Source organism: Salvelinus namaycush, chromosome 11 (assembly GCF_016432855.1).
Source record: "Salvelinus namaycush isolate Seneca chromosome 11, SaNama_1.0, whole genome shotgun sequence".
In the NCBI taxonomy this organism is placed as follows: domain Eukaryota; kingdom Metazoa; phylum Chordata; class Actinopteri; order Salmoniformes; family Salmonidae; genus Salvelinus; species Salvelinus namaycush.
Window position 1 is genome coordinate 14,247,712 of NC_052317.1, and position 72,089 is coordinate 14,319,800.

The 72,089-nt window shown below is 42.7% G+C and overlaps 4 protein-coding genes across 4 annotated transcripts; 2 read left to right on the forward strand and 2 right to left on the reverse strand.

Moving 5' to 3' along the window:
- The first annotated feature begins 643 nt into the window (after window positions 1–643).
- On the forward strand, window positions 644–49,598 carry LOC120056300 (period circadian protein homolog 2-like). Its single transcript, XM_039004541.1, has 22 exons — window positions 644–792; window positions 2,056–2,150; window positions 3,225–3,320; window positions 7,420–7,540; window positions 7,766–7,886; window positions 36,067–36,470; window positions 38,326–38,576; window positions 38,727–38,848; window positions 39,136–39,337; window positions 39,963–40,014; window positions 40,375–40,517; window positions 40,669–40,747; window positions 40,865–40,971; window positions 41,140–41,293; window positions 41,456–41,699; window positions 41,808–41,916; window positions 42,165–42,247; window positions 42,293–42,393; window positions 42,680–42,801; window positions 47,191–47,418; window positions 47,907–48,173; window positions 48,364–49,598. The coding sequence occupies exons 1-22, from the start codon at window positions 644–646 to the stop codon at window positions 49,404–49,406; spliced, it is 4,293 nt and encodes a 1,430-aa protein (XP_038860469.1). The 3' UTR covers window positions 49,407–49,598.
- An 11,321-nt stretch (window positions 49,599–60,919) lies between these two features.
- On the reverse strand, window positions 60,920–62,360 carry hes6 (hes family bHLH transcription factor 6). The gene is made up of 4 exons (XM_039003389.1): window positions 62,108–62,360; window positions 61,916–62,002; window positions 61,714–61,795; window positions 60,920–61,383 (listed from the first exon to the last, which is right to left on the reverse strand). The coding sequence occupies exons 1-4, from the start codon at window positions 62,183–62,185 to the stop codon at window positions 60,920–60,922; spliced, it is 711 nt and encodes a 236-aa protein (XP_038859317.1). The 5' UTR covers window positions 62,186–62,360.
- A 1,745-nt stretch (window positions 62,361–64,105) lies between these two features.
- Window positions 64,106–70,110, forward strand: LOC120055529 (integral membrane protein 2C-like). Its single transcript, XM_039003390.1, has 6 exons — window positions 64,106–64,256; window positions 66,390–66,524; window positions 66,821–67,009; window positions 67,339–67,449; window positions 67,619–67,772; window positions 68,723–70,110. Exons 1-6 carry the CDS (start codon window positions 64,164–64,166, stop codon window positions 68,812–68,814), a joined length of 774 nt encoding a protein of 257 aa, XP_038859318.1. The 5' UTR covers window positions 64,106–64,163; the 3' UTR covers window positions 68,815–70,110.
- Window positions 70,111–70,814: 704 nt separating this feature from the next.
- lpar5a (lysophosphatidic acid receptor 5a) lies at window positions 70,815–71,744 on the reverse strand. Its single transcript, XM_039004542.1, has one exon. The coding sequence runs from the start codon at window positions 71,742–71,744 to the stop codon at window positions 70,815–70,817; it is 930 nt and encodes a 309-aa protein (XP_038860470.1).
- Window positions 71,745–72,089: the final 345 nt, after the last annotated feature.

The window sequence follows — 72,089 nt, forward strand, 5'->3', positions numbered from 1 at the left end:
GTTACAAAGAAATGGTATTGAAATTCTGTTCTGTTGGATCCCGGCGTGGTAATTCCAACATTACTGTCAATGTTTGGCGTTGTTTACTACATCCAAATAGGTGAATATGGAGGACTTTACACACAGGCATACAGTATTTGACTATGTTCTCCGGTCTGTTTGTGTAGCGTTCATGGTGGGCCAGTGTGGGATGTACCAGTCCTTAGCCATGTTCATAGTGGCGTACCTCATCAGTATGACTGTTCTGTCTGTCAGTGCCATCACCAGTGAGGCTCTGGATGCTGGCTGCACCTACTGTGTCATTAGCACCACTGATCTTGGACCAGGTGTTGCCTGCTGAATACTGGTGGTCTCTGCTCTATGGCACGGCCATTCTTCTCTGCCTCTTCTGTCGGGTAAGATACTTTTCTCTCTCTCCTCTGCTTCCTTAGAGGCATGCTGAAAACTCCCTAGCCCGTACACACTGGGAGAAAGGACTGAGAAATGTGACGCAGTGTGTCTCTTCCTAGGGATGCATTATACCCTATTTCCTATATAATGTACTACATTTTGTTTGCAAACTTTATCTACAAATACTGTCATTTCAGATTGGCGCTCGCTCACATCAATGCCAAGGCCATCTTCCTAATTTTCAATAATCGTCATGTCAGTCCTGGCCACCTTCATCCTCAGTTTCTTCGCTGTGGGCCCGCGGGACATCACGCTGCCCTACGCTCCTGGTGCCAACGCTACCACCGGCCTGGGCACTGCCAACTTCACTGATCATTGCCTGGTAACCCTGAGGGACAACCTGTGGGGGGAGTATAGGATGTTTTGTTGGGGTGTGGTGGCATGTCAGGGGTTGGGCTATGTAGAGGTCTGGTGAGCATATCCATCAAAAGTACCTAAACGCCATTTTCACTAGGGCTGTATCCCAAATCCACCCTTTTGCCTCGGCTCTCCATTTGCGCGTTCACACGCTCCTCCGCCATATGCACAAGTTAACCATCACTAGCCGGCTTCCACCCGGTTACGCAACCCTGCACCTTAGAGGCTGCTGCCCTATAGACTTGGAATCACTGGCCACTTTAATAATGGAACACTAGTCACTTTAATACTGTTTAAATAATGTTTACATACTGCTTCACTCAACTGCTTTACAGTATATACTCTATTCTATTCTACTGTATTTTAGTCAATGCCACTCTGACATTGCTCATTCTAATATTTATATATTTCTTAATTCTATTCTTTTACTTTTAGATGTGTGTGTATTGTTGTGAATTGTTAGATACTACTGCACCGTTGGAGCAATTTCGCTGCACCCGCAATAACATCTGCTAAATATGTGTATGTGACAAATACATTTTTATTTGATGCACAAATTACCCAAATTATCGAGGGTGTAGGGGCTAACTAGATCGAGACAGCAAGGCTGCAGGCTCCAGAGCGAAGTGCTATCCCAACATGCACTGCAATATGTTTTTTCATACAAAATAACACAAAAATGACAAATACCGCCCAAATAATGTTTATCTGTTACTGAGGTTTATATCTTGTAAAATGACAGTGGGAAATTGTTCATTTGAATCTTCATTTGTGTTTTATTATTAAACGGATGAGGGCTGGTTTGGTATTCACCGTAGTCCTGTAATCCTATACGCTTTGTTTACACGGGCAGCCCTATTCTGATCTTTTGCCCAATTATTAACAAATGGGTTGATCTGATTGTTCAAGAGTTGATATGATTGGTCATAACACCAATTATTGGATGAAGATCAGGGCAACGTTAAGTTCCCAAACATTCTTGAACATTGCAGATAGAAATACCATGAATAGAGCTGACGTGATTCCTTATTCTAAATATGAGGATGTTTGATCTACATAGAAATAGACTATCTGAACGTTCCAAATTGTTCCAATTCTACAGAACACCCCCCCCGAATTGGGCTGCCTGTGTAAACGCAGTCATAATAGTTCAGAAATCCAAATCAGCAATATCTTGGCTTTGGAGATTGTCTTGATAGATGTTAATGTATTCTGTGATCTCTTCTCCTCTCCCAGCTGACTACACAGTAGACTGCACCACAGACACCATGATGACCTTTCCACTGTGTTTGCTGTCATGTTCAACGGCTGTACAGGCATCATAGCTGGTTCCAACATGTCAGGTGTGACTGAGGGCAGACATTGGCAGAAGTTCAGCGTACATGATGTGTGTGTTTGAGTGTTTTAGCAGACCTGATATTCAAATGCTATTTATGGTGTTTCAATTACTGTCAAAGACATTTGGAAGTTGTTATTTAGATATGTTTTTTATTTGAGAAGACAAGTAGTTGAGTATATGTATGTATTTGGAAATGCACTTAAAGTATTTTAAAATACTCAAATACACTAACTCAAATACTCCCTTGCATTTAACCAGGTATTTGAAAATAGTATTTAAAATAAGTATTTGAAAATACTTTAAAATAGTAGGCTATTTATAGGAAATTATTTGAAAATACTTCCAATAGAAGTAGTTGATTTGGCCGGCCCTGGGCCACATTATTTGAAAGTACTTAAATACACAGAAAATAAGTATTTAAATAACAAATACTCAAATACCATTTTTTAAAACCCAGGTCTGGTGTTTAGACATAATATTTTGTCACTGAAGCCATTTTTATTATACACTGAGTGTACAAAACATTGGGGACACCTGTTCTTTCCATGACATAGGCTGACCAGGTGAATCCAGGAGAAAGCTATGATCCCTTATTGATGTCACTTGTTAAATTCACTTCAATCAGTGTAGATGAAGGGGAGGAGACAGGTTAAATAAGGATTGTCAAGCATTGAGACATGGATTGTGTATGTGTGCCATTCAGAGGGTGAATGGGCAAGACAAAAGATTCAGTGGCTTTGAACGGCATATGGTAGTAGGTGCCAGGCGCAATGGTTTGTGGCAAGAGTTTCCCGTGTGTATCAAGAGTGGTTCACCACCCAAAGGACATCCAGCCAACTTGACACAACTGTGGGCCAGCATCCCTGTGGCACCCGAATCCTTGTAGAGTCCACGCCCCGACGAATTGAGGCTGTTCTGAAGGCAAAATGGGTGCAACTCAGTATTAGAAAGGTGTTCCTAATGTTTTGTACACTCAATGTGTGTGTATATATCTCTCGCTCTCTAATTTAGCAGATGCTTTTTCCAAAATGACTTATTCATGTGTGGACTCTCTCCTCTCTCTCTTACTCTACTCCAGCGGACCTGAAGAGCCCAAGCTACTCTATCCTCAGGGGAACCCTGGCAGCAGTCATCTTAACCTTCATCTCCTACAGCATTCCTGCTCAGCCTGCTGGTGGCCTACTCCTGTGACTGGTCAGCACACACACGCGCACACAGGCTTACACACAAGCACATACAGTGGCAAGAAAAAGTATGTGAATCCTTTGGAAATACCTGGATTTTCTCTTAAATTTCTCTGATCTTCATCTAGGTCACAACAATAGACAAACAGTCTGCTTAAACTAATAACACAAACAATTATACGTTTTCATGTCTTTATTGAACACACCGAGTAAACATTCACAGTGCAGGGTGGAAAAAGTATGTGAACCCTTGGTTTTAATAACTGGTTGACCCTCCTTTGGCAGCAATAACCTCAACCAAACGTTTTCTGTAGTTGCGGATCAGACTTGTACAACGGTCAGGAGGAATTTTGGTCCATTCCTCTTTACAAAACTGTTTCAGTTCAGCAATATTCTTGGGATGTCTGGTGTGAGCCGCTCTCTTGAGGTCATGCCACAGCATCTCAATCGGGTTGAGGTCAGGACTCTGACTTGGCCACTCCAGAAGGTGTATTTTCTTATGTTGTTGATTTACTTCTGTGTTTTGGGTCGTTGTCCTGTTGCATCACCCAACTTCTGTTGAGCTTCAATTTGCGGACAGAAAGCCTTACGTTCTCCTGCAAAATGTCTTGATAAACTTGGGAATTTATCTTTCCGTTGATGATAGCAAGCTGTCCAGGCCATGAGGCAGCAAAGCAGCCCCAAACCATGATTCTCCCTCCACCATACTTTACAGTTGGGATGAGGTTTTGATGTTGATGTGCTGTGCCTTTTTTTCTCCACACATAGTGTTGTGTTTTCCTTCCAAACAGCTCAACTGTAGTTTCATCTGTCGACAGAATATTTTGCCAGTAGTATTATATTATATAAAATATAATTATATAAAATATAATTAAATATTTTGCCACTACTGGAACATCCAGGTGCACTTTTGGCTTCTTCTGTGTTGTCCTCCCATGAACACCATTCTTAAGTGTTTTACGCATCGTAGACTCGTCAACAGAGATGTTAGCATGTTCCAGAGATTTCTGTAAGTCTTTAGCTGACACTCTAGGATTCTTCTTAACCTCATTGAGCATTCTGCGCTGTGCTCTTGCAGTCATCTTTGCAGGACGGCCACTCCTAGAGAGAGTAGCAATAGTGCTGAACTTTCTCCATTTATAGACAATTTGTCTTACCGTGGACTGATGTACATCAAGGCTTTTAGAGATACTTTTGTAACCCTTTCCAGCTTTATGCAAGTCAACAATTCTTAATCTTAGGTCTTCTAAGATCTCTTTTGTTCGAGGCATGTTTCACATCAGGCAATGCTTCTTGTGAATAGCAAACTCAAATTTTGTGAGTTTTTTTATAGGTCAAGGCAGCTCTAACCAACATCTCCAATCTCGTCTCATTGACTGGACTCCAACTTAGATGACTCCTGACTTCAATTAGCTTATGGAGAAGTCATTAGCCTAGGGGTTCACATACTTTTCCAACCATGTTTAAAGGATGCATTCAAAATAGAGAAAAATACAATAATGTGTGTGTTATTAGTTTAAGCACAATATTTGTCTATTGTGACCTAGATGAAGATCAGATAAAATTTGATGACCAATTTATGCAAAAATCCTGGTAATTATAAAGGGTTCACATACTTTTTCTTGCCACTGTACATATATGCAGACACCTGTTCACACACAACTGCATACAAGCATGCACACACACGCCAGCATGTTTGTTTACTTGGCAGTGGTAATTACATTATCAGGTAACACGATTATGGCAAGCCTCACAGACTTGAGATGGTTAACCATGGGTAAAGAAACCAAAGGCATCCTTCCAAAGGTTTATACAGTGCATTCGGAAAGTATTCAGACCCCTTGACTTTTTCCACATTTTGTTACGTTACAGCCTTATTCTAAAATTGATTGAATAAATTGTTTTCCTCATCAATCTACACACAATAGCCCATAATGACGAGGTTTCTAGACATTTTTGCAACAAAAAAAACAGATACCTTATTTACATAAGTATTCAGGCCCTTGGCTATGAGACTCGAAATTAAGCTCAGGTGCATCCTGTTTCCATTGATCATCCTTAAGATGTTTCTACAACTTGATTGGAGTCCACCTGTGGTAAATTCAATTGATTGGACATGATGTGGAAAGGCACACGCCTGTCTATATAAGGTCCCACAGTTGACAGTGAGCATAAACTAAGCCATGAGGTCAAAGGAATTGTCCGTAAAGCTCAGAGACAGGATTGTGTCAAACTGAGTAATCAGAGGAGAAGGGCATTGGTCAGGGAGGTGACCAATAACCTGATGGTCACTCTGACAGAGCTCCAGAGTTCCTCTGTGGAGATGCGAGAACCTTCCAGAAGGAAAACCATCTCTGCAGCACTACACCAATCAGGAACGTATGGTAGACTAGCCAGATGGAAGACATTCCTCAGTAAAATACACTTGACAGCCCGCTTGAAGTTTCCAAAGTGCACCTAAAGGACTGTCAGACCATGAGAAACAAGATTCTCTGGTCTGATGAATCCAAGATATAACTCTTTGGCATGAATGCCAAGTGTCACGTCTGGAGGAAACCTGGCATCATCTCTACAGTGAAGCTTGGTGGTGGCAGCATCATGCTGTGGGGATGTTTTTCAGCATCAGGGACTAGGAGACTAGCCAGGATCGTGGGGAAAGATGAACCAAGTAAAGTACAGAGAGATCCTTGATGAAAACCTGCTCCAGGGCGCTCAGGAACTCAGACTCGGGCAAGGTTCTGACACATGGGTGTGTCTTGGTGGTGGCAAGGATAAACCCAAGAAACCCACATCAAACCACACCCCCAAGTCAACTCATATTTGGCTTCGGGACAGGTCTCTTAATGTCTTTGAGTGGCCCAGCCAGAGCCCGGACTTGAACCCGATCGAACACCTCTGGAGAGACCTCAAAATAGCTGTGCAGTAACACTCCCCATCCAACCTGACAGAGCTTGAGAGCATCTGCAGAGAAGAATGTGAGAAACTCCCCAAATACAGGTGTGCCAAGCTTGTAGCGTCATACCCAAGAAGACTCGAGGCTGTAATTGCTGCCAAAAGTGCTTCAACAAAGTACTGAGTCAAGGGTCTGAATACTTATGTAAATGTGATATTTCTGTTTTTTTGTGTTTGCTTTATCATTATGGGGTGGTGTGTGTAGATAGATGAGGGGGAAAAAACGATTTAATCCATTTTTGAATAAGGCTTTAGCGTACCAAAGTCAAGTGGTCTGAAAACGTCTCGAATGCACTGTATCTATCTGTGGTGTAGTGATAATGTACCCCTCTCTCCCAGTCATCTTCTCCTGAGGGGACATCAACGTGAGGGGCCCCTCTACCCTGTCTGCTGCCGTAAGTAACCTTATAGGGGCCTCCCACATCCTCTGAGCACTCCCTAGGAACAACCTGGCGAGTGGTAAGGCTAAAATAACCTCAAGTCTGCACATCTTGATTGACACCATCTCCCTCAAAGGTTCTTATATCATTCTATTCTGGTATTCTACACAATGTGTCTCAGCTGTTTGGTGCTTTGCATGTCCACGTAGGTGAAAAACCATTCCTAAATCTCCGTTTTGGAAGTTACTAACTATGACCAAAGTTATCCTATTTACACTTGAGTCAATTTTTGGCACTAGCATTTATGTTTAGGACTACTATCGATGCCACATTGGCCGTTTTCAACCAGATACGTATCTTCTTTTTGGTTCAGCTTCTCTTTATGTGTGGTTAACCAGACATGATCAGTCCAGTTGGGGTTAAAGGGAGAGTTCTCCCTGAAATTCACCTCAACTTAAGTTCGTCATGATTTTAATTTCTTGAAGGGGGTCTTAAGGCGATGAGTTTATTCCACACAATCTGTAGTGTGTAGATGAAGTATGATCTATATGCGTACACAGAAATGGGCCTTAATCCCCAAATAATGTGTAAGATTGCCACTGGTGTCACTCAACGTTTTTTTTCTTCATGTTCATTTACATGGTGCCAATCCTAGTCGTCCTGCAATGATATTTACAGGTGGGGTCCTGGCTCTGGCAAGAAAGACCGTCACAAATTTGGAATCCCTTGGCCTCGGTGCTCATCTCATGGGTCCTAGTGCAGGTGGTGTTTTCAGGGAAGCTGAACACCATGACCTACAGAGTGACCATTTTCTTCCTTGTCTATGCTGCTGTGGATCTGGCCTGCCTGGCTCTGCAATGGGCCTCTGCACCCAACAGGTATACGATACAGTATAATGCCATACAAAATAGTACAGTACTACACCTCAATACGTTCTAGATATTGATAGCCCATTATGCTCTCATTTGTGCTCAGCTTTTGAAAACTCTGCTTTTTAAAGTAGTGTCAACTTCAACAACAGAGGCTAAGTAAAAAAAATAAGAAAAAAGCCACTCACTCCATACATGCAGTCATCCTGGTCCACCTCTTCTTCTTGTGTTCAGGCCGTCGTTCCGTTGCTTTACCTGGGACACGTGTGCTCGGGGCATAGTAGGCTGCCTGGTGATGATGTTCCTGATCGCCATCTACGGCTCGGCTGGCAAGGCCTTCATGTTGCTTCTGCTCGTGCACTACCTCTGTCCTACCAGCAGGGGGGGGCTACATCAGCCAGGCTCTCATCTTCCAACAGGTACTACACACACAGGAGCACGCCAAAAATGCACACACAGGTGTACACATTGACACTCTTGCACATTGTGAAGGAGTGGCCTTTCCTGATTTGACCTCGGTTTTTATTTGATGCTCAGTTAAATAAAAAATGTAAGTGTAGAATTGCAAGCAACCATGACTAAAGGCAAACGAGTTGTCTTTGGGGTGTGGTTTCATGTGGGTGCTTTTTGGGGTATGTCTTTGCCATTCAATCACACCAAACGAGAGCTAGTTCAGTTCTATGTGTGGGTTAAAGCAGAGGGAAGGTTCTACAACACCTTGCTACTCACGAGCATGATCAAATAATGTAGCTAGTGTAACCAAATCACTGTCTCAAACGACACCAGGCACAGTCTCAAGTTTGACGGTTGACAGCATGCAGACCTTGCAGCTAGCGTTGGATGTAATCTATATCTTGGCCATCTGAACTTTAAGGAAGCCCCTTTTCACTAGAGTAGCTATTTCCCAAACAATGTGTGCATTGCATATCAAGCTGATACACTGTGTTGTCTGGGGAATTCATTTTGCATGGACCAGTGCGCTGGGTGGAGGGAGTTTGCTCATTTTCAACCATTCCATCGGTCCTCCTAAGAGGTCTCCACCCGCCTGCGGCACCAGGCCATGCAAAGCGAACTCGCCCAGTCTTTTCCCAGAAAACACGGTACCACCACCAAGAAAGATCTGGGGGAGAAATATCTCTGGATGAGATGACAGACACAGTACAAGTCAAGAGACACTTTGACCAACTCCAGCCCAGCTCCAAGATCCATTTGCAGCCCTTGAGCAGAGCTGGCAACCATCAAACACTTCAAGCCGTCACGGCTAGGGGAAAGTGAGTGGCCATAAGAACAGAACTGTGGACAAAGTGGAATAAGAAGGCCAAATCTCTCTGGGCACATAAAACAAGAAGGCCAGTAACCTAGTGTCCTTTTCACACACTCGGCCCACTAAAGGAATCAGGGAGGTAATAAGAGTGGTGCCCTGACATTTTAAAACACACTTCACTGACCGGGAGTCCATTTCAAAGGCCACTTGGCTTTGCAAAAAAAGGAATGGTTTGTTGTCTGAAGTTAGAGGTTTTCTAGAGAAGACATTATGTTATTTGGGAAATCTGTGTTTAATTGAGCCAAAGACTGACTTTGTTCCATTCTGCTTTATTGGTATCTTTATCAATTTTGTCACACGGATATGCTCAGGGTATTATGCAGCCCCAATGTCACCCATTTTTTCCTTTAAGTACTTGATTGTTTCAATGCTCTTATTTGTACATGTCATGTAGAAGACGCTCTTATTCAGAGCACCTTACAGGAGCAATTAAGGTTAAGTGCCTTGTGGTGCCCTTGAGCGTCACCAATAATTAAAACCAGCAACCTTTTGTTTACCAGCCCAATGCTCTTAACCACTAGGCTATTACTGTACAGTAAGATCTGGAAAACTGCGCCCGCTGATATGGCCTTGTTTTTTGGCTTCTCAAGAAATGCTGGCGGCCATGACAGAAGCCAAACATGAGTTGGCTTGGGGGTGTGGTTTGATATGGGTTACTTGGGTGTATCCTTGCCACCACCCAGACACACCCATCTGTCAGAACCTTGCCCGCAGCTGTTTTCTCCCACTCAATCACAACAAACAAACCTCCTGCAGGTTGAGTTCAATAACTACAGGCAGATAATGTGAATGTAGTCCTATGTATATTTATTTGTTATGGTGCAAGTAACATTTTTATACCAAGTGTGTGTTTCCACCAAACTGACTTGTTGAGAGCCTCCCGAGTCGCGCAGTGGCCTAAGACACTGCATCACAGTGCTATCTGTGCCACTAGAGATCCTGGTTTGTGTCCAGGCTCTGTCGCAGCCAGCCGCGACCGGGAGACCCATGGCGCACAATTGGCCCAGCGTCATCTGGGTTAGGGAAAGGTTTGGCCGGCAGGGATGTTCCTGTCCCATCGCACAGTAGCGACTCCTGTGGCGGGCTGGGCGCAATGCACACTGACACGGTCCCAGGTGCACGGTGTTTCCTCCGACACACTGGTGTGGCTGGCTTCCGGGTTAAGCGGGCATTGTGTCAAGAAGCAGCGCGGCTGGGTTGTGTTTCGGAGGACGCACGGCTCTCGACCTTCGCCTTTCCTGAGTCCATACAGGAGTTGTAGCAATGGGAAGAAGGAAAAAAACTGACTTGTTGCAGATAAAAATCAGTGCGTGATTTCCCCTCATCAATCTACACACATTACCCCATAATGATAAAGCAAAAACAGGTTTTTAGATATTTTGCCTATTTTTTTGTATTTTTCTTTTTGTTAAACGATCACATTTACATAAGTATTCAGACCCTTGACTCAGTACTTTGTTGAAGCACTTTTGGCAGCAATTACAGCCTCGAGTCTTCTTGGGTATGACGCTACTAGCTTGGCATACCTGTATTTGGGTAGTTTCTCATATTCTTCTCTGCAGATGCTCTCATGCTCTGTCAGGTTGGATGGGGAGCATCGCTGCACAGCTATTTTGAGGTTTCTCCAGAGATGTTCAATCGGGTTCAAGTCGGGGTCTGGCTGGGCTACTCAAAGATATTCAGAGACTAGTCCCGAAACCATTCCTACGTTGTCTTGGCTGTGTGGTTAGGGTCGTTGTCCTGTTGGAAGGTGAACTTGCGCCCCAGTCTGAAATCCTGAGAGCTCTGGAGCAGATTTTCATTAAGGATCTCTCTGTACTTTCTTCGGTTCATTTTTTCCTCGATCCTGGCTAGTCTCCCAGTCCCTGCCGATGGAAAAAAATCCCCCACAGCATGATGCCTCACTGTAGAGATGATGCCAGGTTTCTTCCAGACGTGACACTTGGCATTCAAGCCAAAGAGTTCAATCTTGGTTTCATCAGACCAGAGAATCTTCTTTCTCATGGTCTGAGAGTCTTTAGGTGCCTTTTGGCAAACTCTAAGCGGGCTGTCATGTGCCTTTTACTGAGGAGTGGCTTCCGTCTAGCCACTCTACCATAAAGGCCTGATTGGTGGAGTGCTGCAGAGACGGTTGTCCTTCTGAAAGTTTCTCCCATCTCCACAGAGGAACTCTAGAGCTCTGTCAGAGTGACCATCAAGGTTCTTGGTCACCTCCATGACCAATGCCCTTCTCTCTCAATTACTCAGTTTGACCAGGTGGCACGCTCTAGGAAGAACCATTTAAGAATGATGGACACAATCCTGTCTCGGAGCTCTACAGATAATTCCTTTGGCCTCATAGCTTGGTTTTTGCGCCTAGCCAAGGGTCTGAATACTTACATGAATATGTTATTTCTGGTACATGCATACATACATACATACATACATACATACATACATACATACATACATACATACATACATACATACATACATACATACAGTACAAGTCAAAAGTTTGGACACACTTATCTTTATTTTTACTTTTTCAACATTGTAGAGTAATAGTGAAGACATCAAAACTATGAAATAACACAAATGGAATCATGTAGTAACCGAAAAGTGTTAAACAAATCAAAATATATTTTATATTTGAGATTCTTTGAAGTAGCCACCCTTTGCCTTGATGACAGCTTTGCACACACTTGGCATTCTCTCGACCAGCTTCATGAGGTAGTCACAGTCAATTAACAGATGTGCCTTGTTAAAAGTTCATTTGTGGAATTTATGTCCATCTTTATGCATTTGAGCCAATCAGTTGTGCTGTGGCAAGGTACGGGTGGTACACAGAAGATAGCCCTATTTGGTAATATACCAAGTTCATCTTATGGCAACAACAGCTCAAATAAGCAAAGAGAAACAACAGTCGATCATTATTTTAAGACACGTAGGTCAGTCAATCCGGAAAATTTCAAGAACTTTAAAAGTTTCTTCAAGTGCAGTCGCAAAAACCATCAAGCGCTATGAGGAAACTGTCTCTCATGGGGACCATCACAGGAAAGGGAGACCCAGAGTTACCTCTGCTGCAGAGGATAAGTTCATTAGAGTTAATTGCACCTCAGATTGCAGCTCAAATAAATGCTTCACGGAGTTCAAGTAACCGAAACATCTCAACATCAACTGTTCAGAGGAAACGGTGTGAATCAGGCCTTCATGGTCAATTTGCTGCAAAGAAACCACTACTAAAGGACAATAAGAAGAAGAGACTTGCTTGTGCCAAGAAACACAAGCTGAACAGCTGTGTCTTTGTGAGACGCAGAGTAGGTGAACGGATGATCTCTGCACGTGTGGTTCCCCACATGAAGCATGGAAGAGGAGGTGTGATGGTGTGGGTTGCTTTGCTGGTGACTTCCTGTGATTTATTTTAAATTCAAGTCACACTTAACCAGCATGGCTACCACAGCATTCTGCAGCGATGCACCAACCCATCTTGCGCTTAGTGGGACTATCATTTGTTTTTCAACAGGACAATGACCCAAAACACACCTCCAGGCTGTGTAAGGGCCATTTGACCAAGGAGAGTGATGGAGTGCTGCATCAGATGACCTGGCCTCCACAATCACCTGACCTCAACCCAATTGAAATGGTTTGGGATGAGAGTGAAGGAAAAGCAGCCAACACGTGCTCAGCCTACATGGAAACTCCTTCAAGACTGTTGGAAAAGCATTCCTCATAAAGCTGGCTAAGAAAATGCCAAGAGTGTGCAAAGCTTTCATCAAGGCAAAGGGTGGCTGCTTTGAAGAATCTAAAATATTATTATGCTACAATGTAGAAAATAGTAAAAAGAAAGATGTTTTTATTTTACAAGGCAAGGCAGTTAAGAACACATTTTTATTTTCAATGAACAGTGGGTTAGTTAACCCACTGTTCCTAGGCTGTCATTGAAAATAAAAAAGGTTTCTGTACCAAATATTAAGTTCTGCTTTTCTGATGTATCAAATACTTATGTCATGCAATAAAATGCAAATGAATTACTTAATCATACAATGTGATTTTCTGGATTTTTGTTTTAGATTCCGTCTCTCACAGTTGAAGTGTACCTATGATAAAAATTACAGACCTCTACATGCTTTGTAAGTAGGAAAACCGGCAAAATCGGCAGTGTATCAAATACTTGTTCTCCCCACTGTATCTCCCTCACTAGCTTTAAGCACCAGCTGTCAGAGCAGCTCACAGATTACTGCACCTGTACATAGCCCATCTATAATTTATCCCAAACAACTACCTCTCCCCCTACTGTATTTATTTATTTTGCTCCTTTGCACCCCATTATTTCTATCTCTACTTTGCACATTCTTCCACTGCAAATCTACCATTCCAGTGTTTTACGTGCTATATTGGATTTACTTCGCCACTTTTTTCTTTTTTTGCATTTACCGCTATCACACCTCATTTGCTCACATTGTATATAGACTTATTTTTCTACTGTACTATTGACTGTATGTTTGTTTATTCCATGTGTAACTCTGTGTTGTTGTATGTGTCGAACTGCTTTGCTTTATCTTGGCCAGGTCGCAATTGTAAATGAGAACTTGCCTACCTGGTTAAATAAAGGTGAAATAAATAAAAAGTATCTGCTCTCTCATAGGCTAGAATAGTCCCACCTGATCTCCTCCTCCTGCCTGTCTTCCATAGTTGAGGACATGTATTTCCATTGTTAGAGCAGTCCGGCAAATATCTTGTCAATATAATAGATCATCTTTGCATCTTTAACCCCTTACCCCTGACCCTTTCCCATATCCAGTGAGTTATGTTCCTATGAACATTCTTTGTGACTGACACCAGTCACTTTAATAGTGTAAACTGAGGGGCAAGAGGATGTGTGTATGTTTGTCTGATTTATATGGATCTTGGTTGACTGAAACACTCCTGCTGTTCTGGTGTGGATGTTCTGATTACTACACACCGGGTTTTACTAGAGGGGTGGGGCAGATTTTAACCCCCCTCCCAGGAGGTCACATCATCACTTATTTATGAAACATTGGCACAATTCAAGTTTTTGTGCCATGTACCACTAAAGAAAAGTAAATGTATATATGGTATTTTCAATAACGGAATCCTTCTTTCTATCAATGTGCAGAGAATGCATACCGGTGTGGACTATTTTCTGACCAGAAGGGGGAGATATTTGCTTAGAAACTTCACCAGAGCTACAGTAAGACAATTCCACTGTAGTGATTTGAAGGGGAACAGCGGAGGCTTGAACTAGCTGACTTTACAGTTATAGGGCATGTGCACTACATCATGCGCCATCTATGTCCTGACATTTTGACACAGGCTGACAAAGACACACTGAAGAAGGCTGTAAAGCCAAAACGTCTGTGTACGCTGTCCGTGATGCTATAAAAAAAATGTAGTAATGAAGTAAGCTTTATGCAACTTATTTTTTAGGGCCAACCCATTACACCTCTTTGTTTGTCTGAATTCGTAGGTTTATGCACCAGCCAAGCTTTTTGGAGAGGGCAATGGTTCTCTTTTGATTAGCCACAAATGTCACAATATATTTTCTGTTCTCACCTCATAATTATTCATCTATTGGGATCATTTTTGACCATGAACAGCATTGTCTCCAGTCGAGTGATTAACAGGGAAGTCTCTAGTCTACAAACTAATAATCCAGTGTTTTATGCCATATGGTGGTCACTGTAAACCAGTTGATATTCCACAGACTGACTCAACCAGCACTGCTGTGAAGTTAACCATAAGTGATATTCACTACCACATCCCATCTGACGTTTCCACTGGTTTACAACCCACAGTCATTGTACACAACATGATGGCGAGGATCAGAAATATCCAGCCGATCCACGTCACTGGTTAACACATGGTGGGTGACTTGGCAGTGGGCATCGACGCCTCCAGCAGGCAGTAATAGGACCAGGCCTGGTTGCCAGTGCCAGTGAGATGTGCCACCCAACTGCGTCAGTTTGTACCGAAAATCTCCATGAATTCACATATGTGGGTGTGCTGATAACAATGGGGTATGTGGGCGTAGACATAACCAAGCCAATACAGGAAAATGATTCAATTTCTATGGCTTCCGCTTTACAGGACTTTAATAGCACGAAGTGCAGTTGGTTTTAATGATTTATTTTTATTTTATTTCACCTTTATTTAACCAGGTAGGCCAGTTGAGAACAAGTTCTCATTTACAACTGCGACCTGGCCAAGATAAAGCAAAGCAGTGTGACAAAAACAACAACACAGAGTTACACATGGGATAAAATGGCTAGGATGATGATGTAAAAATACTGAACTTGATAAATGTTTCCATTGTTATGATCTGTGTAGCCCTCGGATCGGAGATACATTAAATTGTTCCAATTTAGTTCTATGCCTGGGATGACCTTTTTGGGAATGAAATGGACAGACTCCCATTGTATCAAATGATTACATTCTCTCTGGTTATATCAGCCAGGGTTATGAAAATTAAATATGAATATGAATGCATACACACTACCGTTCAAAAGTTTGGGGTCACTTAGAAATGTCCTTGTTTTTGAAAGAAAATGACATTTTTCATCCATTTAAAATAACAGAGGCCGATTATCAGCAACCGTCACTTCTGTGTTCCAATGGCACGTTGTGTTAGCCTTTTAAATTGATAAACTTGGATTAGCTAATTGATCATTAGAAACCCCTTTTTCTTCTGAAAATCGTCAGTCTATTCTTGTTCTGAGAAATGAAGGCTATTCCATGTGAGAAATTGCCAAGAAACTGAAGATCTCGTACAATGCTGTGTACTTCTCCCTTCACAGAACAGCGCAAACTGGCTCTAACCAGAATAGAAAGAGTGGGAGGCCCCGGTGCACAACTGAGCAAGAGGACCAGTACATTGGAGTGTCTAGTTTGAGAAACAGACGCCTCACAAGTCCTCAACTGGCAGCTTCATTAAATAGTACCCGCAAAACACCAGTCTCAACGTCAACAGTGACAATGTGACTCCGGGATGCTGGCCTTCTAGGCAGAGTTACAAAGAAAAAGACGGGCCAATAAAAGATTAAGATGGGCAAATGAACACAGACACTGGACAGAAGAACTCTGCCTAGAAGGCCATCATCCCGGAGTCGCCTCTTCACTGTTGACGTTGAGACTGGTGTTGGAACACAGGAGTGATGGTTGCAGATAATGGGCCTCTACGCCTATGTAGATATTCCATAAAAAATCTGCCATTTCCAGCTACAATAGTCATTTACAACATTAACAATGTCTACACTGTATTTCTGATCAATTTGATGTTTTTGTAATGGCCCAAAAAATGTGCTTTTCTTTCAAAAGCAAAGACATTTCTAAGTGACCCCAAACGTTTGAACGGTAGTGTATATTCAATGCAAATGGAATTTGAAGCATATTGCATTTTCCTTTCATCACCTCGTCTTAGGGCCTCACGCTAACCTTATATAGCCATGGAAGTAATTGGCAGAGGGAGAGAGAGCGTGCTTAACTTGCCCTGATGAGTGTACCCGCCTAAACCGACGAGAAGATCCGCTGATGTTTCAGGGTGATCCCTCCATCCCTCCATTGCGGAGGAGGAGACAACTGTGAGTCACTTCCGACAATGGCCATTGCATCGTAGGAGGGTGTGGAAGCATTAGTGTGGAAATGTACAGTAAAATAAATCTGCACCGATTTCACGGAAAACTTTCTTTCTCTTCAATCTCTATTAATTTCTTTATTTCAGGTTATTGGCACTCAGACAGTGGTACGCTGGGGAGTTATTTTCCATAATGGAAGAGAAGGTCAGTAGGTCTACTCTTGGACCATGTCTGAAAAGGAAGAAAACAACTTGTTTTTTAGTAGTGCAGACCACCTATTTTTTTTTATAACTATTTCAGATCCACGTACCACCACTTAGCATTCCTACAAGGACACAGGTTTTTTTTTCCATACGTCATTACTATAAAGCAACCTTTAGAGGTATTTTCTGTTGAACAGCTTCATCATTCATAGAAAATCTTGGCAGTATTTTTGTACTCTGTACTGTATAATACATTATAATATATTTTCACATGATGTTGAAATAGTGAAGTACCATAGGGAATGACAGTTATTCTATGTGGTTATTTCATTCAATCCTAGTTATCAAACCATCCATCCTCTATACAACCACCCTGAACCAGTTAGAGGGAGACACGTCAAATAAAATAAGACGGGAAAGTATGTTTGTAGGCCAGCTCTGTTTGTACTACATATTATACCATTATAATACGGATACATTATTACATGGTTATGAAATTAGAGGAAATTCTTACATAAAGAGATGCTGAAGTTCGACTGTGAAAAATAAAGTTATTCTATTCTGTGCTGCAACTTAATTTGTTATCAGACCATCTATTCTTGTCCCTGTGCTCTGTTATCTAAGACCTAGCACCGGGACATCACACCAGGTCAAGAGACATGACAGCAAAACACTAGGGAGTCCAGTAGGGCAGCAGTGATACTGAGTCCATTTATAGCCAGAAAGAAGGTGGAGGGATCGCAGGGTAGCACAGCAGGGTGGATGGAGAGTGGGCCCTGCATCCAGCTGGGTATTTTGTTATACAGGTAACTGACCAAATAAAGGAAACACCAACATAAAGTGTCTTAATAGGGCGTTGGTCCACCACAAGCCTGAACAGCTTCAAAGCATCTTGGCATAGATTCTACAAGTGACTGGAACTCTATTTGGTGTTTTGTTTATGACGGTGGAAAACACTGTCTCAGGTGCCACTACAGAATATCGAATAAGTGGTCAATTGGGTTGAGATCTGGGCTTTGCAGTCTGTACAGGACTGTATGGGGAGCCAGTTGAGTGAGGCAAGAATTGGGATAATGTGTTAAGACTTTATGGTTCCTGTTAGGACTCTAGCAGCAGCATGTTGTACAATTTGTAGATTTTTCAGATTGGAGGCGGTACAGCCTGATAGAACGGTGTTACGGTAATCTAGACTGGATGTAATGAAGCCATGGATGCTTTTTTTCTGCATCAGTAAATTAAAGGGGATTTCTGATTTTAGCTATGTTCCCACTCTGAAGTTCCATTGGCAAGAATGTGTTTAATCTACTCTTTCTTTACACAGTTATCAAACCAGCCATACTCCTTCCAGCAATCAACCAATCAGTTGATCAATGGATTGATTTTGATTCATAAATCTGTGGAGAGGTCAGCAGACATCCACAGGACCAGGTCATGTTCATGACTCATCACCTTTGACCCCAAGCCCAGCACAGAGACAAGGGGTGAAGTTGATCAAATATTTTTATAGCCTACAGCAGAAACATTAGTATTCTCTTTTCATCAGGAGCCATTTGGTTTCCAGCCTGTGCTTTCCCGCAATTGTATTTGAAATATTACGAAAGGCCTGTATTGTCTATATCCTCCATATACTTATGAGTACAATGAATGAATGAAAGAAACCGCAGCAATCAGTGGAGTGAAGATGCAATGGCTGGATGGCTGTCTAGTTGATGTCCACTACCACACCCATACTGAATACTGATGAGAAACCAGTTAGATCCCTGGCCTCTGACGTCCTTGTTCCACCCACAGCTACCTGGAACACACGAGGGGAGATGTAGACTGATTCCAGATCTGTTGCTATGTGCTTTAGCCAACTCCTAAGTCAGACCTGTTCAGTGACTAAATCAAATAAAAGTTTATTTGTCACGACACGTACACAGTACAAGCAGGTATAAACGTTGCAGCGAAAGTCTTACTTACAAGCTCCCTCAACAGTGCAGTTCAAATATCAATAACAATCAAAAATCAATTTAAAAAAAAGAACAAGTAGAAGAAAGTAGTATGTACTTAATAAAACTGATATGTACGCAATTGGATGTACAGTATACATTATGAATGTGCAAAGTCCAAGTACAGTATGACTGTATTCACAAATATAAAGTGGATAGTGTCTTGGTCGCACAGTTGAGTAAATAGTATATATAACAGCAGTGTTGTGTGTGTGGGTGTGTGTGCTTGTATGTAAGAGTTGGATGTGTGCAGACAGTCGATGCAAATCATCTCTAAGGTGCAGGTCTGAGCAAGTAGACAGCTAGATTACTTCCTTGGTCAGAGGAGTTGGCTAAAGCACGAATAAATGTTTTACCAGGATATAATGGATGTGATTGGGAGAAGTGATATTGACATAGCCAGAATGTTGCTCTTCAATCAACACCCGTATTTGGGTTTCTGCAATGTAATACTCTCCGGATGCCATGAGAATTCACATTTAGATGAATGTAATCACTGCTGACGTTGGGGAACCAAAAGAAGCTCAATTACAGCATATGACGGTTGAAACATGATGGTAAAAAAAAGCATCTGTTTATGTCAGTCACCTTCTCACCCCTTTTTTTTCACACTTCCTTTCCGTACGCACACACACAGACGCGCACAAAACACAGGCCAGACGTACACTTCCAACAATTCCCATGAATCATAGATGCGTTTCTAGATACTTCTTCAACTTCCATCCATAATTCTACACCTCTCTTCTTATACGGATAGGGATCCAGTGGAGCCCGTCCCTGACTTGCAGTGCTCTAGAAGGCCCATAGAGGGCAACATACTCCAAGCAGCTCCCAATTTACAGTAACACTCGACAACAAACAGGGTTTCCCAAACTGGGTCCATGATTGGTTGACGGTAGGTGAGGGCGGGAGGTCCTGTATAAACATTAACTCACTTCCTTGACAACTTCCTTGACAACAGCTCGGCGCTGCTCGGCGAACCGCAGGAAGTATGAATGCCCTGACTTCTTGCAGAGAATGTGTCACCGTTAATTCATCTTCATTCATCTTTCTTTCATTCATCTTCTGCACACCCTACCATTCCAGTGTTTAATTGCTATATTGTAATTACTTCGCCACCATGGCCTATTTATTGCCTTACCTGTCTTATCCTACCTCATTTGCACGTGCTGTATATATATTTTTCTACTGTATTATTGATTGTATGTTTGTTTATTCCATGTGTAACTCTGTGTTGTTGTATGTGTCGAACTGCTTTGCTTTATCTTGGCCAGGTCGCAGTTGTAAATGAGAACTTGTTCTCAACTAGCCTACCTGGTTAAATAAAGGTGAAATTAAAAAAAATAAAAACGCTGCAAGGCCATGCATGCAGCACCTTTAAGTATCCACACACAAATACTTACACTAAAATAGATTGAAGGGACTAAACCTCAAGGTGAGGATGGGGGATGAATCTTTGACTCTCACTGTTGTGGTCCTCTTGTTAATGAAGGTTTTCAAAATTTGTCTGAGAGCATGTGATTTTATATGTTCTTTTGACATCTAAGAGATTACATTGAAATTGATAACAAACACACTTGGCCAGGTCGCAATTGTAAATGAGAACGTGTTCTCAATTTGCCTACCTGGTTAAATAAAGGTGAAAAAAAAAATAACAAACACACCATTTTAGCACAGACTTACAAATTACTGGACTCCATATGGATCGTATGACCGTTATTTTCTAAAGTCAAGTGTACTGTCACTTCTATCTGTCAAGGGTTTTACAGGCATAAATAAGGTTGGGAATTGTGTATTCATTGTTGGAGTCTGTCTAAAAATACAATTTTACTCAGACTTAAAACAAACTGTTAAGTTCAGTATCACTTTATGACAGTTCACGGAGGGAGACTGTCTATTTCCATCTTAAAACAAACCTACTAGAACTGTCCATCGTTACCCAAACATTAGCTTTCTTCCCACATTATGATATAAGAGAAAGGAGAGTAGGGAGTGGGCAGAGAAGCAACTTTACAACAGAAGTCTCCCAACAGGCGGCAAACATTCCATCCTAGAATTCCGAAGTGTTGTGGGATTGGCTAATGTCTGTCTGCGGCTGCAAAACACCCCGCATGTGATGTAACAATGGAAGAAGACTATGGCGCTTGAAATGTGACGTATAGCAACCCTCTGTAACTAAGAAAATGGTCAAGTTTGAGGGATGAGAAAGGAGTGTCCCGCCTAAAACGGCAACCGAAACAGACCAGTGTATATTATGGGGTTGTGATGTAAGATTGTTGGAGGTCTGAGTGTGAGAGAATTAACGGTTGAGTCATGCTTGGTCCCTGCTTTATTTTGAAGTACTTTCATTTGAAGAGTATAGTTATTATAGGAAATAGCAGTCTTCCTAGACCAAGGTGCATATGTGTTCCGCAGATTTGATCAAGCTGCTCCCTGGGTTCACTCCTAATACGGTGTCAACTGCTGCAAATGATCATGGGTATATTCAATTTGTTACTTATTTATACATAGATACACTTCTGACTGTCTTCTGCTGCACAGAGAGAGGGGTCACCATAAAGCTTCTGAGCCAGAGCATGAGACCTAAGTCATTCTCACACTTCCACAGACACACACAAGGGAGACAATAATGACCACTTCATCATCATCACACTGCCCTACATACAGAGATAGAGACAGCAGCATCCGGGTACCAACAACTTTTGTTGGGGAGACTGGTGCAAGTTGGGTTGGAGAGTCACTAGGACTTCAGCGAATGTGCCGATTCGAAGCTGCTTCCGTGTAGATCTGGGATCTTTCCCAAAACTCCCACGTTCCAAACACTTCCAGAATGTTCTATTTGGAAAGAGATTAGCTCGTAGTTGTAATTGTCCACTAGTAACTTTGGTCCAACCGTTTCAATGAGGTCAAACGTAATGGTTAACCTTTCAAGAAAAAGACAAGTGAGACCCATTTTGGAAGCCAGTGACGTGTCTCTCTCGCTCTGTGCATGTGTGGATGTATGCTCTTGACCTCAGACTGGGCTTCTCTCACATTTGACTGCATGGATGGGACTGACGCATAGCAACCGCCAGTGATAGGCTACCGGTTAAGACTGGCTAGTCCAGCTGTTGTTATTCTGTTGATTTGGTGAACATGTGTTTGTGGCCATACTCCAAACTCTATCCCATCTGCAGCCTTAGATATCGCTGAAATATAGGGATGTGAATTTTTGTCTTTCAATACGATTCGAAACTTATCTAAATACATGGGCTCTGATACGATACAGGGACGCTAAGTTTTAGTGTGTGCGTGCATGCATGCGTGTGTGTGTGTGTGGATGGTGTTATGTAGTCAGGTAAGCTGAGCCATAAGGGAGACTAGTGGTCAGCTACCACTTCACTATCAGATTATGTGGGGAATGTATGCTTTTTTTCTCCTAACACTTTTCTTCTGAAATCACCATCACCCACTTGTGATTTTTCAAAATTAAAAGTGTTTAAACTAGTAATGTACCAATATTTATCATTAAAAAAATGTGCCATGCCAATGAATACATAGCACAATTTAGAATTTGACCCGTCTCAAAATGGAATGCTTTTGACCGTTTACAATTTTTTATGGAGTGAGTTTCTCCTTCCATTTCAACAACACAGTGCTGCTTCGCTAGCAAACGTGAATGCTGTCCTCATTATGAAATTGTAAACTTTACCCTGTATATCTAAAAAATGACCATATATGTATATACAGTTGAAGTTGGAAGTTTACATGCACTTAGGTTGGAGTCATTAAAACTCATTTTTCAACCACTCCACAAATTTCTTGTTAACAAACTGTAGTTTTGGCAAGTCGGTTAGGACATCTACTTTGTGCATGACACAAGTAATTTTTCCAACAATTGTTTACAGATTATTTCACTTATAATTCACTGTAACACAATTCCAGTGGGTCAGAAGTTTACATACACTAAGTTGACCGTGCCTTTAAACAGCTTGTAAAATTCCAGAAAATTATGTCATGGCTTTAGAAGCTTCTGATAGGCTAATTGACATAATTTGAGTCAATTGGAGGTGTACCTGTGGATGTATTTCAAGGCATACCTTCAAATTCAGTGCCTCTTTGCTTGACATCATGGTAAAATCAAAAGAAATCAGCCAAGACCTCAGAAAAAAAAATTGTAGACCTCCACAAGTCTGGTTCATCTTTGGGAGCAATTTCCAAACACTTGAAGGGACCACGTTCATCTGTACAAACAATAGTACACAAGTATAAACACCATGGGACCACGCAGCCATCATACCGCTCAGGAAGGAGACGCGTTCTGTCTCCTAGAGATGAACGTACTTTGGTGCGAAAAGTGCAAATCAATCCCAGAACAACAGCAAATGACCTTGTGAAGATGCTGGAGGAAACAGGTACAAAAGTATCTATATCCACAGTAAAACGAGTCGTATATCGACATAACCTGAAAGGCCGCTCAGCAAGGAAGAAGCCACTGCTTCAAAACCGCCATAAAAAAGCCAGACTACGGTTTGCAAATGCACATGGGGACAAAGATTGTACTTTTTGGAGAAATGTCCTCTGGTCTGATGAAACAAAAATAGAACTGTTTGGCCATGGTGGCCATTGTTATCTTTGGAGGAAAAAGGGGGATGCTTGCAAACCGAAGAACACCATCCCAACCGTGAAGCACGGGGGTGGCAGCATCATGTTGTGGGGGTGCTTGCTGCAGGAGGGACTGGTGCACTTCACAAAATAGATGGCATTATGAAGAGGGGAAATTATGTGGATAAATTGAAGCAACATCTCAAGACATCAGTCAGGAAGTTAAAGCTTGGTCGCAAATGGGTCTTCCAAATGGACAATGACCCCAAGCATACTTCGAAAGTTGTGGCAAAATGGCTTAAGGACAACAAAGTGAAGGTATTGGAGTGGCCATCACAAAGCCCTGACCTCAATCCTATAGACAATTTGTGGGCAGAACTGAAAAAGTGTGTGCGAGCAAGGAGGCCTATAAACCTGACTCAGTTACACCAGCTCTGTCAGGAGGAATGGGCCAAAATTCAACCAACTTATCGTGAGAAGCTTGTGGAAGGCTACCCAAAACAATTGACCCAAGTTAAACAATTTAAAGGCAATGCTACCAAATACTAATTGAGTGTATGTCAACTTCTGACCCACTGGGAATGTGATGAAAGAAAGAAAAGCTGAAATAAATCATTCTCTGAAACCTATACATTTTCTCTGGCATGTTTTGGATGAAGAAGACAACATTTAAATCGTATCATTCTGTTAATAATTGCGTTAATTTACAATGAGTTGACAATGATTTATCGTAATGACCAAACTGTATCAACAGCATTAGTGTTGTAGTTGAGTTACTAACATGTTCTATTTCAAAATTAAGTACTTGTTTCTATTTGTCAAAAAATTAGATGTATAAATGTTTATTATACTATATTCATTGGGTTCATAGTAGGGCCCTTAATGACTATAGTAGTTACTAAGTTATTACACATTTGTATTTAAAAAAAAAAATATATATACTTAACCTTTATTTAACTAGGCATGTCAGTTAAGAACAAATTCTTATTTACAATGACGGCCTATCAAAAGGCATAAGGCATCCTGCGGGGACTGGGGCTCGGATTAAAATGTTTTAAAATATAGGACAAAACACACACCACAACAAGAGAGACAACACAACACTACATAAAGAGAGACCTAAGACAACAACATAGCATGGCAGCAACACATGACAACACAGCATGGTAGCAACACAACATGGCAGCAGCACAAAACATGGTACAAACATTATTGGGCACAGACAACAGCACAAAGGGCAAGAAGGTAGAGACAACAATACATCACACAAAACAGCCACAACTGTCAGTAAGAGTGTCCATGATTGAGTCTTTGAATGAAGGGAATGAGATAAAACGGTCCAGTTTGAGTGTTTGTTGCAGCTCGTTCCAGTCGCTAGCTGCAGCGAACTGAAAAGACGAGCAACCCAGGTATGTGTGTGCTTTGGGGACCTTTAACAGAATGTGACTGGCAGAACGGGTGTTGTATGTGGAGGATGAGTGCTGCAGTAGATATCTCAGATAGGGGGGAGTGAGGCCTAAGAGGGTTTTATAAAAAAGCATCAACCAGTGGGTCTTGTGACGGGTATACAGATGACCAGTTTACAGAGGAGTATAGAGTGCAGTGATGTGTCCTATAAGGAGCATTGGTGGCAAATCTGATGGCCGAATGGTAAAGAACATCTAGCCGCTCGAGAGCACCCTTACCTGCTGATCTAGGAATTACGTCTCCGTAATCTAGCATGGGTAGGATGGTCATCCTAATCAGGGTTAGTTTGGCAGCTGGGGTGAAAGAGGAGCGATTACGATAGAGGAAACCAAGTCTAGATGTATCTTCAGCCTGCAGCTTTGATATGTGCTGAGAGAAGGACAATGTACCGCCTAGACATACACCCAAGTACTTGTATGAGGTGACTACCTCAAGCTCTAAACCCTCAGAGGTAGTAATCACACCTGTGGGGAGAGGGGCATTCTTCCTACAAAACCACATGACCTTTGCTTTGGAGGTGTTCAGAACACGGTTAAGGGCAGAGAAAGTTTGTTGGACACCAAGAAAGCTTTGTTGTGGAGCGTTTAACACAAAATCTGGGGAGGTGCCAGCTGAGTATAAGACTGTATCATCTGCATATGAATGAATGAGAGAGCTTCCTACTGCCTGAGCTATGTTGTTGATGTAAATTGAGAAGACTGTGGGGCTTAGGATCGAGGCTTGTGGCACTCCCTTGGTGACAGGCAGTGGCTGAGACAGCAGATGTTCTGACACATTCTGTTACAAGTACTGCACTGTTTGAGAGAGGTAGTTAGCAAACCAGGCCAAAGACCCCTCAGAGACACCAATACTCCTGAGCCGGCCCACAAGAATGGAATGGTCTACCGTATCAAAAGCTTTGGCCAAGTCAATAAAAATAGCAGCACAACATTGCTTAGATTCAAGGGTAATGGTGACATCATTGAGGACCTTTAAGGTTGACACATCCATAACCTGAGCGGAAACCAGATTGCATACAAGAGAGAATACTATAGACATCAAGAAATCCAGGCAGTTGATTATTGACAAGTTTTTCCAACACTTTTGATAAACAGGGCAAAATAGAAATAGGCCTATAACATTTAGGATCAGCTTGATCTCCCTCTTTAAATAAAGGACGCACCGGGAGCACCCCTCTATCCACATCGAAGGGGACAGCAGTGGAGAAAGTGGAAAGTTTTAAGTTCCTCGGCGTAGACAAACTGAAATGGTCCACCCACACAGACAGCGTGGTGAAGAAGGCGCATCAGCGCCTCTTCAACCTCAGGAGGCTGAAGAAATTTGGCTTGTCTCCCAAAACCCTGACAAACTTTTACAGATGCACAATCGAGAGCATCCTGTCAGGCTGTATCACAGCCTGGTACGGCAACTGCACCGCCCTCAACCGCAAGGCTCTCCAGAGGGTGGTGCGGTCTGCACAAAGAATCACTGCGGGCAAACTACCTGCCCTCCATGACACATACAGCACCTGATGTCACAGGAAGGCCAAAAAGATCATCAAGGACAACAACCACCCGAGCCACTACCTGTTCACCCCGCTACCATCCAGAAGGCGAAGTCAGTACAGGTCCATCAAAGCAGGGACCGATAGACTGAAAAACAGCTTCTATCAAGGCCATCAGACTGCTAAACAGCAATCACTAACTCAGAGAGGCTGTTGCCTACATTGAGACCCAATCCCTGGACACTTTAATAATGGATCACTAGTCACTTTAAACAATGCCACTTTAAATAATGCCACTTTAATAATGTTTACATATCTTACACTACTCATATCATATGTATATACTGTATTTTATACCATCTATTGCACCTTGCCTATGCCGCTCAGCCATCGCTCATCCATATACTTATATACATATTCTCATTCACCCCTTTAGATTTGTGTGTATTAGGTAGTTGTTTGGAAATTGTTAGATTACGTGTTAGATATTACTGCACTAGAACTAGAAGCACAAGCATTTCGCTACACTCGCATTAACATCTGCTAACCACGTGTATGTGACCAATAACATTTTGTTTTGATTTATATTGTGTATATGACAAACTTGACTTGAGACTTTTATGCATGTTGCGCTGCTCTCACTCAGTGCAATCAAAAACAAAACATTTCTGTGTTTTCTATATATTTCCACACTATGAGGTTGGAATAATACTGTGAAATTGATAAAATCATGATAATGTCCTTTTAGTGTAAGAGCTGTTTGAAAAAATGGCCTTAAAATTCAGCCTGTGTTGGTGGGATGGAGTTTTGGCCTGCCTTGTGACATCCCCAGGCGGTACAATAGACCATTAAGAAGAGTTCCAAACCTCTGCCAATAACAGCTAGTTTTCAGTTTTCCCCTCCCCACTCAGACCACTCCCAGACAGTCCTAGCAACATTCTTGTTTGAGAAATTGCTCTTTGCTAAGAAGCATTTTTTTCTTTTACTTTTTTTATTGAAAACAATCACAGTAAGGTGCTTAATGGTTGCCCCGAAATGATTTGATATTGAGATAAAAACGGCTGCATTGGACCTTTAAAGAGCTTGATGATTTCTGATTCCCATGTCTCGTCTAAAGCAGATTGAGAGACAACCTGTGATTGTGGCTCTGCATGTTTTAACACTGGTCAATCTGTAGTGTCAATAACATCCAAGTGACCTGCTAGAATATTGGTGAGAAGTATGGAGACAGACGAGATGCTGAGGGACGTTTTAATTTGAGCCCCGATGAGTGGGAGGAAGGGTAGATAGAGGAGAATAAGTGTTGAGGGGAGATGAGAGGGAAATGCACTTAATACATGTTCTAATAGCAATTATTTTTCCAAATCACGTGAGCATTGTGGAATATTTCCATTGCAATCGTTTAGTTTACCTCGACTTTCCTCTCGGTCAAACTGATGACTGACTAACTAGGCGCATGACAGGAGCTGCCAAGTGCCGACTCACTCTCTCCCCTGTCTTTCTTGCATCATGTCAGTGCAGGGAGATTGAGTTACTGACCTGCCGTAGTAGAGGGAGGAATGAATGCAGGAAATGTGACGTCTTTCGTGATCTATATTCTATAGAATACGCCATATTCCATATTCCTTGAGCTTCTTATCTTCACATTGCTAAACAAATTATGCAATGGAAATGGTCATGCTATCCTGATGGCTCGACTTGTAGAACCACAGTGTGTAAACAGCTCATTGTGATCCATGCCTCCCTCTAATCCTGGCATCTGCTGGCTCAGGGTTGCACTGCAGAAACTAGCCTCCCTGGATGGCAGGCTTTTACATAAGGATGAGATTGAAACACACTGCGTTATGTACACAACACCTGCTCCTTAATCAATGCCAAGTCTACTATGTTTTCCCATAAGCTTGTGCTGACAAATGCCCACAGGAAAATATTAATTTATAATGGCGAACACGGTACTTCTTACTGACAAAGAGCATGATTGTCTCCAGTTTATGCAACAGTAGTAGGCTCATATTCCAGAGACAATTTTCATCATCGCATGATAAACGGACCAACAACTTTCTAGGAACGTTTTGCTTGCTCTGTGTCTGGATAAATGTTCACTGTTTCAAGTGTAATGCATACTCAGGGAGAGAAAGGTGTAGATTGGTGTTTGTGTTTGTTTCGCCTTCGCAGAAGGCAGGATTCGTGGTCACAGGCAGACAATGGTCATACACAGGTAGGCAAACAGGCAGGTGAATCAAAACTAGGACTGAAGGCTACAACTGGTTCTCACAAACGAGCTGGGAAAAGGCTTAGTAGAGTCAAAACTAAAGGCACAAAGGCACAAACAGAATGAACTGAACTAAATAAGGTGATGATGAGACCAGGTGAGTAACTAACACAGGTGAAATCAATGAACAAAAATTAAAGGCAGGGCTACATTCAAGAACACAGCGAAACAGAACACAAGGTTCACTAAGAAAATAAATACAGAACCTTACATCAACAGCCTAAAAAAGACATGAAGGAGATGTATTTGAAATTCCAACATGCTTTCGTATAATGTTTGTATCTTGTTTTTTACCCTATGCTGAAATAGGATAAAATAGCGTATTATTACGCATTAACAGTCGTGCATAATTGCAACTTATTGTCTAAAACACAGCATTGTCTAATAATGTTTATGAAAATGTATAATTTTCTAACAAACGGGATAGTTCATACTGCCAAACACACGTCTAATGCTGGAAAACAACGATGCGTATCACCATGCAAGGATATGGTTAAGTAATTCACCCACATTGACAATACACACACTTGTATAACCGTTTAGATAACAGCCAGCCGCTTGAGCCTCTGTGAACCAACCACTGACGCCGCTCCATTCATTTTCTAGTCTTTTGTAGTGATTCGACCACTCCGTGTTACGCTGGTTGTGGCGATGACGTCCTTATTTAAAGAGACTGCCGTCGTTTTTTACCAATGGTCGCGGGTCTTGGGCCGTTTCCGTATTCTTGCCATGGAAACACAATTATCTAAGTCAAGGAACTCATGGTATAGGGTGGGGATAACTGGTGCTAAGGGCGGAGCTCAAAATTAAGTTACTGCAAAGAGCTCTATAAGAAAACGAATTAGTCGGAGACTAATGCAGTGTGTTAAACAAAAGCCTGCTGGCATATTGCACTGCTCCAGCAAGATACAACTATTCCGTTTGACAACCAACATAAGTCTTTGGAATCCAAGAAAATAGACAAGGATCTACTTTAACTGAAAGGTTGGTGAATTTGTCATGGTTTTGTTGACTCCTACATAGTTTGGTGTTTGTGGGTGCGTTATGGAACGATGCTGTATAACGCGTTGGATCATATTCACTATAATGTGACTTGGCTAGATCTTGATTTTCCACTGTATAGCAAAATCCTAAATCTTCGAAACTCTGTGGTGGGAGCGTTTATACATCTTTATTATAACATGGTTTGGTGGGTTTTACAGAGCTTTGAAGTGGTTTAAAATGAGTCTGAAAGTTGCATTGCATAACTGTGTCAGTGTGCGGGTCATAATAGGTCAGTAGATTCGGTCAGCCCAGCCCACATGACAGCAGTGTTTGTTTAACGATCCTATGCGGCCATGTCTAGATTGATGACAGCTTGTCCAATTGACGTCAAAAGTTGAATTTATGCAAACCCCTTTCCTAACATGCTACGTTAATTATCCTTGCGTAAGTTGTCATAACCTGCTACGAAAAGTCAATTTTGACAAAAGCTATATTCTTATCCTATTCCTGCCTGTGCCATAGACATAGAAACAATGATGTGTCTGAGATCTGTCAAACTGCTTAGTGCATTGAAAGGGGAGTGCGTCTGTGGCGGTGTTCACTGTCATTGAAACGTTTTTAGAAAAAGAGGATGAACTGATCAAGCGGCTGTTTTCATTGTATCAAGTCAGACAGCGGCTGGGTGCCTTGCTGTGCTGTTTTATAACACATTCGTTACATAAAAAAAGCCCAGCACGTGGAACTGGTGTTTCCTCCAATAGTCATCTTATAACAGGGCTGTTATGCCTTTCTCTAGTGATGCTTAGGTTAAGTTGATTTGCCTTGCTTTATTTACTATTGCCATGAAGACTTTGCCATCCGTATGGTCATGTGCAGTAGGCTATGTAGCAGTGGGCTATGGTAGTCCTCAAAGATCCATTGTTGTGTTTCAATGTATTGTAATGACTTGTTGAAAAATGGAGCATCACTTGCCCTTGTGCCAGGTTGTTAATACACTGTTATTGTTATAGTAATAACAATGAATGTAATTATTCAGCTGCAGGCATGAAACAATGATTGAATGAGCTGTTGTGAAAATAAACTTTTCTTTTTGTTTTTGCCATTCTGTCTGTCAAATACTCAAACTACATTATTTCATAATCAAGCTGCATCAGGCATGACATGACACTCCTATCTTCAATCTGATAAACAATGCATATGTAAAGAGAGGCATCATCCATTTATATACAATGACAGGTCACTTGCTCCTGTTAACTCTTCATTAACCACAGGTTGCGTTAGAATAAACCGCATGTAACCTGAAAACCATCGCTAGTTCTCAGAGCGAGAGATGAGCTGGGTAGAGCTTCTTTCACTTTGTGCTGTGCAGTTTTGTGGCGGCATCTTTTAAAACGCATGCTTCGGCCAGGAGTTTTCCAATGGGACATGACCAGGGGAAAAACTCTGTGGCCCTATGAAGATCGAGGGCCCTGAGTAGTTCTTGCATGGTCAAGTCATGTGGTCAGAAAAAAAAACTCCTGGCCCTAGCTATTAGCCTACTGCTGTATATCTGGCCTGGTCCTAATATGGACTGTTACCAAATACCTTCATCTAATTTAGTCATGTAGTGCTCAATGCTGCTGTGTGTACATTTGGAAATGTCACTGTAGCCCTCAGCTCACCTGTTTATTTTGTATTAGTTATAATATGATGTATACATAATCTAATCTCTAGGTAGACTAGTGGTTAGAGCATTGGACTAGTAACCAAAAGGTTGCAAGATCAAATCCCCGAGCTGACAAGGTAAAAATCTGTTCTTCTGCTCCTGAACAAGGCAGTTAACCCACTGTTCCTAGGCCGTCATTGAAAATAAGAATTTGTTCTTAACTGACTTGCCTAGTAAAATACATTTTAAAAAATGTATGTGAAAGGCATGCAGTAAACCCACATTAGGCCACTATTTTAAGTCACACATGTGCACGGTGAGTCCCTCCTGCTAGTTTTGCCTACGTCTGCTTCACAATACTTAGTATTCTACACGATTGTTCTCCAAGAAGAGCATTCTAACTTGAATATTCAGTGACAACACTTAACATTGCATAAGTATAATTTCTTTGTTACTACATGGTTATAATACTTACCAGTGTTGTATTCTGTTTCCATGAATATTCAAATTAGGGAGTGGACCAGTGGAAATGATTGTATAAGTACATTTGTTAATTAATACCTTATAACAGGGATATTGCACTGTTACTCTAGTAAAATAAATGGATCTTGTCTTGAAATACAAGATTTTCTGAAGCAGCATCACAAGACCAAGGTAGAGGTGATGTTACATCTACATGCTAAAGTCCAAACACAATTACATAATAACAAGCTGCCCAGTAAACGTGATTGATCTTCTAAACCACTTTCTATTATTTCACTCATCACCACTTGTTTACTGGTTGCTGTATTGGAAGACTACAGTTGTTGTAGTTGTCTAGTGGTCGTAAGTAGCCAAGCTAGCCATTCCCTCAAGACTGCAAGCCCTCCTCCTTTCTGTACTAGTGTAGTCCGGTAACACCATAGACACGACTCCAGTATATCTTTTTATGATGTCCAGTGTTACAATACAGTGTAATATTACACCGACTCAGTGTATAATTACTCTCCCTCCAGTCAGTCTGTCCTAGTCTTCCCCATGCTGAGTTTCCCTTTAACCATTTAACCATAAGCAGATCCTAAGATTTTGTAACTCCTTATGTACATTTAGCAGGTACTACTAGCGTAGCATTATAACACTGCTGCTTAAATATACTGAACAAAAATATTAACACAACATGTAAAATGTTGGTCCCATGTTTCATGAGATGAAATAAAAGATCCCAGAGATTTTCCACACGCACAAAAAGCTTATTTCTCTCATATTTTGTGCACACAATTGTTTACATCCCTGTTAGTGAGCATTTATCATTTGCCAAGATAATCCATCCACCTGACAGGTGTGTCATATCAAGACGCTGATTAAACATTATGATCATTACACAGATGCACCTTGTGCTGGGGAGAGTAAAAGGCCTCTTTAAAATGTGCAGTTTTGTCATATAACACCATGCCACAGATGTCTCAATTTTTTAGGGAGTGTGCATTTAGCATGCTGACTACAGGAATGTCCACCAGAGCTGTTGCCAGAGCATTTAATGTTCATTTCTCTACCATAAGCCGCCTCCAAAGTTGTTTTAGAGAATTTGGCAGTACGTCCAACCACAGACCAAGTGTAACCACGCCAGCCCAGGACCTCCACATCCTGCGGGATCGTCTGAGACCAGCCACCCGGACAGCTGATGCAACTGTGGGTTTGCACAACCGAAGAATTTCTGCACAAACTGATAGAAACCGTCTCAGGGAAGCTCATCTGTGTGCTCGTCGTCTTCACCAGGATCTTGACCTGACTGCATTTTGGCGACATAACCGACTTCAGTGGGAAAATGCTCACCTTCGATGGCCACCTGCGAACAACATTGTTTTATACTTTTGTTCAGTGTAGATAGCAGAATCCCATGTCACTGTTAGCCTTGCAAAGAGGGCCTGAGGGAAGGACCGTTATCACTAGGATGTCATTGAGGAGAACACCGGAAACCCATAGTTCCACTTGATAATGTTGTCACTCGACACAATGTCCCACACCCAAGGCGCAGGACAGAGTTGAGGTTTTTTAGAGAAGGGAAATAGCTAAGAAAGATGCTAAAGGCTGTGAGATGACACAGTAATAGATATTGTGAAGAAAATGGGTCTGAGTGTTGGGTAGCTCAGTAAACATACAACCTTGTTCTATAACAATTGTCCTATGATGACGACAGCACTTGTCCTGTTCCCAGCACCGAGGAATTGAATCCAGTATGTTTCATTGATTTATAATCCAATACCATAAAGTTATGCTGAGGTGTATTTGAGTATTCAAATTAGCCCTATGACAAACTTACAAGTCAGATAATGAGTCCTGACTAGCTGCTGTGTAATGCTTTCTGTTACATAACTAATAGCCGGTTAAAGTCAGTCATTAAATTACTTGACATCTCAGACTCCTGGCTGGCAACGTGCCCATTTCTCCACAGAGCAGGAGCAGCCGCTTCGCCTACTACCTGTTTGAGCCTGTCTCTGCAATAACAGACAGATGGTCCATAGTGAATTCATGCCAGTCTCTCTCTGGGTCACTAGGTTATTTTGGCTCTCTGCCAGGTCAATTACAGCTAGGGAAGTGTGGTGTGGGAAGATATGTGGACTTTAGTGCAGCGAATAGGTACTTTTCAATCACGGGCCATGCCAACAGCCAAGGACCAGGTCAGGTGGTGTAACAAGATGAGATGATAGGCCAGTTAGCTCTTTTAGGTTTACTGCATGGTGCCCTTGATGTCTCTAACAGGTTCCTTAACGGGGAAAGAAATGCAATTGATACAAAATAAGAAGTATACAAGAGAAACTGAATACACAAGGAACATACTAAATAGTAGGGCCCTGATTTTTGTAGTTGCTCAGGTTATACAGGACAGTCACTCTCAACATCCAGTCCATGACGGTTCTTTCTAATAGTTTGCTGATTTAGATGTATAAAAATTAAATATTGCATTTATATAAGTATTCAGACCCTTTACTCAGCACTTTGTTAAAGCACCTTTGGCAGCAATTACAGCCTCAAGGCTGTATTTGGGGAGTTTGTCCCATTCTTCTCTGCAGATCCTCTCAAGCTCTGTCAGGTTGGATGGGGAGTGTCGCTGCACAGCTATTTTCAGGTCTCTCAGTCTCTCCAGAGATTTTAGATCGTGTTCAGGTCCGGACTCTGGCTGGGCCAATCAAGGACATTCAGAGACTTATCCCGAAGCCACTCCTACGTTGTCTTGGCTGTGCTTAGGGTCGTTGTCCTGTTGGAAGATGAACCTTCGCCCTAGTCTGAGGTCCTGAGTGCTCTTGAGCAGGTTTTCATCAAGGATCTCTCTGTACTTTGCTCCGTTCATCTTTGCCTCGATCCTGACTAGTCTCCCAGTCCCTGCCACTGAAAAACATCCCCACAGCATGATGCTGCCACCACCATGCTTCACCGTAGGGATGGTGCCAGGTTTTCTCCAGACGTAATGCTTGACATTCAGGCCAAAGAGGCCAAAGAATCTTGGTTTCATCAAACCAAAGAATCTAGTTTCTCATGGTCTGAGAATCTTGTGCCTTTTACTGAGGAGTGGCTTCCATCTGGCCACTCTACCATAAAGGCCTGATTAGTGGAGTACTAAAGAGCTGGTTGTCCTTCTGGAAGGTTCTCCCATCTCCACAGATGAAATCTGAAGCACTGACGGAGTGACCAGTGGGTTCTTTGTCACCTCCCTGCCCCCTTCTCCCCCGATTGCTCAGTTTGTCCGGGCAGCCATTTCTAGAAAGAGTCTTGGTGGTTCCAAACTTCTTCCATTTAAGGATGATGGAGGCTACTGTGTTCTTGGTAACCTTCAACGCTGCAGACATTTTTTGGTACCCTTCCCCAGATCTGTACCTCGACACAATCCTGTCTCGGAGCTCTATGGACAATTCCTTCGACCTCATGGCTTGGTTTTTGCTTTGACATGCACTGTCAACTGTGAGACCTTACATAGACAGGTGTGTGCCTTTCCAAATCATGTCTGGGGCAGCAGCGTAGCCTCGTGGTTAGAGCATTGGACTAGTAACCGAAAGGTTGCAAGATCAAGTCCCCGAGCTGACAAGGTACAAATCTGTCATTCTGCCCATGAACAAGGCAGTTAACCCACTGTTCCTAGGTCGTCATTGAAAATAAGAATTTGTTCTTAACTGACTTGCCTAGTAAAAAAAAAAAAAATGAAGTCCAATCAACAGAATTTACCACAGGTGGACTCCAATCAAGTTGTAGAAATATCTCAAGAATGATCCATGTAAACAGGATGCACCTGAGCTCATTTTAGTGTCTCCAAGCAAAGAGTCTGAATACTTATGTAAATAAGGTAACTGTTTTTTTATTTTAAATAAATTTGCCAACAATTCAAAAACCTGTTTTCGCTGTTTCATTATGGGGTATTGTGTGTAGATTGAGGGGGGGGGGGGAAATATTTTATCCACTTTAGAATAAGGCTATAACGTAACAAAATGTGGAAAAAGTCAAGGGGTCTGAATACTTTCCGAATGCACTGTACACTGAGCTGGCCTGACTCTAGCACTGTCTAGACAAGTTAAAGCTTCAACCATTGAAGGGGACTTAGTCCCCCAGAGAGGGGAGAAAGGGCAGGAGGCGATCCCAGTAGGGAGCACTGTCGGGTGGATTCCCTTTGATGGACCATCCGCTGGCCTGGTCCTCACCTGGGTGGATTTCAGAGGTCATGGGCTACAGCTTTGATGTCTATCTAGACCTTTTGTGTGAAGGGCAGCAGACAGGGGCAAGTGTCACCTTTTGGGGGGTCTGGTCTGTGTTTTTTGTCTGATAGCTTCAAAGGGAATTCTACTGTATCTAGTAATATTTTTGTTCCTGGGATTTATTTAATTTTACAAGGTTTTCCTAAAGGGTTTTATTGTTGTGTAACTGACCCTCTTTTTCCTCTCTTCATTTACAAAAAAACTCTCGGCCTCTAATCCATCCATTCTCTTCAGCGTCTTGCAGATGATGGTGTGATTGAGTTTGGCTTCTTCCATTCTCTACCCAGCGTATCTCTGGTTTCAAACCCTCAACACACCACACCTCCCTAATGTCAGAGGTTTCAGACCAGGGGTGCAGCTCCATGCCCAGGGGGGCCTTCTCGTGCAGCTCCATGGCCCAGCTCCATCGTATGAGCAGCTACGGCCAGGGTGGTCCAGACCTGGGTCTTGCCTCAGAGGGCAGTGACAGCATCGGGCGTAAGAACGTCCGCTCACGTTCCCGCCACAATGACGTGGAGATGAAGAGCAGTGGATCCAGCGGGAGCGAGACCGAGTCACACGGCAACGAGAGCCACAGAAGCCATGGAAACGAGAGCCACGGCAACGAGAGTCATGGCAACGAGTCGACAGGTAGCTCCAACGGCAACAGCAAGGACTCCGCCCTCTTGGAGTCGTCTGGGAGTAACAAGAGGTCAGTGGGGGGTTTAAGTGGTTTGTGGGTGGGGTTAGAGTAGATCACGTTTCTTTATGGGTACCTTTTTACCATTCTAACGTTTTACCATTCCTACATTTTACCATTACTAAATTTTACCAGTCCAGTCGTAGGTCCTATTTCCTAAATCGATGGCAGCCCAGCAGAATATAGTCGACCATGTTAGTTGATCCGACAACGTACGCTATCACATATCCCACATATTTTGAAGTCCAAGGCTACATGGGGATGCGTGTCCAAAACCATGTGTCCTCGGTTGTTGTGTGTCCCCGTTCTCTCCTTAGGACGTATGGTAAGTTGGCATCAATATGACTCAGTCACTAGCAGCACATTCTGAATCTCTAGAGACCCATCCCTCTTTCTTCCTCTCTGTTGACACTTGCTGGCACACATCCCTACTCTAAACCTCCACTTGTCCCGGCCTCAGAGAGTTGACATGCCCTAGACAATGTATGTGATGCACAGCGGCGCCCTGTCTCACCCACCTCTCACCTCTTTTCCTGTGATGTCTTTAGGGCTAACCCTAAACCTAGCCTGCTCCACAGACAGTCAACAATGATCGCCCGCATAGTGAAGTGAGGCCCTCACAGAGAGCAGTGAAAAGCCCATAGAAAGTAATGATGGACCCCAGTAAGAAACTAAAGAAGCTGCCAATGGAGTGGCTCCAATTAGGACCCTGAATGGCAGCACTTCATCCTGATGACACTCTGCCCCCCCCCCCCCCCCCCCCCCCCTTTCTCTCCTTGTTCCTCAGCAACTGGGCTGAAATCACCTTGAACACTCTTTGCAGAGGAAGACACTGGAGCACATCTTGATTATGTAAAATTGGCGATGAAAGCAAACAGTTATCAAGGTCATTCTTTGCTGAGACGTCTCAGTTCTTATCTGCCATATATGGTGAAGTTGTCCCCCGCTTCCTCCTTCCCGTCCGCCTCCCACCTCTGTGACAATACAGTATGTTCCTGTGGGCTCCACTTTAACAGTGAGGAGGCCTATTCTTACAATCATTAACGATCTCTATAAAAGTGCACAAAAGGCATAGGATGGGAAAAGAGAACATGCTTGTTTACACATTAAACCTGGCTATAAGAGTGGTCCGCCTATCCCATTTTAAATGTTTAGCGCTTCTCCAGACACTCTTCAGTCAAATCCCATGTAGTTATAATGATCAGAAAAGTCATCCATTTCAAACAGCACAAGCGAAGCCGTTGCTAGGAAAACATGAATGTACCTGGATTTGAGTCTAGTCGTCCCCACCCTAATCAAATCAATTACAGATTCCTACGAAAGTGCTCTGGTGTCCATGTACCATTGTAGCATTGCACTCTCCTGAACCCAAAAAGAGTAGAGAACTCCAAGCCATTGTCGCAGCTGTGCAAAAAAATTAACCCATTTTTTTCATGCAAAACTCAAGGACTTTGTTTTGAAATCTCATTCCAGTGTTCAATGGATGTATTTCAATCGGATATTGTGAAAGAGAAACTTTTAGCCTGCAATGAACGCAATTCACCTGTTGTTCAAGAGGAATAGCATTTTAATGAATGGCTGCAGTGTCGTTCGAAAACAAAAACAATATGATTGAAAGTAGACCTTTTCTTGTTAACCTCAGTCAAGGCTACCTTTCTAGAAAAAGACATTGTAGCTGAAACATCAACAATAACAAGCCTACCTTCAGTCCCTTTATTGTTTTTCAAAAGTATACCGCTAGCAGCTCGGTATAAGACTTGTTACAGTGTAGCTTCGGCTTGTAACAATGTAATTCTAGTGGTGTGAAACAATTCTCTAATAGAAATGTGTTATTGCATGTTATTAATAATCTCTCTCCTGCTTGTCACTCTAACTCCCACAGCCCCTCTCCTCCCAGTAGTTCCAATGCCTTCAGCCTGCTGAGTTCTGTGCAGGACAACCCCTCCACCAGCGGCTGCAGTAGTGAGGAGTCCGCTAAGGCCAAGACCCAGAAGGAGCTGCTCAGGACCGCCAAGCAGCTCAGACATCTCCTGCCTGCTGACAAGAGGAACAAAGGCAACAAGTCCAGCTCCCTAAACACCCTGAAATACGCACTGCGCTGCGTGAAACAGGTGGAAGGTAAGAGACAACCAAACCGCACATCCTTCTGGGTGGTAGTCCTGAACATATTAGGAATTTAGCATCATTACATTATAGTTGATTGTATTAGGAATGTGTCTTAAAAGTCCAACAAGGAAACCAATGTGTGTTTGTGTTGTTGTGCTTTAGCCAATGAGGAGTACTACCAGCTGCTGATGACCAATGACAGTCAGCCATCAGGCCTGGACGTGTCCTCTTACACCATCGAGGAGATAGACAGCATCACCTCAGAGTACACCCTCAAAAACAATGTAAATTCCTTAGTAGTACAGTATTACTTCTGAATACACACAAAAAAACATTTCCTTGAATACATCCTCAAAAATAAATGGTACCCAACAGTAATGCTTAGTTAACACTATAACAGCCACGACTTAATGCCTACCACATCCATGCCATCCGTCCCGATTTGACATGGTGTCTGACCAACAACAGATCAGATATCCCAGTGATGTAATAACGTATGAGTAATCCACGCTTGCAGCTGTCCGTGTACTGTATATGCCAGTTTCTCACATGTGCCTCTGTGTCCCTCCAGGACATCTTTGCTGTAGCTGTATCTCTGATCACGGGAAATATCGTCTACATCTCAGACCAGGCCGCCTCCATCCTCAACTGTAAACGGGGCATCTTCAAGGATGCCAAGTTTGTGGAGTTCTTGATTCCCCAGGACGTTAGTGTTTTCTACAGCTTCACCACGCGCTACCGCCTGCCCTCCTGGAGCATGTGCACCGGAGCAGGTAATGACCCCTCTACGAGCGCTTATAACCAGTTACAATCTAAACACTTCTAAACATGCCATACCACCTGCCCTCCTGGAGCAGGTAGCAAAAACCCCTTAACTTATAGCCTCTTATAGACCGTCTATGAACTGTTTTAGACAGGAGAGCAACAGAGCTACATCACACATGTACAAAAGGTATAGGGTAGGATGGAAAAAGAGAACATGCTTGTTTACACATTAAACCTGGCTATGAGAGTGGTCCGCCTATCCCATTTTTTTTTTTAAATGTATAGCGATTCTCGAGACACTCTTCAGTCAAATCCCATGTAGTTATAATGACCTGAAAAGTCATCCATTTCAAACAGCACAAGCGAAGCCGTTGCTAGGAAAACATGAATGTACCTGGATTTGAGTCTAGTCGTCCCCACCCTAATCAAATCAATTACAGATTCCTACGAAACCAGTTAATACAGGGGGTTAACCAGAGCTTGGAAAACATACATAGTGTACGCATTGAAGCAAGGGAACCAAAAAAGACACCCATCTTCTCTCCTACTGTAAATTGAGCGTATCTTTGTTTGTATTCATCTTGTTAATTTTTTAATTAAAAAAAAAATGTATTCCCCCCCCTCTCCTTTCAGAGTCATCCCGGTCGAACTGCATGCAGGAAAAATCGTTCTTCTGTCGGATCAGGTGTGTGTGTGTGTGTGGCTGCGTCCGTGAGTCAGCTGCTCTCCATGTTTCTATTCATTCCCTCTTTCCAGTTTAAATTAGTTTTATTCTCGGCTGGTTTCATAAACAGGAAGCTCTCGCTCTTTTCTCTGACACACACACACACACACACTATTCACAGTTGCCGTTAAAGTAGATCTAGGGCTCAACTCTGCCCCCAAGAGGCAGAAAAACACCCAAGCAGCAACTCGATCTGTGAAATAGATGCTAATGAAGTGAGTCACCGACACAGCTGACAATCACAAGGACATTATATCTTCATGGTTTTGTTGCTGCTTTAGTGACTTGCTGACTTTGTCCTCTCTCTCCTGTGTTCTGTAGTGGTGGTAAGAAGTGTGAGGGGGACCTGCAGTACTACCCATTCCGTATGAACCCCTACCTGATGAAGGTGCAGGATAAGGTCCATTCTGAGGACCAGTTCTGCTGCCTCCTACTGGCTGAGAAGGTGCACTCCGGATACGAGGGTAAGGACCAATGATAATGCCGTCACAATGCCGGAGTTGTGACTGTTTGAATACTTTTGAAGCCGCATCCTCAGTAGTGTACAATAGTGGACGGTATGTGAAATATAGTGTGGTGGAACAGTAGTGTTAAGTGTTTTCATTTTGCCTACAGCTCCCAGAATCCCTAGTGACAAGCGCATCTTCACCACCACACACACTCCTAGCTGTGTGTTCCAGGATGTGGATGAGAGGCGAGACACATTTGCACTTTTTTTTCACAACACTTTTTTTTTTTTATCCGACAAGAGTACAGTGCTTTTATGACACCTATAGGCTCACTCACAAAGTTATTGTTTTTTGCCTTTCAGAGCTGTTCCACTTCTTGGGTACTTCCCCCAGGATCTGATTGGCACCCCAGTCCTTCTTCTCATGCATCCCGATGACAGGCCTGTCATGTTGGCCATTCACAAGAAGAGTAAGAGAAACTAGAACACAGTTTCTAACATACTACTTAATCAACTTAGAATAGTACTATCACTGGACTGCATACAACGCACTGTATGGCCCTTTAATAATAGAATATATGCCATTTTAGCTTTACTCCGTCTTTTACTGACATCTATGTTCTCTCTCCTACCCATAGTCCTTCAGTACGCTGGCCAGCCGTTCGACCACTCCTCCATCAGGTTCTGCACGCGGAACGGAAAGTACGTCATTGTCGACACCAGCTGGTCCAGCTTCGTCAACCCCTGGAGCCGCAAGGTCTCCTTCGTTATCGGGAGGCACAAAGTCCGCATGTGAGTGTCTGCCCAGCACAATGTTTTCGATCTTGACACTACTCTCTGCCCAGCGCTATTTTGTGTTATCTTGGCACAATTTTTTGAAATATCCAGAAAAAATCTTTAATTTAAAAAGCCTGTATGACTGAATAAGGATAATGTGGTTGTTCCCACTTCTAGAGGCCCGGTGAATGAGGATGTGTTTGTGGCCCCGCTCCCTGCCCTCATGGAGACTATGGACTCTGAAGTCCAGGAGATCACTGAGCAGATCCACAGATTGCTACTACAGCCGGTGCACAATACTAGCTCCAGTGGCTACGGTAGCGTGGGAAGCAACGACTACCTTGCAGCATCTCAGGTGATGACCAGCGAGGGCAGCCCAAGCAGGACACGCATCGAGGGGGAGAGCAGCTGGGCCAAACCTGTAAGTACCCTCTCTGTCACTCTCTTTTCTCTGTATATCACTCACTCTCACTCTCTTTTACCTCTCTCTCTCCATGATAGTGAATGTCTCTTCTCTCCTCCCCAGCAGAGGTCATTCCAGGAAATCTGTAAAGGTATCCACCTCCAGAAGAGTCGGGAACAGCAGATCTACCAAGCCTCCTCCTCAGCCAGGCCTGAGACCAAGAAGAGCCCTGGCAGTAAGTCAAACAAGCAAACCAGCACAGAAATATTTACAATCTGCAGGAAGCATAGAGATATGCTCATGTGTGCATTGGATAATGTGAACTGGGGAGTGTACATGTGTGTGGATGTACAGATACGAATGCACGTATGTGTGTTGGAAGAGATGTAGAAAACACACATATCCATGGGTCTAGTTTGGCGTATACAGAACATACAAATCCATGCCCATCCCAGTCTTGACACACTCCCTTTTCCCCAGCAGAGTTCCTCCAGAAGAGTCCAGCTGTGGTGCGTTCCAAGGAATCTGCAGCCCCTGTGGCCCCTCTGAGTTGGAGGGACAGTGGGGTCAGTGCTGGGGTCAGTGCTGGGGTCAGTGGGCTGAGCCTGGAGGACAGCAGCAGCAGAACTGCAGTACAGGAGGAGCAGCTGGCCTTCAACGACCAAACGGTCTACTCATACCAACAGATCAGCTGTCTGTACAGCGTCATCAGGTCAGAACAACTACTAACTAGTCACTTATTCATCTTGCTAATCACGTATCTGTACATCTCTCTGGTCATCTAGCCTATCTATAGTCTTTGGTCTTTTGTCTATTAATCTAGTTGTCCTGTTATGGGGCATAATACGTATAGGCATTGTTTCTGGGTAGATAGATGGAAATGAGACTGTTACTTATTCCGTCTGTACTTACTGCTACCCAATTACATGGGCTATTGTTTTTGATTAAGATATAAAGTAAATCAGTCTTTCTGTGTGCACCTCTCCCTCTCTGGACAGATATCTAGAGGGCTGTAATGTTCCCATCACTATGAAGAGGAGGTGCCACTCTTCTGACAGCACTATGTCCTCAGATGAGGACAAGCAGAAAGGAGGGGACAATCCCATGCAATTATCTGAAGGTACGTTCTACCACTGCTCTTAATCTATTTTTACTTTATCACTCCATTAATAAAAGATGTTCAACAATTGACTTCGGTATTATTGCTACAGTATGATGTTGCATGTAGCCTGTATTGCAAGTGAACTCTCCTACACCACTATTATTTTTTACCAGTTGGTGAATGCACCATGAATTGAATTGCCCGTTATCACTAAAGCCCAAATCAAATGAAAAGCGGTTTATGTGCGTGTGAACGAGCGTGCACACACTAGAATTAGAATGCAAGGTAGTGAGTGAGAAAACAGACGGACCGCGTGTTAAATTAGAAAGCAAATCAAATTTTCTCACGTCTACACGAAGTATTGCTAGTAAAATGAGCCGATAAATTGCCAGAGAATAGACTTGTTTGTGCATCGTTACGTCTGGATTTGTGACATGTATATTTAAGTGTTGATAATCGTTACAATAACAACAATACTGCCAGCGCCAAAAATACATATTTGAAAACAATAACGTTATACCTACTAGAGGTCGACCGATTATGATTTTTCAACGACGATAACGATTGTTGGAGGACCAAAAAAAGCCAATGCCGAATTTAAAAAAATTCAAAAATGAAAATGTATTTGTAATAATGACAATTACAACAATACTGAATGAACACTTATTTTAACTTAATATAATACATAAATAAAATCAATTTAGCCTCAAATAAATAATGAAACATGTTCAATTTGGTTTAAATAATGCAAAAACAAAGTGTTGGAGAAGAAAGTAAAAGTGCAATATGTGCCATGTAAAAAAACGTTTAAGTTCCTTGCTCAGAACATGAGAACATATGAAAGCTGGTGGTTCCTTTTAACATGAGTCTTCAATATTCCCAGGTAAGAAGTTTTAGGTTGTTATAGGACTATTTCTCTCTAAACGATTTGTATTTCATATACCTTTGACTATTGAATGTTCTTATTGGCACTTTAGTATTGCCAGTGTAACAGTATAGCTTCCGTCCCTCTCCTCGCCCCTACCTGGGCTCGAACCAGAAACACATCGACAACAGCCACCCTCGAAGCAGCGTTACCCATGCAGAGCAAGGGGAACAACCACTCCAAGTCTCAGAGCGAGTGACGTTTGAAACGCTATTAGCGCGCACCCCGCTAACTAGCTAGCCATTTCACATCGGTTACACCAGCCTAATCTCGGGAGTTGATAGGCTTGAAGTCATAAACAGCTCAATGCTTGAAGCACAGCGAAGAGCTGCTGGCAAAGCGCACGAAAGTGCTGTTTAAATGAATGCTTACGAGCCTGCTGGTGCCTACCACCGCTCAGTCAGACTGCTCTATCAAATCATAGACTTAATTATAACATAATAACACACAGAAATACGAGCCTTAGGTCATTAATATGGTCAAATCCGGAAACTATCATCTCAAAAACAAAACGTTTATTCTTTCAGTGAAATACGGAACCGTTCCGTATTTTATCTAACGGGTGGCATCCCAAAGTCTAAATATTCCTGTTACATTGCACAACCTTCAATGTTATGTCATAATTACGTAAAAATCTGGCAAATTAGGTGGCCCAAACTGTTGCATATACACTGACTCTGCGTGCAATGAACGCAAAAGAAGTGACACAATTTCACCTGGGTAATATTGCCTGCTAACCTGGATTTCTTTTAGCTAAATATGCAGGTTTAAAAATATATACTTCTGTGTATTGATTTTAAGAAATGCATTGATGTTTATGGTTAGGTACAGTCGTGCAACGATTGTGCTTTTTTCGCAAATGCGCTTTTGTTAAATCATCCCCCGTTTGGCGAAGTTGGCTGTCTTTGTTAGGAAGAAATAGTCTTCACAGTTCGCAACGTGTCATGTTAGCAGGCAATATCAACTAAATATGCAGGTTTAAAAATATATACTTGTGTATTGATTTTAAGAAAGGCATTGATGTTTATGGTTAGGTACACATTGGAGCAACGACAGTCCTTTTTCGATTATATGCAACGCAGGACACGCTAGATAAACTAGTAATATCATCAACCATGTGTAGTTAACTAGTGATTATGATTGATTGTTTTTTTATAAGATACGTTTAATGCTAGCTAGCAACTTACCTTGGCTTCTTACTGCATTCGTGTAACAGGCAGTCTCCTCGTGGAGTGCAATGTAATCAGGTGGTTAGAGCGTTGGACTTGTTAACTGTAAGGTTGCAAGATTGAATCCCTGAGCTGACAAGGTAAAAATCTGTCATTCTGCCCCTGAACAAGGCAGTTAACCCACTGTTCCTAGGCCGTCATTGAAAATAAGAATGTGTTCTTAACTGACTTGCCTAGTTAAATAAAGGATAAATAAAGGTGTACATTTTTATTTTTTTTAATCGGCCAAATACGGTGTCCAAAAATACCGATTTCCGATTGTTATGAAAACTTGAAATCGGCCCTAATTAATCGGCCATTCCGATTAATCGGTCGACCTCTAATACATACCTGTGTTGATTTTGATCACAGGCATAAAGCCTAGGCAGGCTAAGAGAGAATACTTTAATGTAGAAAGAACAAGACTAGCTAAATTATTTATAAACTCCTCGGGTGTATTAGCTACACCTGACCTCACATTCTCGACCGAACATAGCAACTGTTTAGAGCAGGCAGGTACGGTGGCTCCCGTAGGACATATAAGGTGAGTCATAAGGAACACAACAATAATTCACAAGGGCTACATAGCGAACGTAACAAATACAACTTTTTGTTATGGATTATTGTGACAATTCAATTGGCATACGCTACGCAGTGTAAGTGTATTGATGCTCTCTACTCTCACACGAAGATTTTGACGCCGTTGGCTCCGGTGTGATTTGTATTTAAATTAGATGTCTCATTCTAGACGGAACCTGCAACTTTCTAATTCAAATTAAAGATACCTGTGGGATGAATTAAATTTAAAACAAATAATACTGCTAGATTAATAGTCACAGATACACTGATTTGTTATAGTGTGACAACGTTGATAATGTGTTGGTTGGAAAACACCCTGCAGATTCTGTCTGGCTCCACATATGAACACATACCAATTTATCAAAATATCAGTATTTATATTTAAACTCCTTTATACTGAACAAAATATAAACGCAACATGTAAAGTGTTGGCCCCATGTTTCATGAAATAAAAGATCACAGAAATGTTCCATATGCACAAAAAGCTTATTTCTCTCAAATTTTGTGCACAAATTTGTTTACATCCCTGTTAGTAAGCTTTTCTCCTTTACCAAGATAATTCATCCACCTGACAGGTGTGGCGTATCAAGAAGTATATTAAACAGTATGAGCATTATACAGGTGCTGGGGGCAATAAAAGGCCATTCTAAAATATGCAGTTTTGTCACACAACACAATGCTACAGATGTCTCAAGTTTTGAGGGAGCGTGCAATTGGCATGCTGACTGCAGGAATGTCCACCAGAGCTGTTGCCAGATAATTGTATGTTTATTTCTCTACAATAAGCCGCCTCCAACATCATTTTAGGGAATTTGGCAACACGTCCAACTGGCCTCACAACCGCAGACCACGTGTATGGCTTCGTGTGGGCGAGCGGTTTGCTGATGTCAACGTTGTGAACAGAGTGCCCCATGGTGGCGGTGGGGTTATGGTATGGACGGGCATAAGCTACAGACAACGAACACAAATGCATTTTATCGATGGCAATTTGAATGCACAGAGATACCGTGACAAGATCCTGAGGCCCATTGCATCCTCTGCCATTACCTCATGTTTCAGCATGATAATGCACAGCTCCATGTCGCAAGGATCTGTACACTATTCCTGGAAGCTGAAAATGTCCCATTTCTTCCATGGCCTGCATACTCACCAGACATGTCACCCGTTGAGCATGTTTGAAATGCTCTTGATTGACGTGTACGACAGTGTGTTCCAGTTCCCGCCAATATCCAGCAACTTCGCACAGCCATTGAAGAAGAGTGAGACAACTTTTCACAGGCCACAATAAACAGCATGATCTGCTCTTTGCATCAGGCAAATGGTCACACATACTGACTGGTTTTCTTAAAGGTATCTGTAATCAACAGATGCATATCTGTATTCCCAGTCATGTGAAATCCATAGATTAGGGCCTAATGAATTCATTTCAACTGACTGATTTCCTTATATGAACTGTAACTCAGTAAAATATTTTAAATTGTTGCATGTTGCGTTTATATTTTGTCCAGTGTAGTTTAAAGACTCATTTAGTTGAAAGACTTTCAGTCTCACCAAAGCTCTGTTGGACAGGTCACCAACTGAATCAGACACAGCCAAACTCTCTCTTTGTCTATCTCTCTATAATCCGCATTTATGGGACTTTACATGTGACTCTCCTAGTCACCCTCCCTCAGTCTCTCCCTATCACCCTGGCAGACCCTGCACTGTTTAATCATCAGCCTGGTCTAACCCCTGTGGATGACGTCATCGCAGACAAAAAGACATACGCTACGACCTCAGCCACAGGGGCAGTGGGCTCCTCCCTGGCGGCCCTCGCTGTGCCACCGTGCGGTAAAACCGAGAGCGTGGTGTCAGTAGCAAGCCAGTGTAGCTACAGCAGCACCGTCATCCATGTAGGAGATAAGAAACTGCAGCCCGAGTCAGGTATACACTACGGGGACATTGACATGTCTCATTCTACTATTCTGTTCTACTCTTTTTGGTCTTCAGTTTGTGGTGGTGGGTTGTGTTTGGAAGTGGGGACTGTGTGTGCGTAGGTACATGGGTGTGTGTGTTGTATGGATGTAGCTTGATGTTGTGTAATGTATGCAGTATCATGTGTGTACTCTGAGGTCATGCATGTTCCATCATCTTGCATGCCAGATTTATTTTACAACATTCAGAGATTCACAGTCGTCTGGTTCCTCGACTATACCATGATGTATGTTATACCAAAGCCATGTGTCTAAATGCGCTGTGCATTATACCATCCTCTCTGCATCTCTGCTTCCCTGTAATGAATATCAATGTATCTATGTTTATCAATGTTGCTAAGGGTATTACAGCTTCTCATCTCTGTATGTCCTGAGCTGTTGGGTGTTTTATGTATTTGTTGTATGTAATTGTTTCTCTGTCTGTTTTTCTCCGTACAGAGATCATCGTAGATGTATCTGTGGCACGGGAGGAGGTGGAGGGGGGCAACCAGACTCCTGGGCCTCCCCCCAATGCTGTTTCACCTCCCAGCCTGGAGAGGGAGCCCTATAAGAAGCTCGGTCTGACCAAGCAGGTCCTAGTAGCCCACACCCAGAAGGAGGAGCAGACCTTTCTGTGTCGCTTCAGGGAGCAGAGGGGAGTCCAGGCCTTCCAGGCCAACTGTTCCCAATACCTGGAGCGCCAGAAGGGACAAGGCGCCGCTGATGGTACAGTAGCAAACATGTTCCACACACATTACAATACAAACTCAGTATAGGTCGTTAGACTTGGGCTAGTACAATTCAACACAGACACACAGAGCACCTTAATGTTCTCATACACTCAACCTCTCACAGTCCAATACATAATGTAATCACACCCTCTTTTCCTCCCTTTCCCCTCTGTCCCCATCTCTAGCTCTGCCCGCTGTGCGCCCATGCAAACAGGCCGAGCCCGCTGCCCGTCGAAGTGGGCGCAACAAGAAGACCAAGTCTAAGCGGGTGAAACAGAACGAGTCGTCCGACAGTTCCGTGTCTCATAGGAGAAGACAGCCGCAGCCCCGACCCCACCTCCTCAACCAGGGCCTCAACCAGACCTCCTGGTCCCCCTCCAACACTTCCCAGTCCACTTTGCTGCCCCTGGCTTACCCCACCGTGGTGCCAGTCTACCCCCTCCAGGTCTACCCTGGGGCGGGCACCATGGCTGGCACCATGCCTACTCGCCCAGAGAATTCATTGGCAGGCTTCGGTGACAGCCAGTGCAACCAGGATCCCCAGTGCCCGCCACCAAACATCCAGCCCTTGCCCTTCTCTACTCCCATGGTGACCCCTGTGGTGGCTCTAGTTCTCCCCAGCTGCATGTTCCCTCAAATGGGAAGCGGGGCTCCAGGACAGCAGCCTTTCTACCAGGCCGAGAAAGCCGGCTACCCCTCTCAGTCGCAGCCCTTCCTCCCACAGACATCCCTCACCTTACCTGCCCAGGGTCCTTTCCCGGCTCAGCCACAGGCCTTCCCCCTACTGACGACCTTCCCAGTCCCCGCCCAGCCTTTCTCATTCTCCATGCCCATGGAGGCTCCCAAGCCACCTGGGGAAACCACCCAGTCTCGCTGCTCCCCGCATGGGACCATGGGTGGCAGGGACCAAGCGTCCTCCCCTCCACTGTTCCAATCATGGTGCAGCTCGCCCCTGCAGCTCAACCTACTGCAGCTGGAGGAGACGCGGTGCTCCCTGGAGAGACAAGACAGCATGGTGGTGGTGCCCTCCGTTGGCACACAAGGGAATAACGCTGTCAACATGAAGCGGGGGAGCGTGGTCTGGCAAGCCATGGAGAAGGTCAAAGAGCTTCAGCAGGTATACGCATTTTCAAGTCGTACGGGATACACATGGTATGCACCATCCAACAAAATTCTTACTTGCAGGTTCCTTCTCCACAACGCATCAACAAGAAATAGTAAAAGATAAGAATACGAACGTAAAGTGTTCAGCAGAATAGAATAAACATTTTAGCATAAGTATAATACAGGAAGGCACAATTTATAGTCCAATATTTACATGTGTATTGGGGATGTGTGGATTGGGGGGCAAATGTTTAAATTGTTTAGTATTTAGTAATAATAATTAGTGGTAGGTGTGTGTGAGTGTATATCTGTTTGAGTGTGTTTGGGTGTTAATTTGTTGAATTTATTTCCTTAATGCGTTTGAGCCAATCAGTTGTGTTGTGACAAGGTAGGGATGGTATACAGAAGATAGCCCTATTTGGTAAAAGACCAATTCCATATTATGGCAAGAACAGCTCAAATAAGCAAAGAGAAACGACAGTCCATTATTACTTTAAGACATGATGGTCAGTCAGTACGGAAAATGTAAAAATTATTCAAGTGCAGTCGCAAAAAGCTTCAAGCGCTATGATGAAACTGGCTCTCATGAGGACCGCCACAGGAAAGAAAGACCCAGAGTTACCTCTGCTGCGGAGGATAAATTCATTAGAGTTACCAGCCTCAGATTAGTAACAGACACATCTCAACATCAACTGTTCAGAGGAGACTGCGTGAATCAGGCCTTCATGGTCAAATTGCTGCAAAGAAACCACTACTATAGGACACCAATAAGAAGAAGAGACTTCCTTGGCCAAGAAACACGAGCAATGGACAATAGACCGGTGGAAATCTGTCCAGATTTGAGATTTTTTGGCTCCAACCTCCGTGTCTTTGTGAGACGCAGAGTAGGTGAACGGATGATCTCCGCATGTGTGGTTCCCACTGTGAAGCATGGAGGAGGATGTGTGCGGTTGCTTTGGTGGTGACACTGTCAGTGATTTATTTAGAATTCAAGGCACACTTAACCAGCATGGCTACCACATTCTGCAGCGATACGCCATCCCATCTTGTTTGCGCTTAGTGGGACTATCATTTGTTTTTCAACAGGACAATGACCCAACACACCTCCAGGCTGTGTAAGGGCTATTTGACCAAGAAGGAGAGTGATGGAGTGCGGCATCAGATGACCTGGCCTCCACAATCACCCGACCTCAACCCAATTGAGATGGTTTGGGATGAGTTGGACCGCAGAGTGAAGGAAAAGCAGCCAACAAGTGCTCAGCATATGTGGGAACTCCTTCAAGACTGTTGGAAAAGCATTCCTCATGAAGCTGGTTGAGAGAATGCCAAGAGTGTACAAAGCTGTCATCAAGGCAAAGGGTGGCTACTTTGAAGAATCTGAAATATAAAATATATTTTGATTTGTTTAACACTTTTTTTGGTTACTACATGATTCCATGTGTGTTATTTCATAGTTTTTATGTATTCACCATTATCCTACAATGTAGAAAATAATTAAAAAAATAAAGAAAAACCCTTGAATGAGTAGGTGTCAACTTTTGACTGGTACTGTATACCTGTGTGTTAGTGTATATCTATGTGAGTGTATACCCTTGTGGGCGTGTGAGTGTATACCTGTGTGAGTGTATATCTATGTGAGTGTATACACTTGTGGGTGTGTGAGTGTATATCTATGTGAGTATACCTGTGTGGGTGTGTGAGTGTATATCTATGTGAGTATACCTGTGTGGGTGTGTGAGCGTATATCTATGTGAGTGTATACCTGTGTGTGAGTGTATACCTGTGTGAGTGTGTATATATATGTGAGTGTACATCTGTGTGGGTGTATATCTGTTTGGGTGTATATTTGTCTGAGTGCATGTGTGCTAAAGTGCGGAGAGTCAGTAAAGGGGGTCAGTCCAGTTCAATTCTTGAGCAGTGTGATAGCTTGTAGATAGAAACGGTCTCTGAGCCTTTTGATATCAGACCTCATGAGTTTGACCTTGTTCACTCTTTCCCCTTCTGTATCCTCTTTTTCTCCCTCCCTCCCTTTATCCCAGACAGATTTAGTACAGGCTCCTCCAACTCTCCCAGAAACAGCGTTAGTGTAAGGTTGTGGCATCAGTATTGAGTTTCACGAAAATGGCAGCAAAACTAGAAAAGTGTTGCTTTTAGACTGAAGGTGTTAGGCTAGGGTTAGGATGTGTAAAAAGCGACGTAACCCCTATGTCATTCACAAATCAGTCCTTTTATTGTCTTCAGCTGGCAGGCAACTGGCACAGGCTATAGATTTGTAATTGTTATGAATATTTTAAGAATGCTTTTCCTGGGAGATAATGTTATAGCTTCACCAATTCATCTAGTCTATGCAAATTATATTGAATCATTAAAAGGTTTACAATTCTGACATTCTGTGTGAAGTAACTGTGCTGCAATGTCGAAGTGCAATAATCCAAAAGTCTCCTGGCTAAAATGTTATGTCTAAAACATTGTGTCCCTTTAAACCCTTCAGCCCACATTCAGTCTGACTGGTCCAATGGGACCCTTGTACTCCAACATACTCCTTGTCTGCAAGCTACTATCATGGAATATAGTGTGCTCTAGGCTGAGGTGTTGCAGTGACGAGGTAGGATAACATCACAACTCTCCACAAAATATAACTTACTGTAATACAGACCTCTGTCTATCCATCTCTCACAGTGGGACAATATCTTCTCTGGTTCAGGCTATTGAAAGCTCCAGAATGCTTTTCAGTCACTGCAGGCCTCCCTATATGGTCTCAAACTGTTCTTGAATAAACAAAAAACTACATTTGTGACCTTTACCAGAGCTAGAACTCTGCCAGAGAAAGTTAGCATTTTCACATCTGGTGGCTTATCCATTGAAAAAGTGTCATCCTACAAATACCTAGGTATTTGGTTGGATGACAAGTTGTCCTTTAAAGTTAATGTGGATAGTCTTGTGGCAAAGCTTGAATTGAAATTGGGTTTTTATTTTCGTAATAAGGCTTGCTTCCCGCTTATGGCTAGAAAGAACCTTGTTCAGGCCACTTTTCTCTCTGTAATTGATCATGGTGACTTGTTGCATGCAACCTCCTCCGTCTTACAGAGACTGGACTTTGTTTATCATGCATCCTTGCGCTTTATTACAAATGCCAAGTCACTCACCCACCATTGCACATTGTACCAAATGGTAGGTTGGACCTCACTTTATATGCGCAGAAAGATACATGTGTTCATCTACAAAGCCCTTTGGGTAAACTCCCTCTTTACGTCTGTACTCTGGTCTCCTTCACCACCAGCAGTTACCATACCCGGTCTGCTAGGTGGTTGCTACTTAAAGACCCCAGGACATTCACAGTATTAGGCAAGACTACCTTCTCTTCTAGTGCCCCAGATGCATGGAATAGTCTACAATCCATGCTTCATCTAGATATGTTAGTGCCACTGAATGAATTTAAAATATTGATTGGGAGACTGTTACAGAGGAGTGTAAATGCTTTTTTTTAGGCTGGATCACATTGTTGTTTTGTTGTATGTTTAAATTATGTAATGTATTGATTGTTGCTGCCTTCTTGGCCAGGTCTCCCTTAAAAAAGGGACTCAGTCTCAATAGGCTTTTCCTGGTTAAATAAAGGTTAAATAAATATGACTGAGTCGTTTCTTAGACCTTGAGGGAGAAGTGAAGGAGCAGAGTAGCAAAAGAACAAAGGATGGGACTGATGACCAAAAAAAGGACAAACTAAACTAAACTGTATGGAAATTCTGCTACAGCCTGACAGACTAGGGAACATACAGACTGTTACATCCCACCTGGTCAATTGTGTGTGTGTGTGTGTGTGTGTGTGTGTGTGTGTGTGTGTGTGTGTGTGTGTGTGTGTGTGTGTGTGTGTGTGTGTGTGTGTGTGTGTGTGTGTGAGAGAGAGAGAGAGAGAGAGAGGAAAAAGAAGAGTGAGTTACAGTGGGTCCACAACACAGCTCATGTTCTATCAATTGTTTTTTCACTTATTGAAATTAATTGTTTTCATTGAAAACGTTTTGACTGTAGTAGTCTTGTATTTGTGTTAATTTAGAGCCCCGGGGCTAGCATCAACATTTTAACACTGGTGCTCCAAACTTAAAGAAGGAATACCTGTCATTGTAATTTCAAAGTCATTCGTGGAATATTAGGTTTCTACATTATGTAAAAGCACTATCGAGATGCAGGTTGTTGTTAGCTAGCTAGCCAATGAGGTAACATGACTGAAGTGTAAACAAATGGTTAACGACATGGTTATGAATGGAAAATGCGGTCCCAGCGATCCGCAATAGGAAGTTTTTAATTCTAAATGAACAGTCGCTAAGATTATATTTGGTTCGCTCATTGACATGGGCTGTAGCAAAAGCTAAGCAAAGAGCCATTTTACTGGTTGTGTTTTTTACATTTAATGCAGTTGATTTGCGATGAGGACGCAAACATAATATTAAACAGGACATTCATACGAGCCTTAAAATCCAAAAGTAGTGTGAAATACACTCCTAAGCAACATGTAAATAGTATTTTTTTGCTGGCATTCTATAAGAAGTACCCTGTGTTCTGTCATAAACTTGCGCGCATCACTCTTGTGCAGCAATGTTTGCAAACACAGAAAGAGGTCTATTGGGAGGAACTTCATGTGTTTGGCTAAGCTTTGAGGAAAGAGTGTCCTAGGATCAGCTTTCCCAAACACAATACTAAGCATTTTCCCAGTCGGTATTAGATAGGTGGTTACCTAGGTTACCCTATTGGCTCACAGCAAAAACTTGACCTTTTTCAAACGCAATTTTCTTGTTGTCTACTTGTTTTAGTCAATTACAAAACTACATTTAAGACAAGTACAACATGTCTATTACTTTTCAACATTGCCTGCTCCCGAGCAGTCTCACTACTTAGAAAGACGTACAATTGTAAGGGCTTCCCTCAAGCCTCTTCATGACGATGCTAGCAGTCACATGAGTGAGTGCTACAGCTAGCTAGCCAAGACCAACAACAGAAACAAACAGACTATACAGCTACAAGTAGTGAGTGGAGTTACAAACGGACAATACTAAACAGGTTAAATGTCTTACCTGTGATGAAATGTTTGCCACACACATAGCCATGTGTACCTACTTGCAGGGGTGCAACTTTCACTGGGGACAGGGGGCATGACAGGGGGCATTAGCAGGATGAGATGGTGACAGGTGTCCCTGCAGGGTCAGACAGCCAGGGAAGACCAGTCTACGGAGCTCAGGTGATTTTTATTTTTTTGCAGTATATTATAACAACCAGTGAATGGATACAACGTTCCATCTTGAGTTGATGGGTAGGCTACAGACTGGGACCTGGGAATAATGGTCATTTCAATTGTTGAACCATTGATTCTATTCTTGGATAATATCATGTATAAATGTACACCGATGTATTATTTGTCATGCCTCATCTGAGCAGGATCAGATGGTGACAGGGGTCTCAGCAGGGTCAGGTAACCAGGGAAGGCCATTCTGTGACGTCGCTATGGTGAACTTTTGCAGATGCAACACTTTAAAGGCGCAGCACGATCATTCCGACGTCTGCATTGGCCATGCAGCATTTACGGTGACACGGCCTCTGCAGAAGTCAGAGCATTCATACTTCTTGCGCTTCGCCGAGCAGTGCAGAGCTGTTGTGAAGGAAGTTGTCAAGGAAGTGAGTTTGTGTTTATACAGGACCTCCCGCCCTCACCTACCATCAACTAATCATGTCAATGCGGAGCTATACGGAGCCATCCGCATTGTTACAACATTTGAGAGGTGCACGGTGATGCAGTGCAGAGCGCAATTTGGCCTCTGCGTTCCTTCGGAGGCTTCTCAATTGTGTCACACCACATTTTCGGATCAAGCATATATTGGCTCTTATTTTCTCTGTGCAGCAAACACTGGACAATCCATAAGCTTGAAACTATTTTAAGGGAGTAAGACAAACCTCTAAAGTTGATAAAGGTTTTCCCAATGACACTAAACATGTAAAACAAAAATGTGAGGAAGACCTGAGAGACACTATTGATGATGATGAATTGATACAGATGTGTTTGAATGCCCCAGTCATGGTATGACATTTGTGCGTCTATAATTTTCTCACTCGTCCTTATTCACTCATCATTCAGGATGATCCATAATCATTGTAGAATCCACATTCATGTAGAAGTGTTTAGAAACATATTCTATTCTTATTTACAATAAAAGTGACCCCAAAAGGGTCATATTAGATTGTGTAGAAATGCAGGAAATGAGCTTTAGGTGAGCCCCCCCCCCCCCCCCCCCCCCACACCCACACACACTTCTAAAACCAAAGTTGTGCCCCTGCCTACATGGACCCCGGGTCCCCACATTTCCCTGTCTCCCACACCGAATAGCCTGAAGCCACAGGGCTCTTCTCGCAGGCTTTATTTCCTTACCTGGGAGCATTGCAAACCCTAGGTCAGGATTTTGGACCTGGTTACATGTACACTGAACAACACAGCATCTTTTCAGCATTTTTGTTATTTAACAAAAAATCGACGACGAAGTTGTCTCTTTTACAATGGGGTTGATATGAAAGTATGTTGGTTTCCCTCAGTTTGTTGCGGTGGTCGAGGGGAATTCCTTATTATTACGTGAATACCGACTGGGACTGTAGCGTTATCAGGCTTGCTGTCCTTGGAACTGTATAGCAATCAAAGCACTTATTATTATGATTTTTTCACCTTTATTTAACCAGGTAGGCCAGTTGAGAACAAGTTCTCATTTACAACTGCGTAGTTTATTACGCGGGCATAAAGCAATTGGAACAGATGTCGAAGGCATTTGTCAAGACTCCTGTCTATTCTTCAAAGATAAAGAATAACATTTAAAAAATGTGTGAACACTCTAAACACACACATTGTCGACCTGCACTTTTCCAAAAATATTTCTGTACAGTTTGTCTTGTATTTCTCTATATTTCTGTATTTATTGTGTTGTTGGATAGTCACTCTAAAATGTGTAAAAAATAAATAAATTTGCTATTCTGTGTTGATAATTTCAAAATAAAAATGAAAGATTTCAATATATTTACACTTTTCTAGGCTACTCTTTATGAAAAAAAAAAAAAATGCTATTCTGTGTTGATAATGTTTCTGAATGAAAGATTTCAATACATTCACACTTTTCTATGCTACTTTATGAAAACACAAATTTGCCACGAATGTAATAAAATCAAGTAGGGGTTAATTTACATGTATTTATTTCATGCCAAATGTTAGGATACCCTTTTCGTGTTTGTGTGTGTTCAGGAAGCAGGCCATTGTGGATATTAGGCCTAGTGGTTATTACCTTTCAGTGGAAATAGCCTATTGTCTATAAAGAAGGAGATCCTCTCCCAAGTGCTTCTTTTGACGTTCACAACCTGCTATACCTTTAACCGAAAAGGCCCATTTCATGGGTTTCCTATCATTTCACTACAACTCTTTCATCGTGGTTTTAGTTCTTTATTAATTAGGTTAATTTAGGTAGAAGATGTAATGGGCCATTAATGGCACGCTCTTAATTTGAGAATTGAGAGGACCTCGATAATAAGTAGGCCTACTTTGTGTGAACGACTTGAGCAGTTACAGAAATTGACCTTTGGTGAGATGATTGGCCATTGAACCAAGTATCTGTGCGTTAGAGACCTCTCTAACACCCAGAAAGCTCCGATTCAAACTCCCATTCAGCAGCTCTGCAAGCGTTATAATGTCAAAATACGTTCCTTGATCACCAAGTATGGATTTTCACTGAGCAACTATCTTCATTTACTCCCGTTACGATCGGTATGTACTTCCAAAAAAGGTCTAAATAAAAATTGACAAGCAACCTAAAACAATGCCTATCCGGCACCTCCAAGCTCCGTATGTGGCAACGCACAGGTCGGAAGTCTACAACCGCTCGGAAGAGGCATTTTCGGTTGTATGTAGATTTATCTTTGGACCTTTTTTGGATGTACTTAACGGCTGTAATGGGAGTGAGCAAATGGAAATAGTTGCCCAGCGAAAATCAATATTTGGTGTTCAAGGAACGTATTTTGACATTCTAACTCTTGCAGAGCTGCTGAATTGGAGTTTGAGTCGGAGCGTTCTGGGTTTATAGAGGTCTCTGACACACAGAAGGGCTACTGGTTGAATTGGCCATATGCTCACTTCAGTAGCCTAGGCCTACCCGTTCGAATTGAATGGCAATGTGCCATTTCAAAATAGGCCCATCAAAAACGGTAGGCTATTTTAGTATTTCCAGTTTCCCCTGCAGTATAGAAAGAACATTTAATATTTGCCTAAAAATGCAAGAGGAGAGGGTCACAAAATCCTCATGCTCGCAAACAAAAACCCATAGCATGGCTAGATTATCAGTGGAAACTGATAACAGGAAGGACAGGCTGATAACAAGACAGGAAGGCAGACAGGCGGACAGACGGTGGGGAAGATTCTCCCACGGTTTTTAGCAGCGTGGATCAAAGCGGCCATCGTCATTCACATCCCTCGCTGTTCGCACCTCTCCCAATTTGAAGATCAGGTGTGAAACTGGACAACTGCCCTCCTGCTGTGACACCACCTCTGGGGTTCCGCTAATCCGGAGTCGGCTCCATCACAAACTGAAAACAGTCTGTGAATGTCTCCTAATAATGTGGAATTCAGGTACAGAATTAAAATACCATTTATCCAATCGTTATCGAGCCACCTTGGCTTGACTATGTTACAGAGTAGGCCTATTTGTTGGGTTGTCACAAACCAACACGCACGCTGCGTTGTGTATGGGGTAGCGATAAGGAATTAAATATCTCTTTACATTCCATTTCACATCATTAATACATATATGTTCAATCATACAATGAGGAGAATAATTATTATTGAAAAACGGAATAGCCTTTGATTAAAAAAAAAATGTTTTCATTGTATGTGGTTTGAAAGAATGAGAGAGATGTCCTGAATAACAGGATCGTAACATTAGTAGACGTTAGTAAATATCGATGTGTCAGAAGTGACACTTGAGGACATCAGAGCAACATCCAAGGTGTCACTTTACAGGTCGGCCACTGAGCCGAGGAGAAGCGCTTTGATATTCATGTTAGGTGCTTTTGATGTGGTGTGCTGCTGCGACATCTTTCATGTTCAAACGGTCTACTTCTTAAAAGAGTGCCACTTTCGTCTGAAAGGGATAGAAGAAAAGCTGTGAGCAGAGAGAAATGTTATTTTGGTGTCCATCTACCTGTTTGGCATTAAGGACATGTTCATGGGCTCCCGAGTGGCGCAGCGGTCTAAGGCACTGCGTCAATATAGACCATGGTTCGATCCTGTGCTGTATCACAACCGGCCGTGATCGGAAGTCCCATAGGGCGGTGCACAATTGGCCCAGCGTCGTCCAGGTTAGGGGAGGGTTTGCCAAGGTAGGCCATCATTGTAAATAAGAATTTGTTCTTAAATGACTTGCCTAGTTAAATAAAATAATACAAATGTCTGAGATCATGCAGCCCAAAAATATGGGAAGGCACAACATATGTGAGGGTGGCCAGAGGGGGCTATGCTGTGATCTGTAAATCTCAGAATTAAAAAAAAATTCAAATGGTTTTTACTGCAATCTAGAGCCATAATCATTATGCTTAACTCTAAGCATTCCTCTTGAACTGTCTGTATCCCCCTGACTTGTGGTTCTTTTTTAAATAAACAAAATAATCTTCCCTGCATCTCTGCTAACATCTGGTTAAAAGATTGAAAGGACTCTGAGTCTTATTCAGTACATTTAGTTATTGCTTGTTTTTCTAAAGTCTAGCAACCTTGCCAACAGTCATGCCAGCTAAGATAGTTAGTCATGCTGGCTACACTAACTTGATTGATAGCCTGAAATGCCTTCTTGGTAGCTAGTTATGAGGTTGGGTGATTGGGAACTTATCCGGGGTATCTAAAGCCAACTTCATAAAATTGCTAAGTGGCTAGTAGTATTACTGCTTGTCATATTTCAAGGAGGAATTTAACGCTGTCAGAATACCAATGAAGGCCATCAAATGAACCAGGTGCCAGATCTCACACTGCATTGTAGAGAAGAAGTTGCCTGACAACTCAAAATGAATTCTTCCACTGCTCTATGTTCCCTACATACTTCAGTCTAGACTGCCACCAGAAGTCGTTTGTGATGTCAAAATTAGGGGTGTTGTACAAAAGTCATCAGCGATTTAATAATTTCTAACCAATTAGAGAATTTTAAAAACTCTGCTTTACCCACTGTTCTGGCTTGGCCCAATCCATCGGTTTCTGGGACCAATCAGAATGGTTTGAATGTGTGTGTTCTAGAATAACCCAACATGGCAGGTGAAAAAGAAAATGCCTAGCCGAGTTCTAAAACGCCTGAGCGGAGTTCCGACATCCGTTTTTTTAGCAGAAAAGGAGACTAGGTTGAATTAGCTGTATCCCTGAAAACCAGATACATCTGGTTGTTGGCAACTCCGCTAAGGGTGTTGAAATCATTGGGGAGGAACTCAGATCCAGACTCATTGAGAAGAAACTAGCATCCGTGGGCGTGGCTTAGTGTTTGAGCAGAGCAAGGAGTAGCCAGGCAAGACAAGAAGGCCCAAGCCAGACATTCTCACCTGATAAAGGCCCACTGGTCCAGCTGTGCTAAAGTAGTCCTAAATTAAACTTCAAAGCCTACCTTCACACACACACAAATGGCACACAGTGCTTATATGATTAAAAACAAGTGCTACCAGTGTATTGCTGAAATGTGATTACTGTGGAATGACTGTTTGATGCTAGTTTAGCAGGAAAGAATTTAAACCATTTCTGGTACGTTTTTTGAAGTGTGCTACAGCAATATTTATTTTATTTAACTAGGAAGGTCAGTTAAGAACACTTTCTTATTTACAATGATGGCTAACCCCGGCCAAACCCTAACAATGCCGGGCCAATTGTGCACCGCCCTATGGGTCTCCCAATCACAGCCGGTTGTGATACATCCTGGAATTGAAACAGTGTGACACCTCTAGCACTGAGATGCAGTGTGTTAGACCACTGCGCCACTCAGGAGCCCCCTAATATATACTTCCCTGAAACAACAGACAGATTGTCCATTACTTCATGTGAAAATGTTCACCGCTGAGTAAATAGGATAAACTGAGTCCAATATGAAGAGAAAATCTATTTAATGAAATTAACTACGTCAGTGTATGACAATTTGTCTGAAAAACATTTGTTATTACAATGTTACAGATAACATAAAATATTTATTTTATTAAACCTACACAAATAAAATAATTTCCACACAACACGGCATTACTGAGTGTGGTTTACTAGGACATGGTACTTTCTATACAGCCATACTATCAACAAATACATATTTACATCTGTACAACCTAGAATTCTGGCTAAAAGACACAAAAATTGCTTTTTAAAATGATGCCACCTCTAGCCTACTTGCAACCAGACTTAGTAGTAGTAGGTCTTTATAACGCATTACCAAGTATAGTCATTGTAGTGATAATGTCCCACTTCTCATGCTATTCCTACGTCTCTCATCCAACAGTCTAACAAGATTACAAGGAATTGTATCTTCAAATATACAGAATAAAACACAATATACAATAACTTTTTTAGGCTATTCCTCTAGTAACTGACAGTTGTAGGCCTACAGTAATTTGGCTCTACCAAGGTCTCCACATGGACTTGGAATAGGCCACTCTGGGCATGTTCAGAACATCCTGGTTTTCAGCGTCCACAGAGATGTGGCTCTGCTCAGAGTCAGTCTCGTCCAGATCCGAGCACAGGTCATCGCTGGAGGTGGTGGAGGGCGCTGGGGAGAGGGTTGAGGAGCTTCCGCTGGGGATGCTCCTTCCTCCAGGGGAGACCAGTGCTGCGTAAATGCCCTCAGAACTGGGCCAAGTGCTACTGCCATTAGTGGAGCAGTCCGCCATAATATCCTGGAGCATCACCTGGAGTCTGTCCTCGTCGTTCAGAGGCATACATTCCAGGAGATGGTTCAAGAGCTCCGCCGCGAGAGTCGCGTCGATTCCCGGGCAGCTGGACACGAAGGTGTGCACCTCATGCATGCACTGGATGTAGCCAGCAGCGAACCTTTCACTCGCCTCCTGGTTCACTGGGTCTACCTCTGACAGAGCACAGACAGAAGCCCCGTTTATACCTGGTTCTAACATTCATTATTGGTCCTGATCCTGTTCACATTCTGATGTTGCCCACATTTTTAGACAGGTGTAGACGATTAAAAGACGCATTGTGATCTGATTGTGATCAGATCTTATAAGTGTAAACAGACAAGATCAGATCAAGATCAGAATGAAGGACGCATGTTAGAGGCAGGTAGAAACAGAGCTAGAGAGATACACTAATGAGACACACTGAATATAGGCCTTACACAAACAACATTCTACCAGTTGGGTGAAAATGTACATGTGCATAAGTGCATAATCCTATAGTTTACCTTGTGCTTGGTTTTGAAGGATACTCTCCACTCGTTTTACAGTCATTTCCAGCACTTCGGCATTCTCCATCTTTGATTGTAACTGTGAATGGCATATTGATAGGCTACAATGTAAATAACTGGTTTACAATGCAACGACAATAGACTACACAAAGAGAGGGGACATGTGATATAAAGTGACATAAGATGTGCAAAAACGTACATCTGTGTCTGCGAGAAGAACTCTGAGTTCCTGTAAACTTTCATTGATGCGAGCCCGTCTCTTTTTCTCAACCAACGGCTTTCTGATCTGGAAAAAAATAAAAATAATTCACCGCCACATTAATAAATTAGGCTACATTTAGTCAAACCAAAGAACACTCAATACACGACAATTATCGTCACTTTGGCCTACCTTTCTGTCCACTTTAATGCCATAGTATTCATCTTCGTCTCTACTCAGTTCTTTTTTGATATTGTGAGTGGGGGCCATGTTGTAGAAGTTTAACCCAGACACTGCCCGAGGTTTGGTAAATCCACACGACCGTTACACTCCGTAAATGGGACAGATGGCCGCCGGTCCCTGCTGCAAACAAAGCCGAGCTGTACTTTTGCGCAGACGGGTACTAGATTTGTTATGCAGCCTCAAGCGCAACGACAGTGCCAGTAGTAGTAGTTATTTATAACGCCTAATTTAAATGTGAATAGAGGGGCTGACTGCGCGAGCAAGAGATTGTTCAGCGCACTTGCGAATCAGCCAATCGCTGGTCTAGCCTTTTGTCCTCTGTGCACCATAGAAATTGTCTTCAGAGGGAGAGGATTTGCCTAGACCACAAGAGGGATATTATTTGGTTTCTATCCCAGCCAGAAATAAGTTTTTATTTTATAACCCACAATTCTAGTCTGCTCCTGAGACCAATATCAATATTTACAACTGCGACCTGTAAATGAGAACTTGTTCTCAACTAGCCTATCTGGTTAAATAAAGGTTAAATAAAAAAATTAAAATATGCTTTGAAAGATAGATGGAAATGAAATTATAACAAGAAATCGCAGAGGCAATTAATCATAACAACACATAACATTTATTGAATTTATTCAATTAGGAAATATAAAACAATAAGTAAACAATATGCCTAAAGGATCATTTTGAATGTGCCCTATAAATGTTTGATTTTGTACTCATCATCATACGTTCCGACTCAAACAAACACCAAATTGCCAAACCATTAGCCTATTGAATCGTTCAACATTAACAGACAATTCTCACGTTGCGTAATTAGTCACCTTTACGTGTATTTCAAGTTTAGTTGTGGGCCATTGCACTTAATACATGTCATGTCCAAAGTCGAGGCCAATTCCAACCCAATTCAAGACAATTAACAGAATGGGACATTAGGCCACATTTGAATAGGAAAATGTGTCACATATCGTCCATCCTTAGTCTTGAATAGGCTAAAGGAAGTTTTCTCAACACCATGTGGCTTAGTTGGTAGAGCGTGGCACTTGGAATGCCGGTGTTGTGGGTTCGATTCCCACTGGGGACCTGTACAAATAGAAATGCATGTACTCACGACTGTAAATCCAAACAGAACATCTGCTAAAATGACAAAATCAAAATGTTTATATATATTATTGTAGGTCAACTCAACCTTTGGCACATGGGCTCCAATGCTTATCTTTATTGAGAGTTGTGAAATGAAATGAATTGAAGATGTTTCTCCATTTGCGCTCTATTGCTACGATCTAACAGACAGACAGCTAATACATTGCTATAGGAGTTGTTATCTCATATGAATAGTTTATTAATGCGTAGGCATTATAGTATGGCCTTTAGAATAATAAAACAGCTAAATTAAACACAAAGTAAATTTCCGACTGTGTAAACTCAGACTCCGTAGTGATTATACATGTGTGGTTAACATTCACATATCAAATTTCACGTCATTAAAGAGATAATTTCAGTATCATTCCTGTATAGGCGTATCATTATAGACTTCCGGATGATCAGAGTTTATTCGGTCAAATCAGAGAAGAAAAAGCGCTAAAAATAAGATGAGGAAAGTATACCCATATCTGGTGCAAACCTTCAAAATAAAGGTCCCCTAACCAATCTTGCAAAGAAACACCATATTCAGAATCTAATTAATGCAGTGAAAAACGTCCATTTAGGTGGAAACTGTTTTCAGTCCAGCAATATTTATACAAACTCAATTATTATAAAACACAATAACATAAACAACAGGCTAATAAAAGCAACATTTGAATCAACCTCATATGGATGTCGACAATTATTTTGAAAAGTGATAAGGGTATGATTTTTTTCGAGTCCCACATGCGGTTGTTCGTCACAACTACGTTTATCTGAGGTCAGAGAGGATCTTGATAGGACGGGGGCGAAAGAACCGTGCAACTATATAATCAACCAGCATCGAATGAGGAAGTCAGTGTATTGAAAAAGATATACAAAGATGGTGAAGATTACTTTCCAGTCGGTCTCGGCGCAGAAAGCAGAGAAGGAGCTCGATGGAGACAAAGCCGAGATTCTCATGCCCTATGAACACGTGAGTTCAGCATCTCTTTTCTATGTTCCATGTATTGACATACCGTTGTTGAGAAAGAGGGATTTTTTGCTGACCAAGATGCAATAATTAGATTATATCAGGGCTATTTTTCCAAAACAGACCATAACAGCAGCAGTAGGTCAATCTGCATTTAGTACCACGACATCATTTATTGTTAGTATTATTGGTACTATTGTTACCAGCAATGATACACTGTTGCAGTGAAAGCGCTGGAAACACAGATCTAAAGTAACCTTTTAAAACAGATACAAGCTAGACAGCACAGCCGGAGGATGTTGACATTAGGTCACCTTCTTAGGCTAGCTGGGGGGGAGGGGGGGGGGTGGTACGACCACGACACTGCAGGGGTGTATTCATTCCGCTGATTTTGTTGCAAAACGTTTCATAAACTGAACGAAACGGGCCGGGATTTACCCTAATTAGTCCAATAGAAACTCTCATTTTGCTGTTTGCTTCCGTTAAACAGTTGCCGTAATGAATACACCACAGATGTAGCAACGAATCCTAGGCTATCCTATACAATTTTAGTCGAATAATAGTTATGTTTATCGAAAGCTTTCAAGACAAAACGTTTTATAGGTTGATATTGTTAAGTTGTATCGCATCAATAATTACGATGCAAATTGTGCATACAAATGGGGACGTTATTGCTGCGCTATGGTTACGTCACCGAAGTGGTTTCCGCGGCCAATCCAGAAGGTTGCGCGTGAGGGCCACCTGCGCAGTGGAGTTGTTGTATTATAAAATACATGCAAATGAGGACGCAATGCATTTATTTAAATAGTGTAATGTGATTTATTTTCCTTGTGTCATGATCACCCTAATCTATGCAATCTGCACTGATCTGAAAATACTTCACAGGTGCAATTTGGTAGGTGCCATATAGGTTTACTTCGGGTGGCTTTCATCTGTTCTGTTCATTCAAACCAGATGAAGGAAAGGCGACGAGGAAAGAAATTAAGTCACACTGTAGAGAGTCATAAGACATATGCATTTGGTTACATAACTGCCAGGGAGCTGCTAAAAGGGTGGCCATACTGGATTTGCCTAAAAAAACCTTTAGGAGCCAAAAGTGTTGACTCTTAGTATTCAAACACTGTTGTTTCTATATGTGGCCGCTCAATCTGTTAGCGTTGACGTCACAGTTGTAGGTCTGTGTCATTAGAGAACACCTGGATGGTATAGTGTTGTCCTGCCATTTGTGGCAAACATTGAATTTTATTTCTACAGGTGGCAGAATAAATGCATTTTGAGTTTTGCAGTTGGACTGTCAAACTGAGCAACTGTAGGCCTACGAGCTAGATAACTCTACCCTCCATCAGATTTAGAAATAGTCTACATTGGGTGGGAGACAGGGGATTCTTGCAAAGGCGTCATAGGATACGTGTATATGCCAAATCTGTATAAAGACTATTAATACCAACTCCGGCTTGAGATTCCTCTTCCACGCAATCACTCTGATCTCCCTCCTACCGGAGGTGGTGATGTAACAGCTGTCACAGCTATAAATAAGGCACTTGGAAGTAGAGGTCTATGAATAGAGCTCCCAGACAACCGTGCCAGCCTCCTTCGCCGTCACTCGGGCACACACAACACAATCCGTCTCATCCCGTTTGATCCTCCGTAGTCCCTAGCAACCGTGTGTGGGTACCGTCTCTAGCTAGCGACTAGCGTATCGCTAATAGCGAACAGACTGACGGTAGGGCTGATAGACTGTGGGTGGGCTGTTGGGATGAGGAGGCATCTCCAGCATCTCCAGCCTTCAGCCTACAGTACGTCTTGGAGAATTCCTCTCTGACTAACCACTTGGCAAGGACAGAGTCATCTCATCACAGACTAAACAAGCAAGATATGGCTTGGTAGGGTGTAGCACAGGAAAGTGTCGCTGTGTAAAAACCTCACTCTAAAGATATTATATGACTGATTATTTCTGCTCAGATGAACTTGATGATAGCATAGTCCTGCTTTTCTTCTTGGGTGAAGATAACTGCTTAGCTACTTGAGTGAAACGGAAACGTCTGTTTCATAGTGGAAGCATCCTGCTGATAATTCTTATCACTCTTATCTAACACTGGCCTGTAGGTCTGACCTGTGTATTGTTTCTTCCACCAGGAGCTTGTTCTTCCTCTGAGGCCCAAGAAGTCTCATCTGAACGGACTGCTTTGTCCCACCTTTGGCCTGGTGGTGTTCATGTCAGGACTGGTGCTGGCCTCCATATATGTCTATCGCTATTACTTCATACCACAGGTACTATACTACTGTACTTCACTATACTACTATAATACAACTACCACTATTCACTTATTTTTCATACTACAGGTAAAATATTACTTTTACATACTACCTCACACACCTTACTAAACTATACTACTGTACAACTACCAGTAGTAGCTACTACTACCTGCTACATCATCCCTCACATATTCAATCATACAGACAGATTGGTTCTGATTGAACCAATGATCAATGATATAGATATACCACATATAGCTATCCCCGACTATCCTAACCCTGTTCTGATCTGTTCTCCCTGTGTGTTCTAGATTCCCGAGGACAGTCTGTTCCACTGCAGGGTTCTGTATGAGGACTCGGTGCACGCCCCCCTGCACGGCAGACAGGAGCTGGAGGAGAACGTGGGCATCTACCTGGACGACAACTATGAGCAGATCAGCGTGCCCGTACCCCATTTCGGAGGGAGCGACCCTGCAGACATCATCCACGACTTCCACAGGGTAAGAGCCAAGGGACCCTCAGTCATCCCTATGTCAATACACACAGCCAATGTGGATTATGATACAAGGTAGCCATTTTGTGCCAGAAGACTCACCCATTGCCAATTGTTATACATATGAGCATATGATTCTGGAGAATGTGTCTACAAGGCAATGAAAGTTTTGAGACCTTCTCTGTTAGGAAGTGTCAGACTGGAGTGCTGACACTTCCTTCCTCCAACTCTGCTGCAAGACGTGGTTAGCAAATACCTTTCTGCTACTCAAAGGTAAAAAGTTATTCAATACCTCGGAATTGATGATACATTTGTTGCTGTCATTTCTAATTCCAGGGTCTGACTGCTTACCATGACATTGCCCTGGACAAGTGTTACGTGATTGAGCTCAACACCACCCTGGTCATGCCACCACGAAACCTGTGGGAGCTGCTGGTCAATGTCAAGGTATGCTGTTGTGTGATGTCTGTGTGAGTGTGTGTGTGTGTCCTTCAGAGAGACATTCTGTTTGGGTGTTTGTTTGCGTGTGTATCCTACAGTAGAACACTGCGGTCATATCTGACTTAATCTGTGTACGGCCTGTGATATAAAGTGTGTTTGTCTCCCTCTCCAACAGAGGGGAACGTATCTGCCCCAGACCTACATCATCCAGGAGGAGATGGTGGTGACGGGGAGGGTGAGGAACATGAGACAGCTGGGGCCCTTCATCCACCGGCTCTGTTATGGCAAAGACACCTACCGCCTCAAACGCCGACGCGATGCACGCCGACGTAAGTACTACACACACACACACACACATATTCTTTTTCCCTCTATCTCACACACCCGCGTACAATTTCGCACTCACACCCACACTGATGTCCTTGGCAACGTGAGATGCATGTAAGTGCTATGCTATCAGTTAGACACGTCCTCTCCTGTAGAGAGGAGAGGAGAACAGAAGAGTGTGTGTTTTCACAGTAGTCGCTGAGTCAACAGAGAATCCGTGGGTTGACTGACTGTGTGGTGGGAGGAACACTGACCGTCAGAAGTCGCCATGTGAAACCCATCATCGCAGAGGAAATGGAGATGGCCATGTCGATATCGGAGCTTCCTGTGTGGGCTCAGACAGGGAGAGCACGCACATACTGTGTGGGCTCAGCCAGGCGCTAGCCTCCCACAATATGAGTTGTTTGGCGAACTTCCACACACACATCCCTGTATGATTATCATGTCAGAGACATAGCGTGTGTGTTTGTGAGTCATTTCTCCAACACACCATCAGGCAGCGTGCGTGGGGAAGGAAGTGCTGCGCAGTAGGAATATCCTCCGTGTGGCTCTGTGATTGGCCAGTTATAGAACCAGAGCAATGATGTAACATGCTTCCTTGCCACTGAACACATATGGACTGATAGGCGACTCCATTGATCCAAGATGAGGCTGGTACTGGTAGTCATGGTAACAGTGAGTGAGGTAGGCAGTGGGCTATAGCTATCTAGTCTTATGAGGATGCCTGTTCATAAATTGTATCATAATGGTTATTAGGCGCCTAATATGTGGATATATGAACACAAATGGGGAGTGGCCAGTACCTCTGTAACCCAGCACAGCAATAGCACAATAGATATCCCAAACCATATCATATCAAATGTATGTTATAGGTAGAACATAATTGAACATGACACATAATGCTGGATGTAAGCTTTACCTATCTTCTCTTCTTCTCCATCCCTCTCTCCAGGCATCGACAAGCGCGAGGCGAGGAACTGCCACAGCATCCGTCACTTTGAGAACACCTTTGTTGTCGAGACGGTGATCTGTGACAGGGTCTAACTTTTCCGAGGGAGAAGATGGCAAGATGGCCTCCCTACACCACCAAGCCAACTCTCAAACCATACCTCGCACCTCCCTTAGGCGTTATATTGCACTTTAAAAAGATTGTGTTTGTCCAAATAGTTATTGGTTTTAATGTTTACTTTTATTCCTTTTTTTGTCCCAAGTTGAAGGGTTGTTTACTGCTCTGGTGTTGGTTTTATTTGTTTTTGTATTCCAATGGTCTGTATATTTTGATAATGCCGGTAATGCAATGAATCCTTAGCTTTTTTGTTCCTTGGGTTTTAATGTCATGTTGCACAGATGTTTTTTGGGGATTTGATATGTCTTCATTTGAGGTCGACGCCAGCATAATCAGATGAGTTGTCTCGGGTTTTTACTTCAATCGATTCAGATTGAGTTGGCATGTTGATCCTTTCAGTATTTAACTTTTCTTCTCTTTGTAACCCTGTGCAGTGTGTGTAACAGTGAAGAGAATTGGGCATAATGCTGCTTCATGCGCTGTGCAGACGTGTTTTTATTGGTCTCTCGGTTCAACCAAAGTGAACCCATGATGATGTCTTGTTTTTGTTGTCCAGAAATGCCCGAAACATACCTCGTATATTTGAATGTTTTTTCGCCTGTTATGTAAATCATGAATTCTGTATATGTATTTTGCATCATTCCTATAAGCAATATATACTGTATATGCATAGATTTTTATCTAAACTTGTTTTGTGATTGACTGATCATTTCTCTGTGGTTTGTCCCTCTTTGTGGTATCTTCCACTCATTGACTCTGTCTGGCTCTCACATGGCTTAGACTGAAGTAGCAGTGCTTTCAATGGGCCAACGGAACCAAATATATAGTCATTAACGCTATGTTGAGTCGTGAGGGTGTTACTTAGGCATATTTGGGGATGGATCTAGCTTTATAAATTACCTACAGTGGGACCGGTTTTAGACTCTTTCTTTCTGCATGTCTTTGGCTACTTCCTGATTCTGTGTGCAAGTGAACACTTCCGGAGAAGGGTGGAGAATTGGGACGTGGTCGTCCTCTTCCTTCTGTCTAGTGGGATCAGCCTCTTGTCTGCAGTTGAATCCTTGTAGCCAGGTTCCATACCTGCTATCCTGATCTACTATCTCTTCATTGCTTGCCTGTCTTGCTCTCTTAACCTTTTTTTTTTACTATACTGTATGATATGAAGGAATTCTGTTGCTGTTTTAAAAGGGACCTACTGTATGATGTATATTTTCATGATCTGTCCCCTTCTCTTCTGACTCGCCATGCTGTACTGTCATTTGACTTGTAATAGCTTATCCTACTACAGTACCTAATGAATAAACAATTCAACTACACGGCTTAGTTATTTTACCTTTGCATTTTCATTGTCCTGTGTGTGTGTTTTAGAAACAGAATGACACATGAGAATACAAAGGCTAAATGAACGTTTAATATATTTCTTATAGAAACATTTTCACAATACATCATTCCATTGCGGCAAATCCAAGCACAGAAGTCAGACCAATGACCAATAATCAGAGAAAATAACATTGCAACATTTCAACTGCATCTCCCTTCAGAGGAAGACATTCAACAGGTTTATAAAACGGCTTTATAAAATATAATAATATAGGACGAAGCTACAATTTAACTGTCATATACAACATTTGGTACATTAATTATGTATCTACGATACTTCAGGGCTATTAGTGACATCTCTCTCCTGCCACACAAACAAGCACACACCACAACTGACATTTCGTTCCCCATCACACTCATAATAGACAGAAGAAGTTTTCACAAAAATGAGACTAAGCGATACAGGACAAATGAGGGTGCTTCTTCAGTCAACATCCTAACCAATGTAACTGCCTTCCATTTGCCACTTGACTTCTCACACGCATACATAAATACAGTATAGAATGTGTAAGAACAACAAAGTCCACCATTAACTCGTTCAAGACCATCTCTAGCATTCTCACCACTACTAATGCCAGTCCTCCACTGCCAGGCAGAACTAGGCAGAACCATGGAATTTAACTTCAGTTCCTGTATGCCCTCTCCCCATCTTCAGAATCTTGGAGCTGAAGTAGTAGATGAGAGGATCCAGGAAGCTGTTGGCACTAGCCAAGCAGATAGTTCCAATATGGAAGTCAAAGAAGGGGAACTGGGATTGCAGGAATCGTAGCTTGTGGAGCCCAAATAGAACTACTGCAACATGAAAGGGGATGAAACACACTGTGTAGATCACAAGGTTGATCACAAGCAGCCACACCATCCGGCTCTTATCCACAGAGGAAGAGGATGAGGAAGAGGAGGCCTTCTGCACTCTCAGCTTATGCACCACGACCACCGTACAGCCCACGATTACAGCGAACGGAATGGCATTTCCCACGACAGCAGCCACACAGATGATATTGAACCCAAAGCGCCACTCGTCCTGAGTGTAGCCCTCGAAGCAAAGCCACCCTACGCACTGGTTCTGTCTGGCATGGTGAGTCAGTGCCACTGGCACCGCCATGGCACCAATCACCACCCATACGGCCGCACATGCCTTCCAGGCCACACCGATCCTCCTCAGTGGGCGTGAGCGCAGAGGATAGACCACAGCCAAGAACCGGTCCACGCTAATAAACATGATAAAGAAGGAGCTGGAGTAGAGGTTGACGTTAAACAGAGTCCCAGAGACCATGCAGGCCAGGTGTCCATAGGGCCAGTGGCGCCTGGCGTAATACAGGATCCGGAGCGGCATGGAGAGGGTGAAGAGGAGGTCTGAGAGGGCCAGGTTGGCCATGTAGATCAAGGGCACCGAGCGGACCCCCAAGCGGCATAACAGGAGCCACAGAGAGAAGGTGTTGAGGGGAAGACCCAGGGCCAGCACGCCACTGTAGGTGGCCGTGAAGAGAGGGTACCTGTAGTGGGTGATGTTGCAGGTGGCGTTAGTCATCTCTGGAGGACTAACATGAACTGACACTAAACTGCTACAGCTGTCAGAGCTGGATGTTGAAAGATAAAGGCGGTGCTTTTTTTATCAGTTTGTGTCTGTGGTTTCCTCAGATGCAAGTTGCTGAACAGGAAACGCTGGGAAATACACCCACGCTAGGTTTTCAGCCTTAGGTTTCTCTCTTCTTTTTTATAAGATTGTGTTTGATATTTTATAGAAAATACAAAACATACACATACAAACGACGACATTATACAAGCATCACTACATCACACTTGCCCAGACCCACTAGCCCCAACCCCTATCTCCATTGTACTTATCACTTTCTGCCACATGACCTCAAACTGC

Bases quoted from the DNA above. Each gene is read 5' to 3' on its own strand.
- LOC120056300 (XM_039004541.1), top strand. From the start codon at position 644: ATGTCAGTCCTGGCCACCTTCATCCTCAGTTTCTTCGCTGTGGGCCCG. The intron at 41,700-41,807 runs GTAAGTACCCTC...CCTCCCCAGCAG, and splicing joins AGAGCAGCTGGGCCAAACCT to AGGTCATTCCAGGAAATCTG. The intron at 41,917-42,164 runs GTAAGTCAAACA...TTTCCCCAGCAG, and splicing joins GACCAAGAAGAGCCCTGGCA to AGTTCCTCCAGAAGAGTCCA.
- hes6 (XM_039003389.1), bottom strand. From the start codon at position 62,185: ATGGCCCCCACTCACAATATCAAAAAAGAACTGAGTAGAGACGAAGAT. The intron at 61,796-61,915 runs GTACGTTTTTGC...TGCCATTCACAG, and splicing joins TTCTTCTCGCAGACACAGAT to TTACAATCAAAGATGGAGAA. The intron at 61,384-61,713 runs GTAAACTATAGG...GTGCTCTGTCAG, and splicing joins CCTTCAAAACCAAGCACAAG to AGGTAGACCCAGTGAACCAG.
- LOC120055529 (XM_039003390.1), top strand. From the start codon at position 64,164: ATGGTGAAGATTACTTTCCAGTCGGTCTCGGCGCAGAAAGCAGAGAAG. The intron at 64,257-66,389 runs GTGAGTTCAGCA...TTCTTCCACCAG, and splicing joins TTCTCATGCCCTATGAACAC to GAGCTTGTTCTTCCTCTGAG. The intron at 67,773-68,722 runs GTAAGTACTACA...CCCTCTCTCCAG, and splicing joins CCGACGCGATGCACGCCGAC to GCATCGACAAGCGCGAGGCG.
- lpar5a (XM_039004542.1), bottom strand. From the start codon at position 71,744: ATGACTAACGCCACCTGCAACATCACCCACTACAGGTACCCTCTCTTC.